The sequence below is a fragment of the Rhipicephalus sanguineus genome, chromosome 10 (genome assembly GCF_013339695.2).
Source record: "Rhipicephalus sanguineus isolate Rsan-2018 chromosome 10, BIME_Rsan_1.4, whole genome shotgun sequence".
Lineage (NCBI taxonomy): Eukaryota > Metazoa > Arthropoda > Arachnida > Ixodida > Ixodidae > Rhipicephalus > Rhipicephalus sanguineus.
The window spans coordinates 98223205-98295293 of NC_051185.1; the positions used below are offsets into that span (position 1 = coordinate 98223205).

At 46.8% G+C, this 72089-nt stretch overlaps 2 long non-coding RNA genes across 4 annotated transcripts; both read right to left on the reverse strand.

The window, feature by feature from the left end:
* Positions 1-13799: 13799 nt before the first annotated feature.
* On the reverse strand, positions 13800-24348 carry LOC119372226 (uncharacterized). The gene is made up of 5 exons (XR_007417705.1): positions 24198-24348; positions 24008-24097; positions 23909-23949; positions 15429-15503; positions 13800-13894 (listed from the first exon to the last, which is right to left on the reverse strand). It is a non-coding gene; the product is annotated as an uncharacterized LOC119372226 (long non-coding RNA).
* Positions 24349-28818: 4470 nt separating this feature from the next.
* Positions 28819-32611, reverse strand: LOC119406611 (uncharacterized). Of its 3 annotated transcripts, none has more exons than XR_007417851.1 (6): positions 32500-32611; positions 31648-31766; positions 30143-30260; positions 29748-29843; positions 29564-29635; positions 28819-28859 (listed from the first exon to the last, which is right to left on the reverse strand). It is a non-coding gene; the product is annotated as an uncharacterized LOC119406611 (long non-coding RNA). The 3 variants fall into 3 exon arrangements; XR_007417852.1 differs by lacking the exon at positions 28819-28859 and adding an exon at positions 29138-29178; XR_007417853.1 differs by lacking the exon at positions 28819-28859 and adding an exon at positions 29457-29497.
* Between the last annotated feature and the right edge of the window lie 39478 nt (positions 32612-72089).

Sequence of the window (72089 nt, forward strand, 5' to 3'; positions counted from 1 at the left end):
CCGCCGCCGCCTGTTTTTGGTCACGCCGCTCGCGCCGCCGCCAAAGTCCCAAGAGAGATCACGCCGCCGCCGCCGCGAAATAATTGCGGCGCGCCGCCATTAGTCTTTTCTTTAATTCGAATGGGGAATCTGGAAATAAAATACAGCTCAACACTTTTTGCGCAAGATTTTCTTAGAAAACGGACGAAACAGACACAAACGGGCGCAACCGCCTGCGTGAGCATGCAACGGGTGGAAGGGGGCAGGGATGAAAATTGGCCATTCATTTGCCACGAGTCTGGGTGCAAACCGTTGTATCAACAGTGTACTGCTGTTTTCATGACGGGGATCAACGCACGCAAGAAATTGTGGAGGTAGCCGAAATGCAACGGGAGGGCGGCAACTGCGTGAGCATGACATCAGTTTCATTGACACAGAAGGAAATGGCCTTCTTGGAAGGAACACTACATTTGGGGGAATGAGTAGCTGATGCGCACTGACACACTGCACACCTGTGCCATTGGTGTTTTTGTTTTGTCATGATTATATTTGTGTGTATATATATATGTCACATGTTGATAATAAATTCAGTTGGAAGTTCGCGCCCGTCCGTGTCTGTTTCGTCCGTTGTCTAAGAAAATTTTGCGCAAGAAGTGTTGATCATGGAGTACCAACTAGCTCGAACCCACACCTTGTAAAGTACAGCACTTTGCCGGAGGAGCTCTTCTCGATGTGTCCATGTAATGAACTGTCCATTTCAGCGGCCGCTGAATAGCGGGAGCTCGGAGAGAAGCGCGCCCCCCGTTACCGGATCTTGTTCTGCAGCGCCCATCCTGACATCACGAAGCATGATAGGGACGGAATGCGCTTCAATGCAACGAACGCAGCCCTCAGAGATCCGATTTTCGGTGCAGATGTCTTTTGATCGTGTTAGCCATCGATTTAGGTTTAATGAGGCCGCTCGTCTAACACAGCTGTAAGGTCGGTACGCATTCCCTGCATCGTTCTCAAACATCCGGGACCCGTTCATACGCAAATTTAGACTTGAAAAGTGCCTGTTTCTGTGCAGTTCGTCCACGCTCTTCTTACACTAGGAATGTGCTGGCGGGTTCGGTGCGGCGACGTGGTCAAGAGCGAGGTGACATCACGGCTCTCCGCTTTTTTCGAATCACTGAATGCGCTCTGCCGAAATGGACTGTGGATATCTCCTTTGGATGAACGCATCGAGAATAGCTCCCCAGAAGTTGAAGTATCTTTTTCTTCTCCAGAAATATCACGAGTATTGTCTGACCTTAACACTGCCGCGTCCTTCAGCCTCAAAGGGCGACGACCCAACTCACTAGATAGCATATTCTTGGAGTCTTGGACCTAGTACACTGTGCATAAATAAATCAAATGGATAGATATATATATATCTCGGTGCGTTAGTAAGTTTTTCCTTTCATTCTTACTCTAGTAAATCGATAATAAATACAGAAGTAAAGAGAATGGCAAACTTGTGGCAAACTTGGAATATAGCTGAGCTAGTTTGCACACATTCATGTTAACAAGACATGACGTGGAAACACGGACATAAAAGAAAAGCCGAGATAGTGAACAGCTATCTCTCACGTAGACCACTACTGGCACTTGATTGATAGGTATGGCCTCTTACGTGGGAATTCGCAGATATATATTTGTGGCTACCTTCGGTTCCGCTGCTGTGTGATTTTTCAGTTGTTAGTGGGGTTTCTGGTGTCTTGACTACTCTCCTGTGTCCGTGTTTGCACGCCCTGTTTTTATAAAGGGCCCCTAACAGCCTCTGAAAATACAACAAAAAACAAAAACAACGAGCGCGTTACTCTCGGCGTTTCTTGTCTTTTGGTGCACTTCGTGATGCCAGAACAGTGATTCGCGTGACATCATCAGGGTACATTTATTTATTTTATTTATGACATACTGCAGACCCAGGTAAGGGCCCAAGCAGGAGGGGCATGGGAAGTACAAATTATAATAACAAGAGGGAAACAACACTGTAAGTATGGAACGAAAAAAAAAGGAAACAAAAAGGAAAGAAAAAAAGGAAAGAGGAAACTCTCGACTGGTCCATATACGAGAAATAACAGTTGTGAATTGTCTCCCATACTGCTTTGCTATGCAGCCGCCCACCCACTCTTTTCTCGCACGACCATCATGCGCGATTAACTGATTTCACTGCATTTTGTGCATTTGCGACCGCGCATGCAGAAATAACAGACTGTATACTCGACAAGCGCGAAATCATGATAGGTTCAACGCTTAGTGTTGACATTGTACGCGTGCTTTACGAAGAAATAAGTGGCAAGGAGATGTCCCCTGTAAGAAGGGTATTGAAGGCGAGAACGAAACCAATGGAAAAGGCGCCGGATTATATGATTCTTCCAACGGACGCACTCTTTACAGCGGAGACAATGCAGCTTTCCAGGAAAAAGGCGAGCCCGCTTCGACAGTTTTTTGTATATTTTTTTATTGCGTTAGCAATTGCATGGACACTCAGGACAGGTTTTCACCGTCGCCGTCATGTTCCGTATAAACTGTAAATCGATAACATCGCTACGCGCATTGTATGTTCTACCCGCGAGTAAATGCTCGCAAGCGTTGGCAAGGAACATGGCTAAAGCAGAGATGAAACAAGCTGGCCATCTCCGTCACACGGAATAACATCAACCCGCGTGCAAGGCCTGCCGTCGATTGCTCCTCAAGAAGAAGGAAACGCCCTGCCCGTCATTTGCTGGACTAAGGAGCAGGAACGAATGTCTGGGAGAGGGACTGCATAACCTGAGCAGCAACTGTGAACGTTGACTATAAGGGCGCAATCGAGAGTGCTGGCACGCGCGCTGCTTCGGCAGACATCCCCCAGCGAACGGCTCGTATACCTTCTACGCGCTGTGAGCGCTGTGATCTCACTGCTTCGCGCTCGGGCCACTGATACAACAAACTGACCGACAAACCGCTTCTCTCCCGGGAGTGGCCATATTGCCACACCAGCGTTTTGTAGAGTTAAGTGAGATCGGAGCAAAAAGCTGCTAGCCCTAGTTCATGCAACATTACGGCGTGTACTTATCGCATTCCTGCTCTTGCTGTGAGGCAGTCGAATATTCTACCACAGAGCCACACAGATGCAGGAAACTCCTTCGCAAAAAGAACCTAGGCAAGGGATCACTTCAACAGATGTAATATGGCGTGGTAGAAACAGTAAGATAACAGCAGGAGTCACACTATGCAAATTGTGCGACGAGTGAGGGGTTTAAAGCTTCCCACCCATTTAAAAAAAGGCTCAGCCATAATACTTGTGGAGATAGGTTTGCACTAGGCTTACCTACGAGCGCGACCGTGTAGGGACGCGACGTTCTCCACTGCCGCTGCGTGCGACGACGCCGACGACGCTGCGGCCAAGGGTTCGTCGTTTTCCCCCTTCCGAGCACGGCGCAGAAACCACGCACGAGGCGGGTAACAACAACAACGGGTTTATTAACCCAAGATGCAGCACAGTGCGACACTCACGGGCTAGCAGGCCGTATAGGGAACTCCGCAAGACCGGCAAGTAGCTTGCCTACGGCGCTACGACTATCACACAAAGGGCAGCAGTCGAGCACACGAACGAGAAGCCGCCTGCTAGAGCAGCGCGTCAACCTCTCGTCAAGGCCTGAGAGCATCTCCCGCCGTGAGCGAATCGTCGGGCGCATCTTAGCTCGTAGGAGAGGAGGATGTCACAGCGGCCCAAGTGGTGAATGGCGCTGCGTTGTGACGTAGGCCCGCGCAGCACGCCAGCGTAGCGGTGCCATGGACATGCCAGCGCGGGACGGAGCCGACGCTTGCCCAGACAAAGAGGCGCCCTGACCCGCCATCTTGGCGATTGCCGGTGCCTAAGTGCGCCCGGGCTACGCGGCCGGCACGCGCGCGGCAGCTGGGGAACGAGGCGCCAGGTAGGAGGATGCTCTCGATCCCCACATACTTCATCATCTGCGACAGCATCAACAAAGTGCTCATGCCTTACAGATGTTGTATCGGGTACCTCACTTCTCCGCAGAATGATGAATAATGCCACAATTTATTTATGGGGAGCGGGGTACCTTGCAACTGTACTGTAGTAGTTGCCCCAAGAGAGTTTGCAACGGATTCTGGAAAGGCCGTCCTCCACCTTTCGCTGCGACTGTGCTGCGTGTTCTGGTGCAGGCATGGTGTGCATTTAATTCAGTGTGCTGTTTTTTAGGGGCGAAGCACCTTAGGGTCTAGGCTTGTCCGTTGTGTGGCGTCCGTGCTCACGGCACAGCACCGTATAAATCCCCTAAAATGGTTTAACAATAGACTAATATCAATCATAATTGTGACAGAACAATATAAAACACCTAGACATTATGAACCTAAGGATCTAGCTTTGTCGTCGATGCTCACCGTCCGCTGTCATGGTGGTTAGAAAACTGTTGCAATAATCGAAACATATGTGCGTATGTGAATAAAAAAAAAAAAGGTTTACAATAGACAAACAACAATCATAATTGTGACGAAACAATATAAAACACCTACAAGCACAAACCCTTATACTAGTTGGTGACTTCAACGTACACATTATGGACCTTAGGTCCAAGCTTTGTCGTTGACTCTTCACGTCACTTTATGTAACTCAATTTACATTATATGGGGCAACGCTCAGGTAACATATGTGAGACACAAAAAAAGGCTGAACAGTACGCTAATATCAATCATAATTGTGACATGTAGCGAAGCCTGGGAACTCTACAGTGGGTCGTCCTCTCCAGCACCTTCTAGAGGGTCGCCCTCTTTGGCTCCTTTCGGAGAGAACACAACTTGTGCCAAGAGTTGGCCCCCGCCTTGACTGTCGCTGTCGTGCATCATCGCCGAGTTGCCCGCCAATAAACATCTTCACAATCAGGTGGAGGTCCTCCATCTGACCACCATTTTCCCCAGGAAAGGCTTGCTGGTGCCATTTGCGACCGTGCAGTCGCTCGGGGCGACACCCAATATTTTTGTTACGAACCCATCCCCGTACATTGTTAGGTTGGTGCGAGGGGAATGTGTCGGCAGAGCGCAAGCCCTCGAAGATGCACAAGTTATGGACGCACCGGGTGGCACGCACTGCGCCAGCTTCCCCGTACGCTCAGTGCTGTTTCCCGCAGCTGATTTGTCACCCGCTGATGTACTTGGTTCTTCAACTGCTGACACCCTTACGTCAGTCGAGCGTTCCCAGCTTCTGTGCCTGTTGGAAGAATTTTGTTCTTCATTCAATGTCGCGCAAACTTCCCTCGGCCACACGTCCGCTGTCACGCATCGCATCGACACTTGGCGCCCAACCACCACTGCGGCAACGTCCATATCGCATATCTCCAGCAGAGCGTCTGTGTAATTAACAATCAAATCGAAGGCATGCTTTGCGCGATGTTATTCGCCCCTCAAGCAAGCCCGTGGCGTCTCCTGTCGTTCTCGTTGCGAAGAAGGACGCTCTGTGCAGTTCTGTGTGGACTACAAATGAACTCGATAAGATTACCCATAATGACGTTATCCCATACCTCGAATAGACGATGCCATTGACAGCTGCAAGGAGCAAAATTCTTTTCCTCATATGAATTGCACTCAGAGTACTGGCAAGTCCCCATGGCTGATGAAGCTCGAGCCGAAGACAGCGTTTTGTCACGCCCGACGGCTTGTACAAAGCCAAGTCATGCCGTTTGGGCTGTGTAACGCACCCACGCCTTTGAGCGCATGATGGATACCATCTGCGCAACCTGAATAACACATGTGCCTGTGCTACCTCGACGACGTCGTCGTTTTCCGCCCCGGACTTCTCCACGCATCTTCAACGCTTGCGGCATGTTTTGACGCATTTCAGCAACGCCGGGCTACACTGAATTTAAAGAAGTGCTGATTTGCAACACGGTAGCTGACAATACTAGGATACGTCGTGTCCCAAGGACGGAATTCTCCCCGATCCAGCCAAGCTTCGGGGCCGTGGACAGAGTTCCCCAAAACTACGTCCGTCAGAGAACTGCGCAGTTTTGTAGGACCATGCTCCTACTTTCGGCCTTCATACGAAACTTCGCGACTATCATATCGCCAACTGATGGCAGCAACGGGCCCCTAAAAATTCGTGGTCCGTCAGAGTGCTACGACGCTTTCGCAAAGCTCCGTCGTTTGTTGACGTCTCTTTCGATACTACGCCACTACGACCTTACGCCCTCTACAAAGGTACACACAGACGCCAGCGGTGTTTGGCCTCGGCGCTGTCCTTGCGCCAGCGCAAACCTGGGTTCCCGGAATATGTCGTGGCAATATGCAAGTCGTACGCTTACTAAAGCCGAGACAATTACACCGTCACGGAAAAAGAATGCCTGGCAATCATTTGGGCCCTTACGAAGTTCCGACCTTATTTGTGTGGTCGCCCATTTGATGTCACCGACCATCATGCACTATGCTAGTTGTCGTCACTGGTTGTCATCTCACCCATTGGGCACTTTGCCTGCAAGACCACAACATCCGCGTGCTGTACCGCAACGGATGCCAGCATGCTGATGCCGACACCCTGTCACGCTCTGCCTTGCCTGACGACAATGCCCACAGCTCATTGTCTCACCTTGCCGTTTCTTCCATCGACAATTCACACCATCGCTACCGAACAACGCAAGGATCAATGGATTGCCTCACTGATAGACTTGCTGACTGATCCATCGGCAACACTATCCACTTGCGCGTTGCGTTACCAAGCCCACCATTTTGCCATTCGCTACGACCTCCTCCACCGACACAATAACAACGGTGATGGCCACCAGTGGCTGTTAGTAATACCCCGCAGTCTGCGTTCTGACATATGCGAGTCGTTCCACTTTGATCCGCAGTGTGCACACTCTGGGGTAACCGGAACTTACCACCGCATTCGCCAACAGTACTTTTGGCGAGGGATGTACCGCTACGTGCAGAAGTTCGTTCACTCCTGCATTTATTGTCAGTGCCGCAAAACTTCAACGTACCTGTAGCCGGCAGGTCTGCAACCTCTACCTTGCCCTGACTACCCATTTGGGCGCGTCGGCATCGATTTGTATGGGCCACTTCCTCTACTGTCGGCTGGTAACCGCAGGGCCATCATCACTGTTGACCACCTCACGCGATACGCTGAAACTGCCGCCCTCCCAGCGGCTACAGCGTGCGATGTTGCCTCCTTCCTGCTCCACCGATTCATGCTGCGCACGGTCCACCCCAGGAGCTGCTCACTGATCGAGGCCATGTCTTCTTGTCGGAAGTCGACGAAGCCATTCTCAAAGAGTGCAACGTTGTTTACCGCAAAACTACTGCTTACCACCCGCAGACGAATGGCCTCACCGAACGCTTTAACCGAACGCTTGGCGAGATGCTCTCCATGTACAGATGGGTCCACTGTTAAAGGGAACGCTTGCGTTTTGGGTATGTCCTGATATCGTTCTCCTACAGAAGCATAGTGGCTTAAATTTGCATAAACTACTGGTGGTTGACAGTTCCAAACCCTTATGATAGACTAGCAATGTGCACGAACAATCTTTCCGCATCCACTGGCCGTTAGGGGTCCAACAAAATGAAAGTTGCTCCTTCGAGTGTTCCCTTTAACAGTGGACCTACCTACGCCACTGATCACACCAATTGGGATGCCATTCTGCCCTTCGTCACCTACGCCTACAATACCGCCCCTCAGAGCACTACTAGTTCTTCCCCCTTTTTTTTATGTATGAAAGGCACCCGCTGCACACAATCGACACAATCCTTCCATACAAGCCGGATCGATCTGAGGGTGCACCTATTTCTGCCACAGCCAGACCTGCTGAAGAGTGTCGCGAGCTTGCCAAGACCTTTACTACACATGACCAAGAGCGGCAGAAGAGCATTCGCGGTGACACAACCACTTCTGAGCCATGTTCCTCCCTGGAGCACTCGTTGGCTCTCGATCCCTACCACTGCAACTGGCCTGTCTTCAAAACTGGCCTCTCTTCATCCTGGTCTTCCTCCGCCGCAGGAAGAACAGGATGATGACTACTTCCTGGAAGAATAAGCGCCGATGACTTCGCCGAACGACAGCAAGGCGACCCGGAACTCAGCGGCCTTGTGGAATACCTCGAGGGCAGGACAGCCGTTGTTCCGAAGGTATTCAAGCGAGGACTGGCGCCGTTTTTCTTGCGAGATGGCATTCTTCTGAAGAAGAACTTCTCGCCACTTCGAGCCAACTACCTTCTCATGGTGCCCTCAGCATTACGACCAGAAGCCCTCCAGGCCCTACACGATGAGTTGACGGCTGGACACCTCGGTGTTTCCCGCATGCTCGCAAGAATAACGGAAAAGTACTATTGGCCGTGCTTTGCCTCCGACGTCGCTCGTTACGTAAGGACATGCCGAGACTGTCAGCGATGCAAGACACCGCCGACAAGACCAGCAGGCCTTCTTCAGCCGATCGAACCACCTCGCCTACCATTCCAGCAAATCAGGATGGACCTAATGGGGCCGTTCCCATCGTCGACTTCCGGAAATAAATGGATTGTCGTAGCCACCGACTACCTCACCCGCTATGCTGAAACAAGGGCTCTGCGCAAAGGCAGTGCCACCGAGGTAGCCAAGTTCTTCGTTGAGAACATCATCCTTCGTCATGGCGCCCCAGAAGTACTTATCACCGACAGAGATCAAGGTCGAGCATTGTAGCTGGGCTACGATGCTTGATGCAATGCTGACAAGAGCCACCAACAAAGACAATATCGACGTCGCCGCTTATTTGCAACGCATCGAAGAAGCCCGACAGCTCACTCGCCTGCGCATCAAGAACCAGCAGAGAGTCGACAGCCGTCACTATAATCTTTGACGACACCACATGGAATACCAACCCAGTGACTGCGTGTGGGTCTGGACGCCGATACGCCGACTTAGCGAGAAGCTTCTTCGGCGATACTTCGGGCCATACAAGGTGCTTCGACGTCTCGGCACTCTAGACTACATAGTCATCCCGGACGACATTACGAACTCTCAACGGCGCCGTGCACGACCTGAAGTCGTCCATGTCGTGCGCCTTAAGCCGTTTTATACGTGTTAGCAAACCTTAGGACTCTGCTTTTTTTTTCCCTTTATCATTGTAGTTTATTTGTGTAGCCTTTTTTGTCCCCTTCCACATTTTGTTACATGCACCGGGACGATGCTTTTTCAGAGGGGGGCAATGCCGCGTGCTTCTTTTATTATTTTAATCTAACAAGTCCGTTGCATGCGTAGCCGCTGCCTTGCACAAGCAGCGCCCTAATGTCTGGGGAACCTTCAAGGGTATGTTAGAATCTTCTTATAGGCTTGAGCGTGCAAACGCGAACAGCTAAGATTATTCCGGAACTAACGCGGCCACTAGCGATAAGGCTCGAATGTTCGATGCTGCATGTATAAATTGCCGGCGTGCCTTGCCACGGTTCAGTTTATCGACGGCCGACGTCCTGTTCGCCGCTATCAGTTCGAGTTTCATTTCTCGGCCACAAGTTCGTCCAAATAAGAGTTTCAAGCAAAACTTTAGTTTGGGCGAGCTGGTTCATCGTCGGACTTGTTTGGGGCAGCGCTAAAGAACACACGGACAAAGACACATAGTAGACGCCACGGGCGCTGACTTACAACTGAACTTATTGCCTTTGCCAGTGCATTTATATGTGCCATAATCGCTCGTTGTGACAGCCACGTTTCCCAGAACTAACAAGCAGCGATAACACCAATCTTAACAATCTGTTTAGCTATAGCAGAGGAATTTCACATGGAGCATGCGTGCAAGAAAAAAAAAAACCAAAAACAAAAACAAAACAACAACAACATAGTAAAATAACAACTGGCGGACGCTTCGCGTGTAAAAGCATAAAACGATGAAAGATTACATGACAACAAAAGGGAAGTGCAAGTGAGAACCACGCTTAAATAAAACCTTTGAGATAATCAATCTCAGCGTCAGACAAAACGATTGAAGGCCTGCTAACGCAGTTGTCACCTGCCTTATGTATGAAAAAGGCTTCCATGATTTCGCGCTCAGTTTTATCTTTCGCTTTCTTGAGGAACTGTGTACGTTGAAAATCAGGGGTACAACCACAGCGTTTGCAGTGCTCACCCAGGAATCCTCCAGTTTGATTGCGCACGTTCAAATTATGCTCCCTAGCTCTCTCGTTAAAACATCGGCCGGTCTGACCGATGTAGCGGCGACCACAACTCAGGGGAATGCTGTAGACGACATTAAAAACGCACATTGTAAACTTGTTCCGGTGTTGCGTGACGCAAACACGTCGCTTCTTACTGTTAGTCAAGGCACACAACTTTGAGGAGTTTGCATGGAGCGGAAAAAACAACCTGGACGGTGTGTTTCCTTGCTATTCGTTTAATGTTGTGCGACACTTGGTGTATATATGGGATGACCTTAACCGGCATGTCCGCTTTGTTAGGCTTGTCGTTTGCTTTCGAACGTTTAATATTTTGCAGGAGGGACTCACAAACGGCACTGATAAGTTCTGGGGGTAACCCGCACGCTTTAGTCTCAGAACTTGGGCACAAAAACTTTCGGAAAGAGCATGACTGCAAGTCTTATTGAGGGCCGAGTTCAAGCAGTTCTTTGCGATACCGCGCTTGACAAGCTTCGAGTGAGCGCTACTGTGCGGTAGTAAGGCTTTTTTCGATCTTGGGTTGTATAACCAACAGATATGATGACAGAAAACGCAACCTAACATCCAAAAACTGAAGCTCATTGTTTACAGGCCTTTCGAAAGTAAACTTAAGACCTGCCCTTCATTCTGGAATACACTGACAACATTACTAATCACTGCATCAAGGTCAGAAACATCTTTCAAAAGGACCAAAAAATCGTCACGTACCTATAGATGCTTACAATGCGCGGGTCTTGCAACTTTGCTTGGATGCGACTTCCACAACGGACAGAAAAAAATATCGCACAAGACTGGAGCGACCGCCGAACCTATACAGATTCCTTGTTTCTGTCCGGTGTTCTGTACGATGAACCAGCTCAGCCCAAACCAAAGTTTTCCTAGAACATATTTCTTATACAATGGGCCCCTGTCCTATCAAGTCTCTTCCGCTCGGATCCAGCTATTGTGTGTGCCAACCTGATCGCCGTTACGACGTGTCAATCCAGAATTGTGTCCCTCTGCATCAAGCACAAGCAAGTCCCTCAGAAATTCAGGATGTTATTTGGCGTCGTTCAGCCATCGTGGGGGGTCACTGCAAGTGTATTTGCAAGATACTAAAGTCTGAATATTGGAGGCAAGTGAGAATGTTTCAAGACTGGTTAGAGTTCTTGTGCTAAACGGACAAGATCCTCTAAAGGAGTCTAGGCGACTTGATCAACTTAAGAAGCAGGTTGCCGTCTCTGTTGAGTTCTTGTGGCATCGCGCCTTGTCGAGCTTTCCGTCCCGGAAAAGGAATCCTCGTAAAGGAAAGCACCCTAACTGTACTCGGTGACGCTGTTATTCGCGAGGATGTCAGGGCCGTTCTGGAAAAGGGCCCTAAATTTAGCCACATGCCTCATGTACAGCGGCCGGGTTTGCTGGCTATGGTCCGACAGGTCGCTGATCGTTGCGGTGAACAATCGAAAGAAAGTGTTCAATGTCTCCAACGATGCAACAACTCGCAGAATTCGATGAAAAAGCCCCTAAATAAGGTTTCAAGGGCCTTAAATGAGCGTCAGCTTAGCCTTCTAGAGGCCGACAAAGAAGGAGGATTCGTCATAATGCCGAACGCTCTCTTTCAGGAGAAGGCCTTGTCGGCAATAAGGAAAAATTTCAAGCAGGTTTCGTTCCATCCTCGGAAACAGAAACGCCTCGCACTCCAAGCCCTCGATGATCTCAACCTTCAGAGCATCAGAGGACGAGCGAAGAAAGAAGAGAAGGCAGTCCTGGAAATATTTTTCACGGTAAAAACGCACAAACCTGAAGCCCCGTTTCGAGCCATTGTTTCCGAAAAAGCGCTTGGCAGCGGCTGGTTAGCGGCTACCTACAAACGCAGCTACAAGTACTGGTGAAAGACGACCCGTTCGTCATTAGGAAGTCATCTGATGTCGTCCAACTTTTACAAGGTTTGAACTGTGGCAATTTCAACGGGTTTTCAAGTGACATAGAAGATCTCTACTATTCTGTGCCGCATAAGGAATTGCTCGTGGCTATTCGCGAGAGGATCGAGGATCATGGTGAGCTCGCATTTTCAAGTGCCACTGGTGTTAATTGTGAACAATTTTAGCATTGTTGGAACTGTATTTGGGTTCTACCGTGGTCGAGTTCAACAACGAATTCTACGTACAGAAACAAGGAATCTGTATAGGTTCGGCGGTCGCTCCAGTCTTGTGCGATATTTTTCTGTCCGTTGTTGGAAGTCGCATCCAAGCAAAGTTGCAAGACCCGCGCATTGTAAGCATCTATAGGTATGTTGACGATTTTTTGGTCCTTTTGAAAGATGTTTCTGACCTTGATGCAGTGATTAGTAATGTTGTCAGGTGTATCCAGAATGAAGGGCAAGGTCTTAAGTTTACTTTCGAAAGGCCTGTAAACAATGAGCTTCAGTTTTTGGATGTTAGGTTGCGTTTTTCTGTTCATCATATCTGTTGGTTATACAACCCAAGATCGAAAAAAGCCTTACTACCGCACAGTAGCGCTCACTCGAAGCTTGTCAAGCGCGGTATCGCAAAGAACTGCTTGAACTCGGCCCTCAATAAGACTTGCAGTCATGCTCTTTCCGAAAGTTTTTGTGCCCAAGTTCTGAGACTAAAGCGTGCGGGTTACCCCCAGAACTTATCAGTGCCGTTTGTGAGTCCCTCCTGCAAAATATTAAACGTTCGAAAGCAAACGACAAGCCTAACAAAGCGGACATGCCGGTTAAGGTCATCCCATATATACACCAAGTGTCGCACAACATTAAACGAATAGCAAGGAAACACAACGTCCAGGTTGTTTTTTCCGCTCCATGCAAACTCTCAAAGTTGTGTGCCTTGACTAACAGTAAGAAGCGACGTGTTTGCGTCACGCAACACCGGAACAAGTTTACAATGTGCGTTTTTAATGTCGTCTACAGCATTCCCCTGAGTTGTGGTCGCCGCTACATCGGTCAGACCAGCCGATGTTTTAACGAGAGAGCTAGGGAGCATAATTTGAACGTGCGCAATCAAACTGGAGGATTCCTGGGTGAGCACTGCAAACGCTGTGGTTGTACCCCTGATTTTCAACGTACACAGTTCCTCAAGAAAGCGAAAGATAAAACTGAGCGCGAAATCATGGAAGCCTTTTTCATACATAAGGCAGGTGACAACTGCGTTAGCAGGCCTTCAATCGTTTTGTCTGACGCTGAGATTGATTATCTCAAAGGTTTTATTTAAGCGTGGTTCTCACTTGCACTTCCCTTTTGTTGTCATGTAATCTTTCATCGTTTTATGCTTTTACACGCGAAGCGTCCGCCAGTTGTTATTTTACTATGTTGTTTGTTGTTTTGTTTTTGGTTTTTTTTTTTCTTGCACGCGTGCTCCATGTGAAATTCCTCTGCTATAGGCTAAACAGATTGTTAAGATTGGTGTTTATCGCTGCTTGTTAGTTCTGGGAAACGTGGCTGTCACAACGAGCGATTATGGCACATATAAATGCACTGGCAAAGGCAATAAAGTTCAGTTGTAAGTCAGCGCCCGTGGCGTCTACTATGTGTCTTTGTCCGTGTGTTCTTTAGCGCTGCCCCAAACAAGTCCGAAAGAGTTTCACCTTGACTGCTGCCTTCATCACCGTCACGACCCTGTGACAATATGCACCCCCTTGTGGTTATAATGTTATCGATTTGCACGTGTAAACCTCTGTTGTCATCAATTGCTTAATGCCAGCCATTGATACTCACTGGGTAACTGTGGATGGTCAGCACCTCTCCTTTTGTGTTCCTGCAGTGCAAACACAATGCTTGAGTGAGCCCTCTGGCACAGTTCTGCTTTGCATTTCTACACAGTCAAAAATATTGCTCAGAACAGAGGCAACAAGTTTGAAGGAATAATAATAACTCAGGGTCACTGAAAACCTCTACACTTGCAATGAAAGGACACAAGAAATGTGCTCTTTTAGCATAGGGCACCTGTTTTAAAATAACCTGCTGCCTGTCTGCAATAACAGCATATGCTATGTGTCCTTACTCGGCTCCTTTCGTTGTCCTCTTATTTCAAGTAATGTAGCTGACTGGGCTAGTTTGTTATTCATACTGAAGATAAACAGTGCAAAAAAAGCACGGCCACGAAAAGCAAACAAACAGCACAAGCGGTGACTTCCAACTGAATTTTTATTGACATGAAAGCGTCACGTAAGTATCTGCAGGAAGAGTTACAAAAAAAAAAAGGAAGAAGAGGAAAAAGATGCGCTGACACGAAAACAGCAAAAAGCATTAACAACCACGGTGGCTTTCTGCGCAAACCCCCGCATTCTAAGAAACAGAGCTCCCTGTCAGACAGTGCAACCGATGGTTTGCTTACGCACCTGCTCCTTTCTCACACCATCTGAGCTGCCTCACTGATTATGCGCGCTTGCTCATCCCTCGTCATGTCGACATCTGTGGTCCCCTAAACTGCGGAGTGCACCCACACGTGCTCATGGGCATATGCCCAATAAAGTTCTTACATGAGCATGCCAATAACGTACTTTCTAATAGTAAAGAAGGCTTCCTGGCACTGCATGTGAGCACCTGTGGGTACACTCTGCAGTTTCAGGGGACCACAGATGTCGACATGATGAGGGATGAGCAAGCGCGCATAATCAGTGAGGCAGCTCAGATGGTGTGAGAAAGGAGCAGGTGCGTAAGCAAACCATCGGTTGCACTGTCTGACAGGGAGCTCTGTTTCTTAGAATGCGGGGGTTTGCGCAGAAGGCCATTGTGATTGTTAATGTTTTTTGCTGTTTTCGTGTCAGCGTATCTTTTTCCTGTTCTTTTTTTGTAACTCTTCCCGCAGATATTTATATGACATTTTCATGTCAATAAAAATTCAGTTGGAAGTCAGTGCTTGTGCTGTGTGCTTGCTTTTCGTGGCTGTGCTTTCTTGCGCAGTTTATCTTCACTTATTTCACGAGAGCATTCAGTGAATCGGCATCTACACCACCTCGGGTAATACTATGCACTTCCAAATGCTTTTGCATTTACAATGACCCTCAGTGATGAACCACTTGTGTCACACCGCTGTATGATAGCCACTGACTGCCTACACAGGTCGTGAACAGCCACAGAAAAAGCTGTCCTGTTTCATAGTTGAACCAAAATAAGGCTCCTCAGAACACAGCATGCACTCGACTAGCCTACTCATGTAATAATTACAGACATTTATGCACAATGAAAGTATTGTCTAAATTTTTGTAAGTAGAAAAGGGAAAACTTAGAAAGCACAAACGACGAAGACGAAACACATACAACAGGACTGGTGTTAAAAAAGGGATCACCTCTATTGCATTCCTTTCAGCAAGTGCTGCTCTTTGTTGCTTTAATTTCTTAATGGCTTCATTGTGGGAAATTTCCTGCAAATAATAAGAAGGAAGGCTCTGGTCAGTGCATACTAGTGAAGCTGTTGGCTTAACAAAGCAGGTAACAGAAATAATCACTGCAATATGGCCTAGTTGGAATCGACTCACCTTGATACCTTGTGCTAAACAAAAAGGCACCGAACAAGACCTCTGTCCCCCTTTGTTTAGCGCAAAGTATCAACAGGAATAACCCACTTAATTATCCCCCATCTCCTTAAAGGGCCCCTGACAGCCGATTTTTCGTTTGTGACATTTATGTTGTAATAAGTAGGTCCATGTCTTGTAATCACGCAATGACACTGTAAATCTTCCAACGTGATGACTAATTAATGCTAGCAGCGTTAATTATGGTCATTTTTAGTGTAGGTTCAAAATGTGCACCGGAAGAGGATAAGAAACTAGCGCCGCGCCGCGGCGGTCGCGCCTCGGGGCACGCGTGATGACGTGCGCTCAGTACTGGGTGACGTCAGCCACGCGCTTGTTGAACTGCCAGTTGGAGAACACACACACGGAGAGCTCATGCTGCCTGCTGACACGTACCGAAGAAGGAGTAGGTCGGAGGAGCAAAGAGCAAACATGCTTCGCAATATACCACAGTGCACCACACATATTAGATGTGAAGCATCTTATAGCGGAGTTCAATCCGGTGGTGGTGGTGTGTGGCGTGACCACCCTTACTGCGCATGCGCAAGCCCTCTCCACACACCTCCTCTCCCTCTCCACTCCCCTTTCCCTCTCTTCCCTCCTCTCTCCCATCCCCTTCTCCACTTCCCATTTCCCCTACCCTCTCCCCTTTCCCCTCTCCCCTCTCCACTCCCCCTCTGAAACGCGGGCTCTACATGCCGAAGCGCTGCTTCGCATCGCCTCACGTCCCCTTTAGCGGGAGATGGTGTGATTTTTTCTGTCTGTGACGTCGACAACACTTGCTTTACCTCTGCAACGTCACAAAGGGCCTACGTCTACGTCATACTAATGGTTATGTTGATAGGAGTTCAAATTTCAGATGAGCATTCAGGCTTATTTAAAAGCAAATAAAAATATCTTAAATGCAACGCTCGCCACTCATAATCGGTCAGAAGTGCCCCCGCATGCAGGACTATCAAACAACACAAGCATCTCGAGTTTCCAAATTCGGTGTCGGGTCCTTTAACTCTTTCCGGCACGGTGGTCACCCCCGGTAACCACCTTTTCTTCATTTTTTTTTCTCTTGAAGCACCAGCCACTCGTGTCAGATTTTATACGGCACATTTCTAAAGCTTTCAATATAGTGACAGAAATGATGCCACTTCGTTTGGGCTTCAACGTTACGGGTTACGTCTGTTTTCATCCCGCTGCCGTTGTCTTCAAGGTGCGCTACACGATGGACCCGAGATATTTTTACAGAAATGATAGTATGTCTGGTTCTTATTAAGTTGATAGCTTAGGTCAACACGTTGTATAAGTAGCTAATACCAAGGAATCCAGAAATGAAGAGCTGTACTCAGTCAGCACGGAGCACTGTGTGGCTGAAGTTGGTGATCACCTAGAGTGATCACCGTGCATGAAGGACCTTAGAAGGCTGGTAATATATTATTTTTGTGGCTACGCTGGCCTAGCCGAGCCAGTTTCGCGTGCCTCCTCAAGAGCCGTGCTGCGCATAAGCGAGGATCAGTGATGTCACACAGCTGGCGCATCAGGTTCTATATTTGTGCAGGTTCTCCCTGCACAAATATTAGAAGCGAGCGAGCTGGCCGACCACATTTAAATGCGCTCGTTGCGCTCCTCGCGCCATCTTGCTGGTAATGAAGAAACGCTTATAAGCGCCTGCCGTCTCCGAGTCCTGTTAGCGGTAAAGGGTGTGCATATAACGCTCGCCGTTAGCTACCTGAAGAATCTGCGCTCTGTGGCGTAGTGGTTAGCGCCACGCGCTGCGGAGAGAGAGGTCGCTGGTTCGATTGCGCGCTTCAGAAGCATTTTTCCGAATTATTTTTCTTTGGGACTTTTATATATATATATATACATACTTATACATATACGGTGCATGACGGCGGCGGCAAAAACCAGCCGAGACTGTCCATATAATTGCTATCGCAATAAAAAGAACTTGACAACACCCTTCAGAACAACGCAAGTTCCGTTTTTGCCGGGCTGTGCTTCGCTAGAGCCCCTTGCTCCTGTGCACAGCAGCGCCGGCTGTTGGGCAGCGCGGGCATGCCAAGGTTACGTTATAAGGTCACTCTCGGCAGCGCCTCCTATATTTTTTTCAATGCCAGCCAGATGAGCCTAATCCGGCTGTTGACCACCCTCTCTTCTGGTCCTTTCCTACTTTCCCCAGTCGGCTAGTGTTCGCGCCTGCTTTGCGTTCATGGGGGAGAGTACCCTTCAAGTGGTGCCTCACAAAGGAAGTCAGAGGAGTTAATTTTTTGTTTAGTTGTGTTTTTATCCATGGAGCGGAGTCTTGCATCCCTCGTGATTACTACGTTGGGTGTCACGCTGGCTCACAAAGAAACTCGGTGTTGTAATATGGCGCACCTCCGTTCGTGGCGCTATCAACGGGGACACGTCACTGCGACGCTACTGCATGGGAGGACATTAATATGTGCCCCACGAGCGCTGTGCGGTGGTGGCAGTTTTACATTGAGCCACATAGGAAGGAGCACGAAGGAACAAATCTGAGAGACGCATGATGTAAGAGAGGGACGGCGTGTCTACCACAACAGCAGCATTGAGCGCTCAGACGCACGTGTGACACAAGTAGCCGTACCCTTTATGTGGCGTCTCACCACGGAAGCTCTCTGAACTAAGGCAGACCAACAGCTCCCATTGAGGAGCGAGCGTTTGCACTGACATTGAAAAAAATAGAGGAGGCATTGCTCTCGGAGGCGGGCGGTTTTAATTGCACTAATGGTAGGCGGACAAAATCAGCGCAAATGTAGATTCTTCTGATCACAATACACCAAAGAAACAATGTGAATAGGCTTCAGTATTTGCAGTTTAAACTGAAAGGAGAATGCAGTATTTTTTGTGAACTTCAATTTTAACCAACAGTGAAAGCCTGCCCCATAGTGAGGATAAGAGGGCTACCGTCTTATCCTCACTATGTGTATGTGCCGCCTGTAAGCAGTCTGAGGAAAGCAAGTTCCAATTTGTTCCTTTAGATTTTTCTTTTCTAGTGAAGATTGTATTGACTGAACTGTGAAGCTGGTGGCGTTCCAAAAAATCCACGACCACGGAAAGAACATGTGACACACTCACCCAAAAACCCTCCTGACCCACAGCTGACGCGCACCAAGGAAATAATAAATAAAACGAAATAAATTTTCACTCGCTTTCGGATCGGGGGACCCGGGTTCAAACCCCAGCCACAGAAAGAGCATTTATTTCATTTTATTTATTATTTCTGTGGCTGGGCTATGAACCTGGGTCCCGAAAGCGAGTGCCTTTACGACTAGGCCAAGCGCTCATGCTTGCCCAATGTGAACTTAACTGAAGCATACAAATGCGTTCTACCGACAATGCAAAAAAACAGTTGGGAAGCAGTACACTTGCTATGGCCGCTTCATTTAAATATTTCGTGTCGGTGGACTTTAAGCGATCTGCTAGATAATGCGTCAGGTTGATATCAGGAATTGCACATTTCAGGAAAATTTTAACTTTGAGAAAATTCAATTCCTAACCCGCATTTCCATGATCGCGTGATGGTCGTTTCATTGGGCCGTCATAGAGGCTGACGAATGCTGGAAATGAAAGACACCACGCTGACTCAGCCCAAAAACAGCGTTGGCTGCCATAAAACTGCGCGCTTAAGTTAGGAGGAAGCATTGCGCAATGTGAAAGAAAGAAAAGCCACAATAGGGGAGGGGCTCCTGAATTTTTTGGCATCTCTCTTCACTTTGATGTTCAGTGTCTGGTTCTTTTTTCCACAATGGCTTCTAAGGCTCCGTCATATAGGCAAAGTAATAGTTTTCTACATTGTTATCAATCGCAGTGAAAATTTTTATATATTGTTGTAATAGCTGTGCGCCGGCATAGTAATACGCAAAAATAATTCGACATTTATTTTACATCATACTTCAAATAGCATATGACGTATTCAATTGAAGCTAAAATGAACTTTTGAGTAAATGCATCAAATTCATAAACATCTAGGACCCAACAACACACAGTCACTCTCACTCCGTCGCACTGCCTCAGCGAATTTCGCCTTGTTATGATTGAGCACGTATTAAGATCTTTAAGTGGCCACAATTACAGTATGCTGCCGGCCTTTCCCCCGATGTTGAACAACTGAATCAATGAATGAAAAATGAAGTGAAGCCTTTCACGTATGTAGTAATTTACAACCACGTGGAGGGCAGTTAGGGGAGGGGTCCCTTTCTACATAGTCTGCACACTGTAAAAAGCAGTCTTCTATAGTGGTCACGACATCTAATTGTGTCCTAACAAGACTGCTTCTCTAAAACTTTATCGTATTTCACTTAAGGCATTTTCAATCGTGGCCAAGCCCAGTCATTACGGATCCCTCGACCATCATGCGCATTCAATGAATCAATCACGATCGAAAGGGCCCTATGTATGCAAGTACAATGCTGAAGAGAAGCGTCATAAAACTTAATAGACCGGATATTCACGAAGATATGCCAAGTTGGCTTTCCTGAACGAAAACACTCATTCACAGAATGCTTTGCTCGCTCTGTCAGGGTGCGTACAGGTTCTTGAAATCCTTGAAAACCGTTGGAATTTGAAAAATGTGTGTTTAAGGCCCTTGAAAGTCCTTGAATTTTTTCCTGTCCTTGAAAATCCTTGAATTTCCTGAGCAGTGCTCTCTCATATTGACACTGCAACCTCCTTAATGTGGTAGATCGTTGTGTCGACCTGACAAGTCCCCATTTCGGAAGCAGTAATGCGGCGCGAGCGCACATGGTTCCGTTTTGCCGAACCGCACCGGGAAAAAAAGTCAGTTCCACAGCGAGGGTGAAGCAGTGAATGCAATAGCAAGAAATTAGAATGTCACACGAAGAACGGCAAGCAACTTGATACTTGCAGCGTGTCGCTCAAGCACAAAGGACGCACGAAAAGAACACACAGGACGAGCGCGAACGAACAACTGTCACAGCTCAACACTTTCAGCGCGCTGCTTAAACACAAGAAGGATGCTCGAAAAGAACGCACAGGTATACACTGGGCGAGTGTGAACTAGCAAATGTCACAGTTGTTACTTCTTTGTGTTTGAGATCACGCTGCACGTGTCAACTGTACACAAACCAACGTTCTTAGATATTTTTTTTGTTGAAAACTGCGGCGCGTGGAGCATGGCCTACGAGATTGTGCGCCGGCAGGTTTCTCTTCATCCGTCCCAATCACGCGGAGACAGCGTGATTTCAGAAGTGGGTGTGGCCGACCCCTCCTCCGCACCGCTCGCCACCGAGGCATCGCCGGACTTTCACAGACGGCTCCCTGGGCGCCGCCATATTCCCCTCTGGGCTGCACTTAACAGGCGTGACGCCCAAAAATGCACTGCCGAGGCTGTGATGTCAGCCTTTGCACTCCCGTGTGCAGCCCAGCATGGCGGCATTTTTTATATCCAAAAGTGCGCTGGGGAAGCCGCCGCACTTTTGGTGCGGCTTCAATGAAGAGAGGAAAAATGATTTCGTGCTACTATATGATCTTCCACTGAATTGGAAATGACAGCTAATTGTGTGCAGCAGTAATGACCGCGTTAGAAACCGCACAAAAACATAGTCGTGCATTTAACATGGTGTGTGCACAGCGGTGACATCAAAATGTCATCTCAGATGCGCAGAACGCCAGCAACGCATCAACGCAAGGTAACTGCTCAAATGCTCAGCTTAAGCAGAATGAGCACGTTACAAGGAAAGAAGGTCCAGCACGCGCTGAAGTGCGGCGCTAAGTGAATAAACCAAACTTGTGACTTAGCGTCAGTCATGCTTTCTTCTCGCGATGTCGCCACCGTCGCCGGGTCTGGCACGGCCAGACAGACCTGCGGCGAAGGCGAAATCTGTGCTTGCATAGCTTTCCAATCTCTCTAGCACAATGCTTCGCGTGTTCCTGATGGCTTCCTACGTTTCCCTTCCAAACTACATTTAAAAGAAACGTGAAAGTTTTTTGGTGCCTGCAAAATGGCGACCCCGCCACTAGCGCTCCTCGCAGGCGACGTCAAGTGCATACCTTTATTTATCTTTGTATAAGTGAAATTAAATTATGCTGAATGTTTTGAATATGTCGGGTGAACTTCACCAAGCTTATACTGGAGAGTTCAGTGTGGAGTTTTTTTTGTACTGTTTAGGACTTGCAAAGTGATCTAGGCTAGTCATTATTAGCACCATTGTGATATACATTTATCTTTATATAATTGAAACACTGCACTGGACGTTTTGAATATATTGGGGAACTTCAAGCCTATACGAAGAAATCTCAACCGCTTTTGTAAGCATTCACTGCGTATTGTGATCTAGAGAAGTTATCAAGACTAGATGTTTTTGTTATGATTGTGGTATCGATTGATTTATTTCAAGTGCAATAAATTAGTCATTTTTCAAAACTTGGCAGGGTTCTATTTGGTGTCGCAGAAGTCTGTTGCCAGACTTGGGGGTATTTGCCCCTGCAGTTCCAGCTTTCCCGTAAGGTTGCGGTGTAATCCGCTGCCAGGCACTTTGCCTGGCTTCGAGAGACGTTTCAACGCTATAGACATCGATGGTTTCCCACAAACGGGAGTACATTATTTTCCTGTTACTCAGTGAAAGCCCTCTGCGCCCTTCGGGCGCGGAAACCTAATCGTGGCTTCGCCCTCGCTTCGCGAGTGCGGCCATTTCGCTAACGCTCAATGGCCGGTTGGCAGGGTCTCCGTCACGCGCTACTGGCCGCTATCGCGGCCACGCGCTGTTTAGCCCGCGCGCCTGCCCCTTCGGGCGGGCGTGCGTCCGTGCCAGCGTCCGTGGTGTGCCCGTGTCACTGCGGCGCACGTAACCAGGAACTTTACACAGGAACTTTATGGGAAAGCTGAAACTGTAGGGGCAAATTTAGCCGCCAAATCTAGCGGCAGTCTGGCAACATTGACCCCCGAGTCTGGCCAAAGAGGCGTTGGTCTGGCCACGACCTACTGTACTCCTGACCTGCCCAGATATCGGGGGTCCTATGGGAGCGCGCCATAGAGTTTCGTAAAATTAACTAGAGGGGACTCTGGCGCTGCGATCGTTCAGCTACCATGGGAATGATGGGTAGTACACAAATTTGCCTGGTCTTCATGCTTGCGGCTTCAAACGTACTTGTGGTTTGTTTATTGCTGTGTTTTGGCGTTCGTTTCGGATAAAAGAATAGACCGTTGTCAACTTCGTGACCAGGTTTGATTTGGTGAGACTATAAAAGTTAAAGTGGTGAAGTAAAACAGCTGACTTTTGTTGAACTTCGTTTTTGCGACAAAGCGGATGCAGCCGACGCGGAGCCAAACGAAGCCGAAAGAACGAAGTTTAGACAAATTTGTGTACTACCCATCATTCCCATGCTGGCTGAAGCGTCATGCGTTGCAGCTCCCATAGACACTAGCGCCAGAGTTCCCTCTAGTAAGTATTGTAGGAAACTCTATGGAGCGCGCGTCCTCGCTCTCGTTCAACCGCTCGCCGTAGGTGGCGCTTCCTATAACCTGTTCGTCTGCTACTCTGCGACCGTTTGGACGGCGCTGGAGTAAGAACGCCTGTATTATGTGACGAACTGCCGGCATTATGTGACTGTTTCTACAAATTTAGACCGAGAGTCAAGTAAGCTATTCTGTGCGGTTAAGTATTTACTGCGCACTGGTTGACTAACGTGAGAAGCCGTAGACTTGCATAGTCTAGGACGGCTGTGTCCTTTTAGATGCAAAAAAAGTTCTAATTCACTTTCCGTATTTTTATTTCCGAAGTATTTTGCATTTATGAATAATAATTACACGATATGAGCGCTTTCCGCTGGCGAAACATCAACACGAGCGTTAAAGCTGACGTCAGCGAACAGGTGCTGACTAGCGCCACAACGCTCGTAGGTTACATCCCTAGCGGCAGGAGGTATGAACTAGAACGTGGGCGCTGGAGAGGGGACATCTGGGCAGGTCAGGAGTATAGTAGGTCGTGGGTCTGGCCAGGTCTGGCAACAGACTTCTGCGACACCAAACAGAACCCTGCCAAATTCCAACTTTGCTTGCCCCTTCGAGTCCTTGAAAAACATGCGACAGGTCCTGGAAAGTCCTTGAATATTCTTGAATTTTTGCTTTGGAAACCTGTATGAACCCCGATCTGTTCATCCGCATTCCACAAAGGCTTTTCAAAAATTGCTGTGCGGGAATGTCACGCCTCTGCGGTGGGGTGGAACTACTTTGTCAATTCAGGGACGAGACTAGCGAAAAATTAACACTGGCGCCACAGTACCTCTTGAGTTGGAGGTGAGGAACGTCGACCTCGCAGCCAAGCTAGAAAGAAACAACGACATGAAGACAAGGTGCCGACTGCACGCCGAGGTCGGCTCACCTTCCCACTCGGGGGGCATGTCCGCGCTGAAGTTGTCCTTCGTGCGCGGCTCGAACCAGCGCCTCGGCTTTCGCTTTCCTCGGCTGGGATCTGAAACGTAGTAGCTCAGCCGTGGCACCTTTCCACGGACAGAAAGACAGCTTACCGGCCGCTATTTCAAAATACTGTTGCCGAAATGATCGCGACCAACCTCGCTGTGAGGACTCGCTTTTGTAGTAATGGATGACAGAAAATTTCTCCACATCCGCGCAATGACACCTCTGCCCGCACTTGACATGCTGCGCAGTTCTGATGAATAAGCTACCTTAGAAGAAAGAAATTTCGTATTCGCTACAGCAGATAAGTCGGCCAACGCGATGGTGATGGTATCAACATGCGGCCATGCGGCCCATGCTGGCGGAAGCAGCGGAACCATAGAGTAATATAGAAAGGTTAAGAGAGGACACTCCCGTAGGCCCCTGCGGCTGGATGGATGGATGGATGCTATGAGCGTCCCCTTTATAACGGGGCGGAGACAAGTGTGCCACCAGGCTCGAAAAAAAAAAAAAAAAACCTTTACTCTTTTTTTTTTAGCGTTGGCCTAGTGTCTTTACTTCAATTAAAACTATTTTACTCCAGAAGACAAAAAAAACCTTAAGTTTTCAGCTTCGTTTTGTGCCCTTTACGGCAGAATGTCCTTATTTTTTTTTCCCATTGGGCTGATTTGGGTTCGCAGCGCACCAAACGGAAGTGGGGAATCCTAACAGCCGCCTCAGAGATCGGAAGTCGCAAAAAAATAATTAAAAATGCCGATCTCAGAGGCCATTATTTAGCTATAGGTAAAATTACACGGCCCCCGAGACCACTTTTATTCGTGTGATTGTCTCGGAGGTCATATATATATATATATATATATATATATATTTTTTTTTTACGCGTTATTTGCATGCATAAGAAGCTTCGTGTAAGCCACACCGCCAGAGCGGCGAGCACACAATGCCATTGTTTATGCAGACATGACAATCGTTGGGAGAGACGAAACATTTTATTTCAAGTCACATTCTCGGTAAGCACGTACAAAAGATGGGTGCACTACACAAAGCAAGACAGCTGCCACGTGTTGAGAAATTGCACAGTAGGAATAAATAGGCGATGGCGATATTTAGAAAATTCCCACAATACAATAAAAGTGCAGAAGACAGCATTAGCATCACAGAGGACTACAATAAGCTTTCGAAGTCCAACCTTTCTTATTAGGTATACAAGCAGCTATCGCGCACAGTGCAAACAAATCATTCCGCCCCCCATTTTTTTTAAGTAGTTTCACATTTTTCACAAAGCAACATGCAATTTCAATGCATCTCGCACAAACATCACACTAGGAGGTTTTCTAAGCCTCACACTTATATCACATAAAACCCACATCCTTTGGTTTAAGACTTAAACTTGTCAAGCTGCAAGCCAGAAACTGAGGACTGAAAGCGAACTTTGTCCAAGTTGCGGTTAACAAATCTGACATGCCAACACAAGCGTATTCGACAGTACATCTTCAGAAACCTAGCATGGCAATCCAGTGAACAAAGGTGGAAATTTGAGGATGACAGTTTAGCAGACAAGATAGAGCAGATGCCATGGCAATGAACCACACTTTCAACAATGGAAAGAAAGGCAGATTCCAATTCCTGGAACATTTCAAACGCTCTGGCAGACGGAACAGTCAAATTTCCAAACAACTTGCCAGGTACATGATAAGCTTTCAGCATCATAAAATACTGGTGTTCCTGCCTCAAATCATTTTCATCATCCTTCAGAAATGCCGAACAATGGCAATTCTCAGGGCACTTTTCAAGAAACTTCTTAATAAGAAACCCTGCGACGTAGTAAGATGCTGCATCATCGACAGCATGCGACTGGTTCAGTGAAGCAAGCAGACTTATATCCTCAAGTGGAGGGAAGTCATCCGAGCAAGGTGGCTGAACATGATCTGCAAGCGATGGCTTGTGGAATGAAAATGGCGAGAGCTCTTGAAGAAGTACACGTCTGTCCTCCTCAACGTTTCCTTTATCTGAAAGTTTCATAATTCTTTGGATCATAATGTGCTTTAGACCACTTATAAAATGGGGAACAGTGGGGTTCATGTTGCATCCTTGCCTTTGTCGAATGCTTCCAAACATGTTTTCTAAAGGGTCCTGTTGTAGCCGCCTGGTGAGGAGGAATCTGAAGTTGTACTTATTCGAGAGCTCTTCCCAGAGCATCAGGATTGCTCTAATAGTGACCTGCCACCCTGTGATCGTATGTGGCTGCCGCCTGCCTTCAAAGTTCCAAGTAGCAACCCATGGAGCAGCTGCCTCAAGGAAGTCGAGCACTTCAGACTGCCCTTTAATAATTGCATACCTCATCTTCTGAGCATTCTTTTTTGGACTCGAACTGTTCAAAGCATCAAACAGCATGTCCATCCTGTCACAAAAATTGGCCGTGGCCAGCGCAGATTCTGGCAGTTCTTTAACGTACACAAGTGCAGTAATTGCAATGGAAACGGATGCACTAAGAACCTGGGTCGCCCGCTTCACTTTCATATTGCTGAATGGTTTCTGATAGATATGTCTTTCCGTTAATTTTGGTGCCAATCGAAGCCTTAGCTCATGGGTTGAATGATACAACTTGGTAATGTGTGCCCAGTCTACAACCTCCTGTCCAATATGAAGTTTGTGCATCTGCAGGTTGTTCCGCGTAGTTTTCACAAGATGTGGTACATCGAAAATGAAAAAGATGCGGTTTCCATCAACAGTGAAAAATGGTTTTGCCACAGATACTCCCAGCTGCCTCGACAAGCTCACATTTGATGCTCCCTGGTCACATATTAAGGCTTTTATCGATATTCCGATTTCTTGCAACTGCTTAATCAGTGACATTAATAGGTTGTGCAAGTGTGAAAATGATGCAGAGGCGTGGGCTACTGTGTAAGCTACTGGCTGAACCCATCTCTTAGAGATTCCAGAAAGCAGGACCACCATAGCCCGGTCTGCGATTGTTGAAGTTCGCTCAACACCATTGTCTGTGAAGCCCTGCACAACATCTTGGGTCACATCATAAGCCAAATTTTTTTTAAGCATCATCTCATCAAAAATTAAAGCGCACACTCTGTCGCGCTTGCTCCACGACTTAGTCGACAACCCAATGGATTGAACTATCCCTGGAATTATTCCCGGCAGCATTCTTACATTTGAGAGCCATCTCCTTATGGAACGTTCACTAGGCAGTGTTAGGAACGATGACAAAAAGCGATACGCTCTTGCACCACAGAAATGCAACTGCAAAGCAAATTTTTTCATCCACCGAGTAAAACGTTTACCCCTGCTTTTTCCTCTCAGCTGAACGTGACTTTTTAAGAGCTGAAACATTTCATCAGTGACAAAAGGTTTGACAACATCGAACGCTTCTTCAGTTGTGCGGGGAGTCTTCACCTGCCGTTTCCGTAGTCGTTCAATAGTCTTCTTGTACTTGCACACCCTCCCTTGAAGCCGCTTGATGATTTCTTTTGGCCGGCGAGACTTTGCCGCAAAGGTGGATGAAGTGCCTGCAGAAGCTAGAAAAAGAAAAAACAGTATTTTACTGCAAAGTAAACTTACATTATTAGAGAATAACTGATGTTGCTTCGTTCACAAAGGGTGCTTATGTTATAAGCAGGCCAATTTTATTTTCTAAAGAAAACCTAGCAGTACAACATTGTACAGTTATTGCTATGAAAAGCCTGCTTTGCTGTAGCTATAAACAGTCAGTGCTTTACGGAACGCATCCTACAAAAGGGACTCTAATTTACTGCAAAGCTGTTTAGGAGAGCCGCCGGCACACAAAAATTATATGTTTAAGATGTACCGTTGGGATAGTTATCAAGATGACATGTATTATCACACATTTGAAACAATAAATCTTGCAACAGTAGGCAAGCACTAAAGTTCAAGTATCCGTGCCGAAGGACAGATCCTTGTTTGTACTCATTCCCAGCTTGTAATGCAACCGTAGAAGTAAGTACAGGTGTCGCAACAGACTTAATATATATGGTCCGTCAGATGGCTCACCCATGAATCTCAAAAGCACAGTGCTGTGTTCACCATAATAGCAAAAAATAATGAATGTCACATCATTGGGCTCTTTTGATTTATAACACTTTTGTAAGCTACTTTCATAACTCACTAGGAGCTGCATTTACGATGCAGCTCCTGGATAAATTAGTGTCGATGGCCACTATGTTAGTTACCTTAACTTTTAGCTGCTTTGTGTGCTGTATATGCAGCAAGGCCAAGCACTCTGCAACACATGCCTTTAGGCTTTTCAATAACAACTGCAGAGATTTTATGCCCCGAAACTATTATGATTATGACGGACACTGCACTTTGCCATATAGCTGCTCAGCCCATGCCCGTGAGGCAAGACTACGTTAGAGATGGTTGCCCAACAAACATAAAAAGAAATAACGCTCTTACTAGGTGGGGCCGAGGAACAAGCGCTCTCCTTTTCGCCGTCACTTTCGTCACTGCTGGTTGGACTTGACTCTGCAAGCAGATTAACAAGGACAGCAATAAGATACTAAGCAATTGGTGCCATTAAACCGCATCTCACCATTGACAGTAGGGCATGGAATCTCCGCAGCACCCTTCACAGGTTGCTTGTGGCTGTCGACTGGGGTCCCTTCTGCAATAACACAAAAGAACGAACTGTTGAACAGAAACACCTTTCCTCTAACCATTTTCCTGCCATCAGATAAAGTCTGAATTAACACAAAAGAGAACGACAGACGACTTACCAGGCAGTGCCAGGGAACAGGAGCTCTCCTTTACACTCTCACTCTTGTCACCACCGACTGGACTTTCTTCTGCAATGACATCAACGAAAGACACCAATGAGATACCGAGCAAACTGTGCCAGAAAAACTCCTTACCATGGGCAGTAGAGCAAGGAGTCTCCGCAGCACCCTTCACAGGTTGCTTGTGGCTGTCGACTGGGGTCCCTTCTGCAATAACACAAAAGAACGAACTGTTGAACAGAAACACCTTTCCTCTAACCATTTTCCTGCCATCAGATAAAGTCTGAATTAACACAAAAGAGAACGACAGACGACTTACCAGGCAGTGCCAGGGAACAGGAGCTCTCCTTTACACTCTCACTCTTGTCACCACCGACTGGACTTTCTTCTGCAATGACATCAACGAAAGACACCAATGAGATACCGAGCAAACTGTGCCAGAAAAACTCCTTACCATGGGCAGTAGAGCAAGGAGTCTCCGCAGCACCCTTCACAGGTTGCTTGTGGCTGTCGACTGGGGTCCCTTCTGCAATAACACAAAAGAACGAACTGTTGAACAGAAACACCTTTCCTCTAACCATTTTCCTGCCATCAGATAAAGTCTGAATTAACACAAAAGAGAACGACAGACGACTTACCAGGCAGTGCCAGGGAACAGGAGCTCTCCTTTACACTCTCACTCTTGTCACCACCGACTGGACTTTCTTCTGCAATGACATCAACGAAAGACACCAATGAGATACCGAGCAAACTGTGCCAGAAAAACTCCTTACCATGGGCAGTAGAGCAAGGAGTCTCCGCAGCACCCTTCACAGGTTGCTTGTGGCTGTCGACTAGGGTCCCTTCTGCAATAACACAAAAGAACGAACTGTTGAACAGAAACACCTTTCCTCTAACCATTTTCCTGCCATCAGATAAAGTCTGAATTAACACAAAAGAGAACGACAGACGACTTACCAGGCAGTGCCAGGGAACAGGAGCTCTCCTTTACACTCTCACTCTCGTCACCCCCGACTAGACTGGATGTTCTCCTGGAAGCCGCTTTGGTTACCCCTAAAAAAAACTTTGCATTAATAGAGGCCTCCCATCAATCAAATTAGCACCATAAGACATGCTCATGCACCCACACAAAATAAGGACACCTAGTTCAGATGTGAATTAGTAAAGACCAGACTTATGAGCAGCTCTGAAACAGTGGTTTAAGGTAAGGGATACTTCTTACGCAATTGCATTCACTGCATCTGCCACACCGTGCCTACTGGCAGCATGATCAAGCACTACATGCACTTATGGACAAGTTGGATTAGCACTATGCAACTTGACAGCTACCATCAGAAAACGAGAAATGTTACCTTGACCCTGTGAACCATAAGGTGGGAAAGGTTCACTGCAGTCATGAATGAAGGATCTCCGGGTCAGACCTCATGTCAACAAAGCTCTCACATGCCACAAATGGACTGGTAGACTGGGCTGGACAGAATAAATGCCAGCAGTATAGAATAAAGGTATAGAATAAAGTAGACGGCACGCAATGGCCATGTATTTGTTTACATGGTTTGAATGCTTAACGAAATGAACACAGCTCACAAATAACAACAAAGTGAGTTAACACAGGACAGACTGCTAGACAATCGCTGAAGGCGATGCATTGAAAAACACAGAGATAAGTACAACACACATAACACACACCTTGCGATTTAGCAACAGTGTTTTATAGAGAAAATAGCCTCTGCCTAAAGTAACCAGAAGGTTACGACACAGTGCACAGAGTTAGTACAAAAAAAACACAACTTTGGACAGTTGTGTGCACACGCATTTCTCAAACAGTTTACCCTGCGCTATCATCATCTGCCAGCGAGTCAATGGGGGGGCAGAAGGAAGAGCGGTTTTTTTAAGCTTTGTTCGCCCAGGGTCCATAAAGCACTGTGGCTCAAAGTGCTCACTGCACAGGCGGTAGACGGCATACAGCTGCGAGGCTGGCTTAGAAAGCAGGTCTTGACGATCAGCATACTGCAACCAGACCTTTGCCCTGGGGGTGGGGGGAGTTCTGCTTAAGAGGGAAGTCCAACTCCAATGCGCACTCATGATGAAAGCACTTAAGGCAACAGATAGAACACCAGCAATGGCCAATAGCTGCAAGTCATGTATATCCAACAGAGTTTAACGCATTGGGAACTACATTTTTTAAAACAAACTCAATTAAGCTGCCACTGACTTGTGCAACATCGTAAAACTTATCATAAACTCTCACTCTCTCTTCGTTCTCTTTACAGTGGAGCTGTTTAAGCTATCATTAAGTTGTGCTCAGTCATGCAAAACTCCTCGGAAGGATAAGCACCACAGGAATCTGGCAAGCTCTACTACCAAATACAACTGGTGCGAGTGTCAAACAAAAACGACCATGTGAAAATGAGATAGAACGCAGACAGGAATGAAAGGAAAAGGCATGAAAAGGTGACAAAGACACAGAGTGAAAAACAAATAAAGAGAAAAAGAAACAGAGGGACAGAGAAAATGAAGAAATACATAGCAAGAATGAGCCCAGAGAGATACAGAAAGGGAAAACTAGGTAGAGAGAGAAAGAGATAGGGACAGAAAAAGATGCAAGAAACAGAAAAAGAAAGGAGAAACGAGGAAGGCCGCCCAGCTCCGCGACACCTCCAGTGCGAAGTTTTCAGAGTTTTGAGAGTGAAAAGGGGCCACTCGATTTAGGCGAATGAAGAATATGCATGTATGACCATCCAAACACTAACTAGCTGAACGGCAAAATAGTGCGAAAGATACAAACATACTTTGATAGTTAGTTAATGACAACCACAACTTCAAAATTACATCTTGGAAATGTGCAAAGGGCTACCTGTCGTCTCGCGGAATCCTGAACCACTTAGTACCACGCTCTCTCCCTGTCCTGCCGTTGTTGTTGCACTACGCAGCGCAGCAGTAGCTGCCGTAGTACTTGACTCCGGACGGCATGACCTGAAAAAAGAGAAAAAGTTGACCGTATTTTCTCTGGCCTTCGCACAAATTGTCTCCGACGCACTTCTCAGCGCCCTTTCGCGAAAAACAGTCCCAGCAGTTGCCGCAGTGAAAACAAAGCAACCTTCGGTACGAGAATATTACGTCGTAGCCACGGCCAACGAACACTGTTCTCATTTCTCAAGTTCTCTCTAATTTGGCTCTTAACATAGGCGTCAAGCAAACTGCGAATACCACAAATAACGATTCAAAGCATAACTGCACTCTTTCACACATTTGCACACCCATGCAGTGAATTAGAACTGCGTGTAACGGCATTGTATGCACAAAGAAAACCTTACGACGCAAGCGGCGACTCATTTTTGGCGCCAAGAAACGATTTCTTCGCTAACGTGCTGCGTAGCATTTCAAGTAGCTATTTCTTAATGCAAAGCAATTCACGAGCACCATACGCGAAGCACAAAGAAGCTTTCGGCGCTAAAACACAAATTGCGTCAAATGTCAACTTAAAGCTGTAGAGACAAATACATTGCAAAGTAATGAAGGGAAAAGCTGCGTAGCATTTCAAGTAGCTATTTCTTAATGCAAAGCAATTCACGAGCACCATACGCGAAGCACAAAGAAGCTTTCGGCGCTAAAACACAAATTGCGTCAAATGTCAACTTAAAGCTGTAGAGACAAATACATTGCAAAGTAATGAAGGGAAAAAAGAACCTAATGAAGGCGTTCTTACCAAGCAGCCGCCAAGCAGAGTAACTTCCCGGCAGACGATCCCAGCGAATTATCCGCGGAGCAGGTAGAGCCAATTTTATATGCGTCGCCGCGTCGTCTTGCCGGCAAATCTGACCATATATGGTCATGACAGCTACCAATCGATGATTTCGAACTGTCCAATCGCAGACGATAAAGACGGATTTAGAGCCGCACTGCGAGCCAGCGGAAGCCACTGCCGCAGCCACATAATCTGACAAAGACAAGTAGATGTATCGTGAACCAGAAAAGGTACTGCAGTAGATAACTAGTACGCGCGTTCTCTTGGAAACAGGGAGTGACGTGCTGCCGTCTAACGGCTGGCGAGAAGCTGCGTAGCTCCGCCGTTTATAGGCTCGTGTGTCCACTCTTGTCATTTTCTGTTACTCTATGTGGACACGGTATACTTAGTCCTTATCCTCTTCTACCGCCATAACATCACAACTCAATCTTGCGGCTTCCCGCTAACTACACCGTTTAAATACGTTTAAAACGCGATACCGATAACGGACGAATAAACTTTCCAGCAATGCACTGTCTCTTTTAGCAGAGTGCCTTACTAGGTCCCCTGAAAGTAGATTTTTCATTCTTTCATCATGTTCAGCACAATGGATTACAGCGAGGAGCAGATCTTAATCGCATTGCGAATCACACTGCCCGCTAATGGCTCATTCACACTGGGGAATCCGCCGGCCACAGCGACCGGAATTCACGCGCCGCCGAAAGTCAACATTGTTCACACCGCTTAGCAACCGCACCGCCGAAACTAGGGCGTCTAGTTGTCATCGTCCCTTCGCGCGAAGGAACGCTGGCATCGACGCGCTCGGCGTTGTGTACGGGTTTCGTTATGGTGAAGCGCATAAACAGGAGCAGGGTCGTCGAACTGCTGGGCCTGCTGCAAAGCAACTTTCTGGCGATGTCTGACGAGGATAAACATGCATTCGCCGAACAAAAGAAACGACGCAAGAACTTGTGGTTGGTTCGTCCTGATTTGCAAGACGCGAGAAGCTTGGTCGAGCCGAGGTAATGCTACCCGTTTTGCAAGATCGCGATGATGTATTGCAAAGATGCTAATCGCGACAACACTTGGCAGTTGTCGAGAGCTACAGTATCATTAGGAAAGACTTCGCTTTGCTGCGGGCTTCGACGACTGCGATATCACAAGCGCGCCGCCATTTTTCGAATGTTCGACTCGCGTTCCGATTGGTTCGCGGTGAAGGAATCCGGCGGCAGCTGCCGCAAAAATCGGTCCAGGACCGATCGACGCGGAATGGGCTTTTCCGGCGGATCTCGCTGCCGCCGAAGCGGATTCCGCGCGCTCTAGCCGCCGAATGTCTCAGTGTGAACGCGCCTTAATAGTGGCTAATCATGGAGAAAGGAAACGCGAGGAGAAGCCCTTACATCATTCTCTCTGAAGCCAGAAGCCGGCCATATTTACTGGGCATGTTCTCCACTCTAGTTTACATGCGAAATGCGCAGTAGAAGCGGCGTATCTCTCTCCAGCTCCAAAAGCACGTGAGCTGCGTGTCGTCGTGGCGATCCGAAACGAGGAACGGAACTCAACACGCTGGGCCAACGTGATACCATTGGCGAAATAATTTCATCCAAGTATTCTAGCCCTGAGCTGAAAGACGCTGATGGGATCATTACAATTTATACTGTAGGATGAGATCGTGCTTTTATTACCTTATGCGAAAATGAAGATGCTTGATCAGTCTAGCTAAGTTACTGTTCATACGAGCATAAGCGTGCGCAGGGCTCCCCTTCAAGAAGGGGGGGGGGGCGAAGGTAGGCGAAGGGCTCATCGCAGAAGACCCCCCCTCCCTATGAAGTCAATGTATGGGGCAGACTTTGCGACCCCGCCCCCCCCCCGTTTTAGGCGACTAGGGGAGGCGGCCGCCCCCGTGCCCGCTCCCTGCGCACGCCTATGCAAACGAGCTAGCACCTGCAATTTGTATAGTTTTCGTAAACACTTTAGTTTTATTCCGCTGCTTTCTTTTCATCTGTTCGGTCTTTCAGCCAGCCTGCGAAGCAGCCGCAACGATTCGAAGAAAATTCGGACAATCTCACGGCATTAAAGAAGTTTTGGTGATGACTGGCAGCACTCGTAGATCACATAAGAACGGATCAAGCAGACTTTACTCTCGTCGAGCTGCGCCATGCGCTCAACCTTTCATATCGTCGCACTGCCCCAGGCGAAGATGGTGTCACGTACCAAGCCTTGCGAAACATCAATGAGGTCTTTCATCAGGGTATCCTAGACGAAAACAACAAAGTGTGGAGGACGTGTCGGATTCCTACTGAGTGGAAATCATCTGTGGTGAATTCAGTTTTAAAGCCTGGGCGCCCTGCACAACATCTGAAGTCATACCAGCCAATATCGCTAACTTTTAATGTTATGAAGCTGATGGAACGAATGGTACTGTTTCGTCTGGGCGGCAGATTACAGGGGCTCGCTTCCTTCCCTGATGTCATGAGCGGATTTCGTCGTCACCGTTCAGCCCTCGACAGCATCGCAGATCTTGTATCATCGCTTGAATCTGCTCGAGCAAGCAGGCACTCTGCCTACGTTCTATTCCTTGATATACAGCAACAGTTTGACCCGGTACTACATAGGGCGATTATCTGCGCACTTATGACTGCGGGAATTTCAGGTCGTCTGCTACATTTTGTGCATGACTTTCTATCGGAGCGCAGGATGAAAGTACGCGTTGGAGAAGCAACGAGTAAATTTCGCACTGTTAATTGTGGCGTCCCGCAAGGCAGCGTCTTGTCGCCGCTTCTCTTTAACAGAGTGCTAGCTGGACTTCCAAGCCGATTACCGCAAGAATGTGACTTTACACTAGGCATAGCAATTTATACCGATGATATCGAACTATGGGTCAGCGGTCCGACCCACCATGGTCCTTCTTTGTGGAATATTGCAGGTAGCCTTGAATGCAACTTGAGAATACTTGGTGGAAGTTGGCCTGCAGATTTCACCTGCGAAATGAGCCGCGATTGCTTACCACCCCAGGCAACGCGCTCGTCGAAGCATGAGCAGGCTACACCTCGGAGACACACCGATATAATGGGTACAGCAACAGCGCTACCTGGGCGTAATCATCGATGATCGTCGTCCTTGGCGCCCTGCTGTTGCCTCTGTGCGGTGCAAATGGCTCTCCCTGCTCAAGTATCTGGCCGCCTTGACTGCTAGCGGCGATGGCATTGACCAGACGACAGCTCTACAGGTGTACCAATCATCTGTACTCTCTTGCGTGATGTATGCCTTGCCAGTCTTGAATGTTGCGCCTGGTTTAATGTCTCAACTGGAACGGGATCATCGTGTTGCTCTCAGAGACATGCTTGGCTTGCCTAGAGAGGCCCAATCTATTCCATTACTCACTGAAGCACACCAGTTGCCCCTAAGGCTACAAGCTGACCAGACAGCGTTACATCATATTGAGCGCATGCACCGAGCCCCAGATGGCAAAGCACTCGTTATTAGGCTGATTCGGCGCGCGCTTACTTGCATGGGGAAAGTGGCGGCTTTGTCTACTGGCATTACTTGCAATTCAGACAAAGCCACCTTAGATCTTAGTTTTCTAGTGCTAATGCTATTTCAAAGGTACCTTTTTCAAAGCAGTTTCAAGGCCTAAGGTGGCTCTATGGTAGAATACTTGACTGCAACGCAGAAAGCCTAGCTTCGATTCTTATTCTTTGCATTCGTCGGATGAACATGAACGCTGCTGATGCCGAACTTTCTTAAGGTTCTCGTGTTTGAATCACCAATGTCTGATATATATTTGTTGTATTTATTTGTTCATTTCAGGGTTTTTTCAGCTACACCGGATCTCCGTCTTCGATCACGCAACCGCCTTCTCATTACCCTGTCACGAGGCTCCTCCTTTCCCACTGCTCAAGTGACCGGTTTAGAGACCAGCCGACCAACCACACCGGCACAAGGTTCGCATAAACAGCTTCGCTTTGAAACAGCAGTCAAAAGGCCGCTTATGCATTCGCCTAAAACGACTCGATCGAAGGCGAAAGCCATTTTCTTCTTCGTTTTCTTCCCTGTCGATTGTATCGATTCCTCTGCCCCAAAGCTTTTGCACTGCCTCCATGATTGGAGGCATTACCAATTTTGGGCACCTCACGTGGTATGCACAAGGACGGTTAAAACATCAAAGGTTGAAAACATGAACACAAGATGTTTGAAACATAAATAGGTGAGTATGTATTTATACCAAAGTGTGAATGTCCTTCAAAGCATACACCTGACGTGCACTGGAGCCAGTTAACAAGAGAACGTATACTTAGTGCTTATCCTCTTCTACCGCCATACTTTCACAACTCAATCATGCGCCTTATGGCTACCTCTACCGTCGACATTTATTTAAGAACGCGATACCATTCACGGATGAACTAACTTTCCAGCACAACATTGCCTCTTTTAGCAATGTGCCTTACTAGATCCCCTGAAAGTAAATTTTTCTTCCTTTCTACTTGCTCAGAGGTGTGCATTCAGCTAGAGGCGGACCTCTCTCGGATTGAGAATCGTAAAGTCCGCTACTGGTGGCTAATCATCGGGGAAGGAAAAACTGAGGAGGGGCCCAGATGTCATTCTCTGTGAAGCCTCGGTGAAGCCGGAAGTCGGCCATATTAACTCGGCCGATTCTCCACTCTTCCTTACATGCGAAGAGCGCAGTAAAACGCACGTCTCTCTTTCCGGCTCGAAAACCACGTGCATGCCCGACGCGTGTGCCGTGACGACCCGAAAACAACGGAACGGAAATCAACACTCCGGGTAACCGCGTTACCGTTGGCGAAATGATTTATTTATTTATTTATTTATTTATTTATTTATTTAACAATACTGCCAATCTCTTCAGAGATTATAGCAGGGAAGCCACATGAAAAATGCTATATGTTTGCACAAGATCATATATGGTTAAAATCACAAAAAAGTCATTACATACAAAATTATACATTATACATTGCGATAGAAGAACACACAAAAACATTTTTAGTAACAAAAACATGGGCGAGATCATCGCCAAAAACAACCAAAAACAACAATTTCGTCCGAGTAATCTGCTCTTGAGCTGAAAGAAGTTGATAAAAGCATTTTAATTTATTATTTGAGGTCTTGCTTTTATTAGCTTACGCGAAAATAAAGATGCTATATGATATCGGGCTAGTCAAGTTACTGTTGCGACGACCAAGCGCCTCCAGTTTGCACAGGTTTTTTTTAGAATAACTGCCAGTTGGGCGTGTTGATATACATTCATGATGGTGAAGTGCTAAAAGAAACGGAGACTTATGAAAAACACAGGCCACGGCGTAACCACGTCACAAGCGCCGTGTCCTGTGTTCTTCATAAGTATCCGCTTCTTTCAGCGCTTCACCATAATGAGCTCTTTTTAAACGCATTAGTTTTATGCTGCTGCTTTGTTTGCATTTGTTTGGGCTTTCAGTCAGCCTGCGAGCTAGAAGCGACCGCGCAATCTCACGGCAATAAAGAAATGACCGGCAACACTCGCACTTCACGTACGTGTAGTTCATTACGACATATAGATCCATGGCTAAACCATCGGCAGGTTTCGAGCTCAAGTACGTTGTTAGGTCATGGCTTGATGAACCGTTCTCAGTGAACCAGTTTTGGGTGGCCACGCTCCAGGGAAATGTGGCAAAGAACACAAGATTATATATATGATGTTCCCATTTCGTCTTGCAGGGCACAAAAGTTTCGCCCGCTGTGACAAGCACGAACATTGCACAACCGCCACTGACCTGCAAGGAGTTCAACGTGCACAGTTACGTTCTGTCGTGGTGCCCGAGCATGATTTCACAGAACACTTCAAATTTTTCATCTGCTTCGTCCGCTGTACGGTACATGGATACACGTTCGTTCCACGCACTGTGTAGACCCGGTGGCTACATACAGGTTCTATACACGTTGCTTGATATAAGGACCACCGGGAGAACACTGCTGAGCTAAGGAAGCGGCAAAAAGAATCGCTAATGCCCGGCACGGTTCGGTACGAGACCTACGGAAGCGCACATGCCGACGCCGCTACACAACACGGCGCGCCACGTAACTATAGCAACGACCCCATTGTTCCTAGTGCATATGGCCGATAAAACGCGATAAAACGATAAAATGTGGCTAATACACCGGTCCATGGAGTCGCGCGCACCATCATGCGCCGACACAGTGCAGCACGAGTAAAAAAGAGCCCCGAACTCCGTCCTCTACTTCAGCCGCGCGTTCAGGCTTGGCGTAAGGCACGTGGTTCGTCTCCTCATACGGCATTTCGGGATACCATCATGCGATGTTCACTCATAGGTAAATCTTGATGGTCGTCGCGGGCTACGGTGTAAACCATGTTCTATACGCCAAGGTGTGTCTACCGGCGCTGCTGAATCTAGCAGCAACAATCTTGGTAATCAATTCGCTGAGAGCGCACGCCTTTCTTTGTGCGGCATGGGACTGTTGCTGCGGAAAACCGCTTCCACGCACTGCTTTCGCGCAGCGCGGGCTCATAAACTGAACAAACAGCTCTTTATACTGGAAACGATTCACGCACGGACGGTCCTCCAAACCGTACACAGCTCTGTACTGTGACATTTTCGATAGCGCACGCCTTGTGTGAATTTGCATTGTATGGTTCATGAGTAAAGAATGCTTCGAGATTTTGCGAGACGTGAAGATGCATCGCGAGACCTTGTCGGCAGCGTCGGCATGGACTCGAGCGATCAAATAAATCTATGTAATAATAATAATAATAATAATAATAATAATAATAATAATAATAACAACGTTAATTTCCACCGATACAAAGGTGATGGAGGGGGCGAGAATAAAAGCGACTGTCCGCTTGACCACGTTCTCGCCCCCCTATACATCAGACAGAGGCAGTGGCGGCAACAGAACACAAGATCTGACGAAGATATACAACGTTATCGAATTTAGTAAATACACAAGTTCGAAATAGCTTCGCGGTGCTGGCAGAAAAATAAATTACACCATCTTCCGGTAAAGGGGACCATGAGCTGATGAGAAGCCGAAGTACTTGCACGATCGCGTTCCGTTGGCGTTCGCTGGGCATGCTACCGACCTCGGATCGTTATTAACGGTGTTATTAACGTTGTAGACGAAGGTGAAATGGTTAACTGCGAAGCTGCTTCGCGCTGACCAACTTCAGGGTCCGCCGCTCGCTTCAAGCATTTGCGTTCAGCGTCGCGTGCCCTTCGCCTCGCAGCTCTGTCTTGAGTGGACGCAAGTGGGCTGATTCTGACGCGTGCTTGCGTCAGCCCACTCACTGACGGGACTGTTGCTTCCATCACGCTTCATCGGAAGCACCAATGTAGTCAAGCGGAGTCAACCAAAGCAAGCGCTGCACTGGACACGCGCTGCGCTCTAACCGCTTAGAGGAGGAGAGTAGCGCAGAGAGTAGCGCATGCGCCGCGAAAGCAAAAGCGAGAATGCAGGAGAAGCGCAAGCAGGTGCTGGTAGAGAAGTGGAGAGAGTAACGCGCAGCTGTCGGAGAGAGGGAAGGAGGAGAGGCGCGCATGCGTAGTGTGAGTGCGGACTACTACGGCGCGTGCGGATTACCACGCCGCGTTACATACCCCCGAGAAAGAGATGCGTCGCATCTAAAAAAAAACACAATGCAATAGACATGTATACAAGCATAGATCAAACGTCAGACAATAAACTAAAAATACACTAAACACAAAATTTACGCGTAGCAGTTTTGGGTTTTTACTTATTATTATTTTTACACACATAATTTCAAGTTTCAAATGTCAGGTGAGTTGATAAGATATTGGCGTAGTTGAGAAAAGGTGATGTCTGCTATGTGAATACCTGCGGAATGTAGTCTGTTTAAATGTAACGGTAGCTGATAGGTAATTTTTTGTTGTCCATAATTAGTTCTCGTATGAGAAAGCATCCAGTGTGGTTGATGACCTTTGGGGGTATTTTGGGTCATAACGTATCATGGAAGCTAACTCTGTAATAGTGGATAAATATCTTTTTTGTTCAATCTTATAGTTGCACAAGAGCCTGTAAATGTAGAGGTTGAAAACATTCATGATTTCGTGCTCATTAAATGGGTGATGCTTTGTATGTCTGTGAAGAAGGTTGTAAATTAGACGAAGGATTTTATCATGTGGAGGTTAAATCTTCCGTAAATTTGTTTTAGTTCTCGTACCTCACACTAACGTGCAGTAGTTTAGATTTGAAAGAAAGAAAGCATTGTATCTAACAAGTTTTGCTTTTAAAGGTAGAACAGATCTATGACGCCAGACTATGCCAATAGCTCTGGATGCCTGTCACAAATTAGCGGGTTATAAAGCGCGCGCGAGGCCGCTTTCAAACTGCTACGAGACAGAACGGCGCGAACCGCTCGCCAAGAAGCGCGAAAAGACGAAAAAAACAAGCATCAAAAGACGCCGGCGCGCCGCATCCTCCTCACCCAATCGAGCCAGGCGCAGACGACGCGATCAAACGCCCGGCAAATCCTGGATGTTTCTAGAAGGAAGGGGGGACGCATCCGCGAGCGATGCCGCCGCGATTCGAACCTACGAGAAAGCTCTCGCCCTTTCCCCAGGCTTAGCTGTACTGCACGCAGAAGAAACATCCCGACGCTTCTAGAACCCGGGGGAGAAGGGATAAAAGCGTGCAATCGACGGTAGTGAAGTCAGTGAGCGAGTCAGTCAGTGAAGGGAGTCGGCAGGTCAGTGAAGGAGTGGCCCGGTGATGGTGAAGTTATGCGAAGTGTGGCTCCGTTAGCCAAAGAAGACGTGTTTATGGTGGTGTGCGGTCGGCCGATCGTCAATTTGGAAGAATTGGATGACGACGCCGTGTGAGCCGTGACAAGTCATGACGACGGTTGAGCTACGACGATCAACGCTGGAGCTGGCGTGAGTGTTTCCTTGAAGAGAAGCATTCGTTTACCGTCCAAGTATTGTGGACTGATACGCCATTATCTATTCAGGACCTTAACTGTCGTTGAATAGTTGTAATGCATGCGATTGCATTTGTAGCGTGTGATCTGTTCGTTTAGCTCCCGTTGTGTAAACACCATCTGAGTATTATTGTGAAGCTGTAACTGGTAACAGCTGAATGTGCACGTGTTTGTGTTATTTGTATTGCCTTAACTGAGAATATATTTCGTTTTCGCTTGTGTTATCGACTCTCGGCTCTGACTCGGTCTTTGGACCACAACCGGCGTTCGCTGGCGCACCAAAGGACCAACTCTAAATTGTCCGCGCTTTCGTGGTGCGTTTTCGGAGGGCCGTGACGCCAGCCCTTAGAATCCGCCCGGCGATTGCCGTCCCCATTAACGGGATTAGTGACAATTATTCTGGCGTCCGCGACACAAGACCTTTTTGGTGCAAAAGTGTGTCCAAAGTAGGGAGACAGAGCCTTGAGACGTTGATAGTGCTTGCGAACGATTTTTGTGTGTTGCACTGCGTTCTCGCTAACCTGTGTGCAGAGAGTGTTTGGTATTCGAAGCTAGGCAGATATTTTGTGCACGCGGCTAGGTTTTGTTTGACGGGCATCATGGATCTTGAGAAGTTAGTTGCCCTGGGTGAGAAGATGGGTTTGTCTGGGGCCGAACTACGGAAGTGGGTCAGCCAAAAGGAAAAAGAAGAAAAAGAAAGTGTTAAGGAAGAAAAAGCAGCAGAGCTTGAAAGAGAGTGGTTGGCGGCTGAGAGGGCCATCAAAGAGAGAGAAGCAGAACTAGAGAAAGAGAGGCTGGCAGCTCAGAGGAAGAAAGAAGAGCGAGAGGCGAAGGAGCGACAGTTGAAGGAAGAAAGAGAACAACAATTGAAACTGGAGCTGGAGAGAGTGAGGCTAGCAGCTGAGAGGGAGAAAGAAGAAAGAGAGGCGCAAGAGAGGCAGATGCAAGCTGAGATGGCTGAGAGAGAAAGGCAACGGCAGCACGAATTGGAAATCGAACGGCTCCGTTTGCAGCAGTGCATAGAAACTCCCGTCCAGGCTAGAGTGGAGAGCAGCGAAAGGGAAGATCATAGCTTCCGATTGAACCCAAGCAAACTGCTTGTGGCGTTTGACGAGAGGAAAGATGACCTTGATGCATACCTGCACAGGTTTGAGACAATAGCTAGAAGCCAAAATTGGCCGGAGCAGCAATGGGCGACTGCTTTGAGCACTTGCTTGAGTGGCGAAGCGCTCAGTGTGTACGGTAGACTGACACCTACCGATGCAGCTAATTACACGAAAGTGAAAGCTGCTTTGCTGAAGCGATTCCGATTCACCGTGGAAGGCTTCCGAGATCGGTTCCGTACGGGAAAGCCAGCTGATGGCGAGACGGCAGCGCAGTATGCTGCGCGGCTCAGTCATTATTTTGACAGGTGGATCGAACTTTCAGAGACGGCACAGGAGTACGGTGAGCTTAGAGAGCTTTTAATCAGAGAGCAATTTCTCACCGGTTGCCACTGAGCCTTTCGCTGTATCTGAAAGAGAGAAGAGCTAAATCGCTTGAGGACATGCTTGAATTAGCCGATCAATTCTTAGAAGCGCAAGGTGGCACGAATCTAGCCAAAGTAAAAAAGGAAGTTCACGAGGAGTCGAAGAAATCGGCACCTGAAGAAAACAAGCGTGCACCGGAGAGTGTCCCGCGATGCTTTCTGTGTAACCGGGTGGGCCATCGCGCTAACAGTTGTCGGACCAACTTCTCACGCCCCAGTGTGATGAAGTGTTTTAAATGTGGTCAGACTGGGCACAAATCCGACGCATGTCGAAGCGATGTGAGTAAAGTCCACAAAGCAGCTTGTGCGTATGCTCCGCCAAACGAGGAAGCAAAAGCGACCAGTGATAAATTGGCCGATGTGAAAAGCGGGAAGAAGATGGATTTCATTGGTGCTGCGGTGACAACAGACACAAAGAAAGAAATGCCGACAGTTAAGGGGAAAGTTGGTGGAAAGGAAGCCACGGTTATAAGAGATAGTGGATGCACTACTGTGATCGTACGAAAGAAATTGGTCCGAGAGAGCGAATTCACAGGCAATACCCAACCGGTTCGCTTGCTTGATAGTTCCATTCGAATGCTTCCCGAAGCCAAGATTGAAGTTGAGACCCCTTACTTCAGCGGGAGAGTTACTGCCCTGTGCATGAATAACCCCCTGTTCGACCTAATCGTGGGAAACATCGACGGAGCTCGAGGGCCGTACGATCCTGAACGTTTGGGAGAAGCCCCGAAGATGGAGCCCTCGTCAGTTCGGGAACCGCGACAAAAAGGAAGTGCGGAAGGGAATGTCATGAAGGATGCCGCCCGAGCTCAAATTGAGGCCGAGGTATCACGGAATATCAGTGAGGAGGCACCAACGGTCGCTGTACCGCCTGTGAAGACGCGCCGAGCAGGTGATGTTGCAACTGAGCGGCCACCATCACCTGCGTCTCAAAAGATGACGAAGGTGGTCGTCCAGGCAAAGCACCGCGAACGTTCTAACGAACGCGACCACGCCTTGCCGATGTCGAATGTGTCGACGGCAGCAGAGACGCCCCCTCCGGCACCGTCAAATGGAACGGCTCGCAAGAAAAGGAAGAGGAACAAAAAGAGAGCGAGCGAGCACCGAAAGAAGGGGCGCAAGCGCGAGTCTATTTGAGCAGGACAGGGTGTTGGAATTGAATTTGTTTGAAGTGTTTTGAGTTTGAAAGTGTTTGAAGTGTTATTATTCCCTGTGTCATGTGTGTATGCCTAGTAAGCCCGAGTGTCGTTTACTTAACATTATGTGTACAATGCTATTGATATAATTGTATATGCATTATAATTGCAGAGCTTTGTGCGTTCGCATTGTTTATATGAAAGCTATGTTGGTGTTTTGTACTTATGTACTTGTGTTTATCTTTCATATGTTGCGACATTGAATGCCCTGGAATTGTATTAAGAGTTCTCTTATGAATGTGACGCGCATTGTGTGTGGACTGAGTTATGGACTCTGTATGTGGGACATTTTTGGATGTGTATGTGCGCGCTAATTTGTGTTGTTTGAATATTATGTGATAATATTCTTGAAGTGGGGGGCAGTGTCACAAATTAGCGGGTTATAAAGCGCGCGCGAGGCCGCTTTCAAACTGCTACGAGACAGAACGGCGCGAACCGCTCGCCAAGAAGCGCGAAAAGACGAAAAAAACAAGCATCAAAAGACGCCGGCGCGCCGCATCCTCCTCACCCAATCGAGCCAGGCGCAGACGACGCGATCAAACGCCCGGCAAATCCTGGATGTTTCTAGAAGGAAGGGGGGGACGCATCCGCGAGCGATGCCGCCGCGATTCGAACCTACGAGAAAGCTCTCGCCCTTTCCCCAGGTTTAGCTGTACTGCACGCAGAAGAAACATCCCGACGCTTCTAGAACCCGGGGGGAAAGGGATAAAAGCGTGCAATCGACGGTAGTGAAGTCAGTGAGCGAGTCGTCAGTGAAGGGAGTCGGCAGGTCAGTGAAGGAGTGGCCCGGTGATGGTGAAGTTATGCGAAGTGTGGCTCCGTTAGCCAAAGAAGACGTGTTTATGGTGGTGTGCGGTCGGCCGATCGTCAATTTGGAAGAATTGGATGACGACTCCGTGTGAGCCGTGACAAGCCATGACGACGGTTGAGCTACGACAATCAACGCTGGAGCTGGCGTGAGTGTTTCCTTGAAGAGAAGCATTCGTTTACCGTCCAAGTATTGTGGACTGATACGCCATTATCTATTCAGGACCTTAACTGTCGTTGAATAGTTGTAATGCATGCGATTGCATTGGTAGCGTGTGATCTGTTCGTTTAGCTCCCGTTGTGTAAACACCATCTGAGTATTATTGTGAAGCTGTAACTGGTAACAGCCGAGTGTGCACGTGTTTGTGTTATTTGTATTGCCTTAACTGAGAATATATTTCATTTTCGTTTGTGTTATCGACTCTCGGCTCTGACTCGGTCTTTGGACCACAACCGGCGTTCGCTGGCGCACCAAAGGACCAACTCTAAATTGTCCGCGCTTTCGTGGTGCGTTTTCGGAGGGCCGTGACGCCAGCCCTTAGAATCCGCCCGGCGATTGCCGTCCCCATTAACGGGATTAGTGACAATGCCTTTAATAAATTACTATTATTATGGTCACTGCATTGCACGTGCTGAGTGAAATAAAGTCCTAGCGATTTAATTCAATAAACAATTTCGACTGGCTGGGATTTATACTACAAATTTACTGGCGTATCAGACTTCTTATTTCGAGAATTAAAAATTATATCTCGGGTTTTATGTACATTGACTTACAGTGCATTTTGGTTTGTCCATAGTTCAAGCTTACCTAATACCGTGCAAAGATAGCTCATTATGTGTATATGCTGACAGAAGTATTGTAGTGTCATCCGCATAAAGTGAATCTGTACTGGTCATCAATGTTTGTGATATCATTAATGTTAATGTTGAAGAGAAGAGGCCCAAGTATGCTGCCCTGGGGTACACCAGCTAAGATATCACGAGTTCTTGACTGGAAATTACTAATTTGAACATACTGTTTGCAATGGGATAAATAAGACTTGATTAAATCTAAAGCGTGTGCTCTAATACCACACAAAATTTGTCTTTCTGGATAATATGCTGTGTACTGTGCAGTCAAATTATTTTGTAAAGTATACAAAAATTCCTAAGAACTTATTCTTTTCTAATTTATCCAGAATGTATTCTTTTTGATGAAGCAGAGCAATTTCCGGAGAAGGGTTTTTTCTGAGTCCATACTGAGAATCGGTGATTATATTATGGGCCTGTAGAAATTTGTCGATCCGTTTCAGTATGATTTCTCCGGACATTTAGAAAAAACAGGAAGGACACTAATTGACCTATAATTTCCAAAGTCATTTTTGGCACCCTTTTTGTAAAGCACAATTAATTTTGCTATTTGCATAGCGGATGGAAGTGTTGTGGTTTTCAGGTGCAAATTAAATATATGTGTAAATGGTGCGCAAATTACATCCATTACATATTTCACTCGACCAATCTGTTTGTTGTTTATGTCCCATGACGTAGAGTTTGACAGCTCTGAAAACGTGTCTGTTACTTCTCTCTCCCTTACTGGTTCAAGAAAGAGAGTCGACGAGCATCTGGCAATAGGAGAGTCGTGGGAGTAAGGTGATTTACAATGATCCTTAGCGAAGTACAAACTGAAGGCCTCAGCTAACTTTTCCCCTGTGTAAAGTTCTCCTTTATGAATGATTTTGTCGAAACGTTTATCCTGAACAATATTTACGTCCAGGGATCGTATTTTTTTCCCATAATCTATTAGGATGCCTAAATGAATTTTCAAATTCAGTTTCATAATACCGCCTTCTCGCATTCATATATCACTAGTTAACTTGTTTCTATAGCGTTTAAACGCTTGAAATTGATGTGTACTTTTGGAGGCAATATATGTGTTGTAGAGTTTATTCTTCTGCTTAATGCGAGCATAAAGTTCATAACTTATCCATGGTATTCTTATCTCTTTCATTGTACGTTTCTTTTTTAGCGGAAAGTGCGTAATGTAAACGACACAAAATTGAGTAAGAAATTTCTCATAAGCTGCGTCTGCATCAGTTTCATTGAACACATCATTCCATGACGTACGTGACATTTAGCTATACAATTGTTGAAGGGTAATAGATTTGATGTATTGAACCATTGGGGTACGTAAATCTTTGGATCTAGAGGCTGTTTCTTCCGTGAAAATAAATAAATGCCCATGGGGTCACTTAAATTGCAAGAGATTACTCCTGAATGTACAACAGAATTATTATTAGTAGTAATAACTAAGTTAAGCATCGTTTCAGAAGTTGTAGGTATACGAGTGGGAAGCTTGGTGACAATGCTAAAGCCAAAGCCTCGTAGCAGTACATCAAAATCAATTGCGTTTGCAGAATTAGACATCATGTCTATATTAAAATCACCACTCATAATGACATCATATTGATGTGTAGAAGTAAAATAAATGTATGACTCAATGTACTCGAAAAATAAATCAACATCTCCGCTAGGCGGCCGGTAGAAGACAGCATAAACTGCAGTATTTTGGTACTACAGAAACAACTTCAACAGCAGATGACATGCAACAAATTTCCGGGAGAGATTCACATTCAATTTTCTTATTAACAAAAATGCAGACACCTCCCCCCTACTCACATCTTAAATAAAATAAAATAAAAGTCCTTGAAAAGCCTTGCGACATCTAAACTGGTGTGTGTTCGCAATCAGCATGCCGAAAGTCGCATGACATCAATGTAATAGGACGGCATCAACGACGTCACAGACCACCAAAATTTGTGACGTCATTGAGACATTACTATAACGTAACCCAATGGTGTGCATGATGACGTCATCGCATGACATCATAGCATGATGAAAGGCAGGTCAGGTCGATCACGCAAGCAATGGAAAAGATCGCCAGGCGTGCACGGAACACGCAGCACAGTCACAGCGAAAGCAGGAGCAGCCGCCTTTCTAGAGCCCGTTGCAGACTTCTTTGGGGCAACTAATACAAGTACACATGCAAGGTGCCCCCTATGCCATAAACTATCGTAATTAGAGAGTTTTAGAATTGGGGGCCCAAGGAACTTGGGGAGGCAACAAGCTTGCGAGCCACCAGGGCGCATGCGCAGAACCCAAGCCCCTTTGTGCTCTTGCGCTCGCGTTGACCCAAGACGCAAAAAATGAAAATTAGCGTGCGCCGCCAAGGCGTCTTGGGTCACCAGCGAGAAGACACATACGCAGCGTGGGCCACGGCGCAGTATGGCCCGCGTCTCGTGTGATTTTAATTTCGTCACGTGTGGCGCTCCGTGTGCTTGACCCAAGGCGCAGCCTGCGTTGGCCCAATTCTCAAACTCTGCTGATCATCCGAACGCAAGCGCAGGCTGCCCAACGCACTTGGAGACCCAGCGTCTTGGGTCCCCAATTCTCAAACGCTCTATTTTCATGAAGTAGGAAAGCACTCACTATGCCATATTTCGTCATTCTGCGGAGAAACGTTGTACCCGTTATGTTCCCTTTGTTTTCGCGGTGGCTGATGACGATGAAGAATTATAGCTGAGACATTTGTAATGGCTCTGAAGCATTCAACAACCGACTCGAAGCGCAGTTCGTGTTGTATAACGCCTGGTTGTTATTTTGCTCTTCTTCCACGGGATATGACTTATATTAACCAGATTCCTTGCCCAACAGGACGCCAATATATGGCATTCTTGCGTAGCTCTTCGAAGCACCAGCGGGGCTCTGTGCTAGAATGCTTGACTGTCGCGCAGAGGACCCGGATTCAAATCCCATCCGATCCTACAAATTTTTTTCTCATTTCATTTTTTTCTGTTTCGCGCGATAGTGGTTGGATACCAGCGGCGACGGCGGACCACTACAGCGACAAAATCGGCTGTTTTAATCTCATAACTGCTTTCGCTGTAAACAATACGATGTGCAGATAGCTTCCAATGCCTCAGATCCAGAAGGCCATGTAAATCCACGTAACGTGTCACCAGAGGCGTGGTCAGAAACCTTTTTCGGGGTGACGGCGGGGGGGGGGAGGGGGTTCCTTCTTGATGTGAAGTGGGGGCCGGGTAGGCAGATGCGATGCAGTGTCATTTTATGCTCTGTAGTACATGGCAAAAGCAATTTCAGGGGGGAGGGGGGGCAAGGGCCCGGTCTGCCACCCCCTGGATACGCCACTGGGTGTTACAAGCTTGCAAGGGGGGTGAGCACTCAGACGAAAAATAAGGAGAAGCGGAAGGGGGTGGCTTTCCCCTTCCAGTCGCCTTAGGCCAACGCGCAAAGGACCGTGTGAATTTTTCGCAAGTGTCACACCTCGGAAAGGGTCGTAACAGCTTTCTTTCAAAGGCTCCCTGGACAAAGCTGTTGGGAATTTTCCCGCCGGTTTCCCTTAAGGCCAGTGCCACTACCCACGAAGCCAAGCATGGTGCAACCAAACATGCCATATCAGGCTAGCGAGCTTTGAAAACGAAGAAAGTATTGTGCGCCGAGGGCGGCGAAAATGTAAGCTGGCCTACCAAATATTTCCTGTTTATCCGCCGCACCCACACCCTCTTCTCGTTTTTATAGAAGAAGAGGCACGAACAGTGTGCGTGCTTCATCGTGTCGCGTGCTTCATCGAGCCGCTTGGGGACCCCGGCATAAAACTCTGCTATAAAAGAACTTTCGAGAGTGCACGCTCGCGCCTTTTCACCGCCTTTCGAATTTCACTGTGGTTCATAGATATGCTTAAATTTCACACCGAATAAAAAGTATAGCTTGGAGAACCTCACAGGGTTCCGTTTGGTGTTGCAAAAGTCTGTTTCCAGACTTGGGGATATTTGCCCCTGCCGTTCCAGCTTTCCTGTAAGGTTGCTGTGTAATCTACTGGCACTCCGCAAGTGCCTGTAAGTTCCGTTCTACAATTAACGGATCGGACTCGATCGTGTCTCGGAAGTAGGGAATTCAGGTGTTCGCACTGGATTGTGTCTCAAAAGTAGAAAATCCATGCGCAACAACGGGTTTGCCGGGGAGGCTGAATGACGTCGCAGACGTCCGGACACCGCTTGGGCAGCGTTCCGATACATCGGACTCGTTGTCTCCGAAGTATGGAATATCTACATAGCTGTGCGTGCCACGTCTACTCCGCACAGCGACGAGTTCACTGAAGCACGACCGGACTAAAAAGATGCGCGCGCGCTCTGTGGCTGGGGAAGCTGACTCAATAGCGTCGCAGAAGGCGTGGCGCTTCCTTTAACAAAACACGCTCGATCTGGCTCTCCAGTGATTCGGGCACACCAAGGACGCTGGCAAAATACTGAGAACCGCGAGGCGGCACGTGGGTTACTGACGCCTCAGTGACAGGGGTACGCCACGGACACTTGAAAAACAGTGAGAGAGCCGATGGGAAACCATGCTGGACGTAACTTCAGCAACTGCTGCCCGCACAATATCTGAGAACAGTAAATTCTTGCGTGACTGGCTGTAGCGACTGCCTACACAATATACTCGGCCTAATTAAAACAGCCGATATCAACACAACCCAGAACCACTTGCGAAATGCATAGCGTATTACAAAGGAATCTTACGGGAAAGCTATCACTGTAGGGGCAAGTTTAGTCGCCAGATTTGGTGGCAGTCTGGCAACACTGGCCTGCAAGTATGGCAACAGACTTCTGCCACACCAAACGAAACCCTGCCGAGAACCTCTGGCTTATTTCTCAACACGTTCAATAATTATTTTCCAGGTGTGATAATTCGGCAAGTGCCACGACTCGGTTGTTTCAAAAGCTCCCTAAATATGCCTGGAGAAACCAGTTGAAGGGATTTCCAACGTCATTTTACGAGGCCATTGTTACTACCCACAATGTCAGGCATCATGCCATTTCAGGCTATGCAATTTTCAAAGGGGGCAAAGTATCGAGCGCAGAGACTTTCCAAAGTGTAAACCATTCTCCTCGTTCTTGTCTGTTCATTCGCCGCCCCCACTGCCTCTTCATCTTGTCGTTTTGATGGAGCTAATGGGGAGAAATGTGTACATGCTTCCAGTTGTTATCATAACCTGGAACAAGAGTTCGTCATTCCGCCTCCTCGTCTTGACTGAATGTGTCATTGGGACAAGCCTGTAGTGATCACGCGGCACAGTTCAAGCCCAGTCTGCCATCCTTACATAGATTTGCGGAGGGCGAGTGGGGAAAAAGCGGCTCATAACTGCTTGATCAGCCCCAAAACCCTTACAAAAAAAAATATACAGGAAAAAAATACACGCGCAGCAGAGCGGAATACAGTTTTTTCAGCAGGTTGCATAATACACATAGATATACATTACACATATTATATATAATACAAAGAAATCTTGTCACTAAATTGCATAACAGAAATGCAAGGAATGTTACTTACACGAAAGAAAAAAAATCAAGAATGGCCTGAGAAGAACAGGACAAAACATCAATGTTGCCAACAATCAGCTCGTTAAGCAAACGAGGCAATCTTGAGCGCAACATCTGAGATCCGTAGTTGGTACGAGAATGTGGTACTCGCCAATATTCTGGTTTCCTAGTATTATAGGCGGCTTCATGCTGTATCAGGTTAGCCATAGTAACAAAGTGTGTAACATTTTTTTCTGCTCAGTTTTGTATGCAAGTACTAAGCGATTCTTTAACAGAGCCATAACTCTTGGTATCTTGAGATCCTGAAATAAAGGTGCGGATGGATAATCGTATGGTTTATTACAAATAGCCCGAAGAGCCTTTTTTGCTGAACGTAGAGCCTGTTTATATTAGTTTCGGAAGTTGTTCCCCAGACTAGGCAACAATAATTTAAATGGCTCATAAAAAGTGAGTTGTGTACTAGGCATTTGATAAAACGAGGAAGGTAGTAGAGTGAATGAAGGATTCCCGTGATTTGCGAAAGCTTACCAACAAGAAAATCATTATGACTACACCAGGTCATATTCTCCCCTCCTATGCAATGTAGCAAACCGGATCCTGATGACCGGTTCAATAACCGCACTTCCTCTTCCTATCTCCCTCCATCTCTCTCTTCCTGTCTCTGTACGACATAAAATCTGAGTTATTGATTTTCTGTGTCTTAGGGCACGTGCTTCAGAATATTAACGGCGGGCTGAGACGTTGAATCCGAGAAGCGACTTAGAAGCGGAAATTCGGAGAAGAAATTCTTCGAGACTAGCAACAGCAACTGCAAACATCACCACACCCCACTTTTTTAATATTCTGAGATATCAGTTCCTAAAATCTGCTAAGCAAGACATTCAGGAGCTCTTCTCCAATCGGTGAAATGGGGACAAGCGAAGCTTGACGTGGGCGCACGTGACGTACTGCCTTTCTTTCCTTTTCTCTCTCTTTCTTGCTAGCGGCCGTCCCACGAACGCTGGTTTGGGCGGAATCGGCGCGGCGCCTTTCATTTTCTTTCCAGCGTTCGTCAGCCTTTAGAACTGCCTAACCAACAGACCATCACGCGATCACGGAAACGCGGTTTACGAATTCAATTTTCTCGAAGTCGGAATTTTCTTGAAATGTACGATTCTTGGTATCGGCCTTACGCGTTGTCCTGCAGATCACTTTTAGCCCGCCATTACGAAATATTTCAGTGAAGCACCCACAGTATAGTGAACTAGAACCAACTTAATGTTCTAGTTCACTATAACCCACAGCGAGTGCACTCCTTCCAAATTGCTTTAGAGCGGAGCTGTGTAGCATGGCGTTGCGCCGTTAACCGTGGACAAAAAACTATCATCATCATTCACCAGCACGTGCCCTCTCCGTCCTCTTCCTCCTCTTCGTCGTCATCTTGAGTTTCGCTCCCAGAACACGTGCGCCGATATTTCCGGCGCGAGTCCAATAACTCCTATGGGCGAGAAAATGAGTACAGATAGATAGAAAGAAAGAACGAATGAAAGAAAGAAAGAAAGAAAGAAGAAAAGAAAAAAGGAAAGAAAGAAACAGAGAGAAACAAAGGGGAGCAAAGACAGAAAGAGAGTTAATCAAGTGAAGAGAAGAAAGAAATAGAAAGAGAAGGAGAGAAAGAAAGACAGAAAGGACGAGAAAGAGAAAGAAATACGGAGAGGGTAAAAGAAAGAAATAGAAATGGAAAGAGACAACAAAGACAATTCAGAAAGCAAAGCGATGACAGAAAAAAAATTAGAAAAAGAAAACTGAGCGCTTACGTTAGTAGGCAGCATTGCGCAATGCAAAAGAAAGAAAGAAAGAAAGAAAGAAAGAAAGAAAGGAAGAAGGAAAGAAAGAAAGAAAGAAAGAAAGAAAGAAAGAAAGAAAGAAAGAGAGAAAGAAAGAAAGAAAGAAAGAAAGAAAGAAAGAAAGAAAGAAAGAAAGGAAGAAAGAAAGAAAGAAAGAAGGAAGGAAAACGCCAGGCCTGCGTGGAAAGCGCAGCACAGTCACAGCGAAAGCTGGAAGAGCGGCATTTCTAGAGCCAGTTGTAAGCTCTCTTGGGGCTACTAATGCAGGTATATTTGCAAGGTACCCACTACGCCATCAATCATAATTTTTGTGAAGTTGGGAATCACCCACTACGCCACTATTCATTTTGCGGAGAAGCGAGGTACCAGCTCAACATCTGTTAAGGCATTATGGGCACTTGGTTGATGCGACAGCTGATGACGATGACGAAGTATGGCTGAGCGCTTCGCAATGTGTTGGAAGCTTTAAACGACCCACTTGTTACGGAATTCGCATTCTGTGACGCCAGGTGGTTATTTCACTCTCCCACCACATCATATGACATACGTCAACGTGAAAAAGCGAGGGAAAGAACTTTATTGAGACCCTGAGGAAATGAACCTTGGGGGCCATATGGGTTTCCTTGGCAACCAATAAAAGTACACATGCGAGGAACTTCCTACGCTATAAATCCGCATATTTTTATTTTGAAGTAGGCAAGCAGCCGCTATGCCAGTTGTCGTCATTCTGAGGAGAACCGTGGTACCCGTTAAACACCTTTAATGAACTATTTGCACTTTGTAGATTCCGAGCCTGATGACAACGAAGAATTATGGCAGAGCCCTTTGTGATGGGTTGGAAGCAATCGACAACCCACTCGTTGCTTAATTCGCATTGTGTGATGCCTGGTTACAGAATTCGCGCTGTGTGACGCCTGGTTGTTATTTTACTCTTCTAACACGCTATATTACATAGGTTGATGTGGTTCCTTCCCGGCATGAAGCCTGTGTAGAGTCTTTTTGCAGAGGAATTTCAAGCACCGGCGTGGCTCTGTGGTAGAATACTGGTCTCCTACGCAGAGCGCTCAGGTTTGAACCCCGTTGCATGCTGGACATTTTTTTCTTATTTAATTTATTGTCTTATTTCGCGCGATTGCGGTTAGGGACACCGGCAGCGGCGGCGGCGGACAACTACGACGCCAAAAACGGTCGTTGTTGTGATCTCATAACAGCTTCCGCTGTAAAAAAAAAAAAAAAAATAGAGGTAACAAAGAAGGCCGCTCAGTACCGCACTTCCTTCAGGCTTGGCACCAGTAGTGCGAAGCTGCATTAATTGTTTTTTGCGCCGTCAGTAGAACGGAATCGTATGCTTCAGTTTAGTTCACAATGGACGAGCAAGGGAGCGTGGTCCAGTATTCAACGTGCTCGTTTTGAGACCGCCGGGACCCGGGTTCCCACCCTAACCCCGAAAAGAAAATTTATTTTGTTGTATTTAATTTTTCTTTGGTGCGCTAGCGCCATCTGTGGGTGAGCAGAGTTTTTTGTGTGTGAGGAGGCTTTTCAGAACACCACCAGCTCAGTCCCCAGCTCACCGAGTCAGTCACTAGAAGCTTCGCCTGAAAAATTCCATCGTAAATTGGCTAGCATAAATTACGATGTGTTAAAGGAAAGAGCGTAACAGTAACACGAACACTCTATCGCCGCAATGAAAACGCGCCAAGCGCCTTGGATGCGCTTACTTGTACGCGGGACACGCTTCAAAGCGTTTCTTTTTTTTTAGGTAAGGCCCCTTGAGCAAAACACGGAAGCAGAATGGAATGGCACAACAACCAATCTGACATACGTCACTGTCACAAACGTCGGCAATTCTCGCTCGCACGCCACTTCGTCGAAGGAAGGGCCCCGTGGTATCGGGAGGGAGACTTCCCACAACTGACTTTGGCGAAATGGCGCCTCCTGTGCTTTCCCGTACCTGAAGCAAAATGCACGTGTTGGTAGAATGCTATCCAGCTGTGCGTATACTTACAGTGCTCAGTACTTACTAAACACTTCTGAGCACTCAGCAACTAACCGCCGTATTCAAAACCGCTCCTCGACTTGAACTTGACTTGCCACCGCCTTGGGCAGCGCGCTTAAAACGCATTTGTGCTGTCTTGGCACCGCCTAAATGCAGCGCGTTCGAAACGCGTTGAAGGCGGTGGCAAGTCAAGTTCAAGTAAAGGAGCGTTTCTGAATACGGGGGTAAGCCTGCGTTAGTACAATGCCTGAATGAATTCAAGTACCGTGTACCTTACTATGGGAGAGCTGTGTTGATCTTTCCTTAACAATACGTCTATCCAAGATTTCTTATCGTGGTACGAGCACGCACGGCGAACTGCTCAATGGAGCCACAATAGCAAACCTAATAGATGACATTTATCCTGTTCTACCGCCATATAGTGTCTCAATTGAACCAGGCGGCATCCCGCTAACTGCGCCCCTGATATTTCTGTAAAACGCGTCTGTCTACGATGCTGGATGACCAACTATTCTGTCAAAGCATTGCCTCCTTTAACAGAGTGTCTTATTGGGTCCCACTCGCAGCACATACTTGTTTCTTTTTTGACGCACAGAGCTACAGATTACCGCAAGCGGTAGACTTCATTTTCATTGAGAGTCGTAACGTCCGCTGCAGGTGGCTAATTCGCCGACAACGTACGCGAATACAGACGCAAACGCGTCGCATTCGTAGTGAGCTAGAATGTTTATACATCGAACTAAAATTTGTTAACCCGTTGGCACGCGTACCGCTGGGTCACACACATTACTACGGACACATACAATACTACCACGTGTCGCTCGTTCAATACAACATGCTTGCTATAAAGAAAACAAAATAAACAAGAGAACTCGATGCCATGCCTCGTTAAGCCTATATATGAGAATTTCCGGAAAAGATGGGCATCAATTATCTTCCCTGGAGCAGGTGGCGATTTGCGGTGCTGGTGATATTGAGAAACCATTGCCTCCAACGCCGACGTAACTTCCCCGCTCTCATATTTCCGGATATAAAAAGAAAGTAGCACTGCACTTGAAGTTTAGGCTAAGCAAGCATGACTTAACTGTTAATAGGATCATCTCGAAGTTGGAATGGGCTGTAAATAGAACATTTTAATATGAATATTAGTGAGAATTCTCTGATGAGCATTCGATCCCCCAAAAAAAGCCTCGATAAATCTATCTATCTATCTATCTATCTATCTATCTATCTATCTATCTATCTATCTATCTATCTATCTATCTATCTATCTATCTATCTATCTATCTATCTATCTATCTATCTATCTATCTATCTATCTATCTATCTATCTATCTATCTATCTATCTATCTCTGTACTCCTTCTCCCATCCTGCTTTCCCTCCTGAAACGCTCACATCTCTGCTCCTCACCCTCACCTCCCTTTCCCACCACCTTGCTGTACTATAATAAACAAGGCTATGCTCTACTCTGCCAGCGTGCCTGGATAGCCGAGTGATAAGACGCTCGCATTCGGATTGCGGGTACGCGATCTTGAATCTTGCCTCGGCAAAAGAATTCGTTTTTTTTTTGCCAACAAGTTCTCTCCTTCGGTTTCAATATATTTTTCTTTCTTTCTTTCTTCCTTTCTTTCTTCCTTTCCTTCTTTCTTTCTTTCTTTCTTTCTTCCTTTCTTTCTTTCTTTCTTTCTTTCTATTTCTTTCACACGCTCTGTACACTTTCTCTCACCCATCTAACATTGCATCCCTCACCAGACAAATCGCCACACGTCTTCCGGTAGCGAAGCAGAAGAGGCAGAAAAGGAGGGCGATGAAGAGGAGGAAGAAGGTGGCGCGTGCCGGTTCACGATGATGATAAAGTTCTGTCTACGACACACGCCCAACGCCAACCTTAACAGCTCTGCTGCGAAAATTGCCTTCTAATTAAGAAATACAATTTCTAGACAGTTCCTTAGCGTTTCAGAACAAATACGTACGCTTGTAGTATTGTCCTAGATCGTCGAAACCGCTGTTAAACTTCTCGTGGAAGCTTTCTAAGGCACTCGAAAACGGTATTGCCATGTCATGCCTTAAGTCTTCTCTCACCAAATCGTGTGAGCGTAAAATTAGTGCCAGCTTTGACGCACAGGTTATGCGTCGCTCAGATGTAGGTTATCCTCGTGTTGCAGTGGCCACTGTCGCTGAACGGTTAAAGATGTCCGTTGTCTTCAGTCCGACCATGGCTGCAGGAAGCAACAGTAACAAACGTGTCGTAGGCGTTCCTTACATTCATCGCATATCTCACAAGCTGAAGAAAGTGGGGGGTAGACACAGCGTTGATGTCAGTTTTACAGCCACCAATAAGTTAGGTAAGATATGCGCCACTGTGCAGAGAAAGAATAAGCGTGTAATATACAAGAAGCGGACAGACATTTGTTTCACAAAACCAGCCAATTCACTGATTGCCATACGGAAGTGGTGTGTATGGTTCCTTATAGCTACAACCTCTCTTACGCACCACAGGCGGTCCCCTGTGTTAAGAGATTAGCGGAACATAAGAGTTCGCTAACCGGAGGCTCACCCTCTCAACTATCTTTACATTTTCGAGATTGTAAGTGCACGTCGAAATTCGGTGAATGCGCAGTTTTGTGCAGACACAGGATTGAAGAAACGCGTCTGATGATTGAGGCATGGCATACCAATTACTGTGGTAGCGCACACGTTGGCCATCCATCGATTAACTGGCATAAAGGAGCAATGAGATGCATGAACAATTATCTCTCATGTAGACCTCAACGTGCGCTGGACTGATAGGTATGGTTTCTTGCCTGACATGCGCACAGAAGCTTTCCTGACTACTTTCTTCTCCATCCCCGTGTACCTTTCCAGTTGTTAGTCGGCGTTTGTGGTTTCTTGTCTTATCTCGAGTGGCCGTGCTTACACGCCCAGCCTCTTACACTGTGCAACGCACTCTGCTACTGCGCAAGAGTTGTACGCAGCTGTCCTTATACTTTTAGTGTTGAGCAGGCCTTAGCTGCTGAGCACCCAGCAGCTAAGCCTGGGCTTAGAACAAGTGAATGATTTTTAGCACCGTATATTCTACTGTGACAGTGCTGTGTGCCGCTGACGTTAAAGGGACACAAAGAGCAAAACGCGTTTTCTCATATTAGTAAAGTACACTTTCACAATACCAAGAACACCACGCTTGCTGCGAGAAGACGCTTAGTAAGCGAGAAAAGGCGCAAAAACAAACTGTGGGTGGCGACGCCACTTGAACCTTCCGCACCATTGGCCGTGCCGTCACATGTGTTGATGGCACCTACTAGGGACTACGTAGCTCCTCATCGGTAAAAATGAAGTGAATTGAGCTTTGAGGGGGCCATATACTTAACATACCAAGTTTGGGGTAATTTCTTCAGCCAATGGCACCAAAATACGATAAATACACTGTGAAATGCGTGACGCCACGCGTGGAGATTTCGGCGTGAAATTTTAAAATAAAATTATGAACTTGATTTTCTCTTCTGTTAATAAACCTATGATGGCGAAATTAACGACATTAGAGTTCTGAGAGCACAATTTGTCGATCTAGGCCGACAACACGGACACGGCACGGCGACTGCGATTGGAGCTCATCTCATCTGTTATCTACAGATAAATCAATCGCAGATCTCACTAGACGCATGACTGATCTAGAAGGGCACTACCAAAATATTCTTTCCTTGCGTTCTGACGTGGAAGCGCTGAGAATAGGCACCGCTCACGTGACTGACGTATTGGACAAACTTGAAGCGCGCGTGGATGATGCTGAAAATCATTCTCGGCGCAATAATCTCATTTTTTGTGGGCTTCCTGAATCAACAGGGTCAGAGGCGTTTGCCCATGTTGAACAGCTTGTCATCAAGCACTGCCGTGACCATCTGGGTATATCTATTGAACCAAAAGAAATTGAGCGCGCTCATCGTCTGGGTCGCATCAGGGATGTTAACCGTCATCGTCCCATAATAGCTAAATTCACCTTCCATAAAACAAAAGAAGTGATTCTTTCTAACGGACGGAAATTTAAGGGAACCACTTTCAGCGTTGGTGAAGACTTTTCTCGTCCTGTCCAAAACATCCGCCGGCATCTGATTGCCTTCGCTATAGCCAAATCGCTGCCTTTCTCTATAAACTACAAAACACTGCTAATGGGTCACAAGCGCTACGTCTACGACGAGCAATCACAAACTGTCAGGGAAGCATCACAGCGATTACTTCGACGTAAATCCACCCGGCACACCGCCACGCCTCAATCTAACCTGTCACTTTCTGTAGTCTTTGCCAACGCACGTAGTTTTTTTTCCTAAGCGCGACGCTTTTTCTGAGCTTGTTTTATCGTCCAACAGTAATGTAATGGTGATAACTGAGTCATGGCTAACAAAGGATATAACCGACGCAGAAGTACTAGATTGCTTACCCGGTTTTCACCTTTATCGGAAGGACCGCGCGGGCACGCGGGGAGGCGGTGTTCTGATCGCCGTGCACCAACAATTATCGTGGTCGGTGGCCAGGACCGAATCTTCCGAGCTTGAAATTGTGTGGATCGTTTGCCGTGCTTGCCCTCACACCATCCTTATAGGCGTTTGCTATAGGCCTCCTAATAGTATCCCAGATTTCACATATAAACTTAACAATAACTTGAGTGACATTAGCAAACAATACTCACGAGCACAGATACTTCTTTTTGGCGACTTCAATTTTCCTCAAATAGACTGGAATAGTAGCGTCCCGTCAGCTGTGGGCAGTGAGCCCGCCAGAGACTTTGTAGACCTCTGCCTTAATTGCAACCTAACTCAACTTGTATCACAACCGACGCGCGTTACGGAGAGTAACTCCAGTATTTTAGATCTAATACTAGCTAGTTATCCCGAGAGCTTATCATCAATAACATATCTGCGCGCGATCAGTGATCATAAGGTAATCCACGCAACTTTTTCGTTTCGACCTGTGAGACGAGACTTAGTCACTAAGACAATCCGTCTTTACGACAAAGGCAATTACAGCGCAATTAATAACGAATTAGCCAATTTCCTTCCTCAATTCGAGAGAGTAAGCCGCACACGCCCTATTAATGAAAACTGGAATATATTTAAAGATAAATTAGCCACTCTTGTCGAGGAGTTTATTCCGAAAATCACGTTCACCGCAAACCGCAATAAACCATGGTTTACCAATACACTTATAAAGCTAAACAATAAGAAGAAACGTCTTTTTCGATCAGCGAAACAATCTCAACTCCTGGCAGCATGGGAAAAATATTATGCCGCTGAAGATAATTATCTTAGGGCTATTCGTAACGCCAAACATTCGTTCTTTCACGATAAGCTACCTAAAATGCTTGCAACCAGCCCTCGTAAGTTTTGGCAGATTATGAAACCTCAGGAGATGCGCACCATTAGTGTAATAAATGCGCATGGCGATGCAGTCAGCAACAGTGAATGTGCGAATATTTTTAACGAAGCCTTTCTCTCTGTTTTTACTAATGAGAGTTCAATTCCTGACTTATCTTCACCTCCTTGCACTACCGTGTTTATGTCCCCAATTACATTTTGTACGGACGGAATCATTTCGATCATAGAAAATATTAAGCTTTCATCTTCTGCAGGCGTGGATGATATTAACTCAAAACGCCTAATAAATATTAAAGATGTGTGTGCCGCGTACCTAACATTGTTATTTTCGCAGTCATTATTAACAAGCATCCTGCCACCAGAGTGGAAAGTGGGCAAGGTCGTTCCAGTCTTCAAATCAGGTAACAGAGACTCGCCACTCAATTACCGTCCCATATCATTAACTAGTGTCCTCTACAAAACCATGGAACATGTCATATATTCCCATATCATCAACTTCTTGGACTCAATGCACTTTTTTCACCCTTGCCAACATGGTTTCCGCAAAGGTTATTCTTGCGAAACGCAGCTGGCCATTTTTCTTCATGACCTGCATTCTAACCTTGACTGTAACATTCAGACTGACGCCCTTTTCCTGGATTTTGCTAAAGCTTTTGATACTGTCCCTCACAAACGCCTAATTCTAAAATTATCTCTGTTAAACTTAGATCCTAACGTACTTGCATGGATAACATCATTCCTGACTAATCGCTCTCAATTCGTGTTTGTTAATAATCACCCTTCTAACCGACTACCTGTAACGTCAGGTGTCCCGCAAGGGTCTGTCTTAGGTCCTCTTCTTTTCTTAATATATATTAATGATCTACCAATGCAAGTATCATGTAACTTTCGTATGTTTGCCGATGACTGTGTAATTTACCGTTCAGTAACCAACATTCATGACCAAGCATTTATTCAGCATGACCTTAACAAAATACAAACATGGTGTAATCGTTGGCTAATGAACCTTAATCCTAACAAATGCAAGCTCGTTTCCTTTTCTCGCCGCCATAACCCTTTCATGTTCACCTATTCAATCGCTAATACTCCACTGGAATCAGTTCAATCATTCAAATACCTCGGCGTCACATTGTCCCACGACTTTTCCTGGCGTCATCACACTACTAACATCATTTCGGCTGCTAATAAATCATTAGGATTTCTTAGGCGACACTTACGTGATACTCCGCCACATGTCAAAATGCTGGCATATAAATCATTTGTCAGATCGAAGCTTGAATATGCATCTTCCATCTGGAGCCCCCATCAAACATATATCATAAATGACCTCGAATCGCTTCAAAATCGGGCTACCAGGTTCATTCATTCTGCATATTCATATGACATCAGTATCTCATCCTTGAAGGCGGAATCGGGTTTGCAAACGCTTGCCTTCCGCCGACAAGTTGCCGCCCTCTCTCTTTTTCATATGTTTTATTTCAGCTCACTGAATCATCCACCGTACGTCACACCCCCTTCACACGTATCTCATCGCACTCGTCACCCTCTTCAAGTCGCACTGCCACGTACCCGGACCATCACATTCCAAGCCTCCTTTTTCATACGAGCAGCAAAAGACTGGAACGGTCTTCCTCACGACATCTCTGCCATCACTAACCCATCTATGTTTTTTCAAGCTATTAAAAACACCCTTGTATAGTTTTTTGTTAAACAACAACACCCCTTATGTAATATCCCTCGATGGAGGTATTTAAGGAAATAAAGTGAAGTGAAGAGCCAATTAGATAGAATTGCTATACTTAATCCTTATTACCTTATACCGCCATTGTTTCTCAACTCTATAATTGGCTTGCCGTGAAGCGGGCCGTTTATATTTTGTCTTAAACGCGATAGCGACTGCGAATGAATAACATTCCCGGCAAAACATTGCGTCTTTTAGCAATGTGTCTTATTAGGTTCCCCAGAAAGTAAATATTTCTTCCTTTTTTTCACAGAGCTCGGGATTCCAGGTAGAGGAGGACGCCGAATGGAGAATGACAATGTCCGGTCCAGGTGGGTAATTAGACAAACTCGTAAGGGTCATCGCCAACGTATAGAAGTGCTGACGTGAGTGAGTGAGTGAGTGAGTGAGTGAGTGAGTGAGTGAGTGAGTGAGTGAGTGAGTGAGTGAGTGAGTGAGTGAGTGAGTGAGTGAGTGAGTGAGCGAGTGAGTGAGTGAGTGAGTGAGTGAGTGAGTGAGTGAGTGAGTGAGTGAGTAAAAAAACTCTATTTTAAACTACTTCGGAAGCTTCCCTTCGGGCGACGCAAGGGGAATTGAAAGAAAATGTATTAACCCGTAGGCGGGCATAACACAATGGCACGCACATCAGTAAAGACGCATACAACTGCAGCGTGCCGTCCATCCGCTAGAGCAGTCTCCATACAAGAAAAACATAAGAAACAACATAATGTGATGCTTTGCGTGGTTAAGCTTATATATGAGAATTATCTCTGAAGGCGGACATCAGCACCATTTCCGGTGTAGGTGGCTATAGACCCTTTTCATGGTCCGCAAGTGCGCTCCTCTGCGCTGCACATTCGCCCAACTAATGGCAAAATATTATGCGCTTAGAGTGGAGACAAGATCGTGCTAGGGCTTGTGTATTATGCGTGTTTATATCCAGAAACCTGTGGCACGACCGCTTCTTTTTTATTCGAGGGGTCGTGCCAGTGGCTACGTTTTCCGCGTAATAGCGCAAGCAAACTGCGCGGGAACACGTTGAAGGCAGAAGTGACTAGCCGCCATTAGTTGGCCGCACTGCATCGCAGGAAATCTAGCTTTACAATTGTGAAAATGATCTATTGGATAGCTTTACCTACATAAATTCCATGTTTCTGTACGCCTGCGAAGCTTGCCATCGCTGTGGAAATTGTGAAATAATTGGAATTACATTATGCGATTGTCCAAAGCAGAACGACTATCCTTTCCAACGGGCTCGAATGGTTGGAGGACCGATATGTTTGTCGGAAGTGAAAATTCTATAAGCCATCGATAGTACTTAACATCGCCGAAGAAGACCATGGAAGCGCTTCTGACTTCTTGTAATCCACAGGCCTTTCTGAACGACTGTACTTAGAACACCCTTCCTGTAAGTTCTTTCTGACTTTTCTTTTCTACCTGTGCGTCTGTGTCTTTTCTTTTTTCGCGCTCTCTCTTGCTCTTCTTACACACTCTTTGCGACCCCAATTTCCCCACAGCATTGCAAGGTAGCAAACTGGACGCTAATATCTCGTTCAGCTCCAGTCCTTCCTTTCCTTTCTCTCTCTCTCTCTCTCTCTTTCTTTAGAACACAAATTTTAAGGTATTGACTGTAGTTATATTAGAGCAAACGATCAGAGTGAAATCGGCTAAGCAGAAAGTCGCATCCAAAGTTCGGTCGTCTCAGTTGTATAGTGTAACCGCGAACAGCGCCACGCCGACTAGACGACAATCCGTTGGCGCTTTTTGAAAACGCACCGAGCTTCTGGAGCACGCTTGCTTCCACGTGGGACATCCTTGAAGGCGTTTTACTCAGTTTGATGACGCATTCGGAAGCGGCGTAGTGGTAAGAGCATCGGGTCAGGGCTGACTGCTCAACATTTGTGACACGTATGCTCATGTTCATCGGTGTTAAACGCTGCGCTGACGTCAACCGTGTTGTGAGCTTACGTGCTTGCTTGTGTCATCCCTCAGACACATCGCCGATCCGGAGCCTATCTTGCACGAGATATAAATACTCTGGGCATTCCAAGGTGCGTGGACATTGCAGTCAATGCAACCCTGAAATTCGTATTACACAGGTCTTTAGGGGCACTAGTCTGAATGGGAGGCTTACTTTACCTCCCACCGCACGGTTTTGCGCATGGTGACATCGTCATGATGTCATAATGCCGCCATAAATTTTGGCCACCTCCGACGTCATGATGACGTCAATAGGTGTGGTACAACTCCTGTTGACACCGCCGTCGCGGAACGCTGGCCAATTTTCGCGCTTGACGAGGCATTTACGGCTTTCGTGTTCAGAAGAAGAGGCGAATCAGTACTAAGTACTCCAGTTTCGAAGGGCCATATGCAGCTGACCTCAACAATTGGTTTAATACCGAAAAACGGCGGACATTCCGCGTTGTTGCAGTTGGAGCCATTTAGTTTGTAAGTCATACTTAATCCTCATCCTGCTCGACCAGCATATTTTCTCAACTCAGTTATGCGGCTTCCCGGTAACTACAACGCCGGAATTTGCCTGAAACGCGATATAGATGACGAATGAAAAACATTTCCTGCAGAACATGGCGTTCTTTAACGAATTGTCTGAGTAGGTTCCCCCAAATTCACAATGTCTTCCTTTTTTTCTTCCACAGAGCTATGAATTACACCAACATGCTGACGTCAGGGGCAGTGAGAATCACGATATCCGCTGCTAGTCGCGAATTATAATGAGTGACAAGCGAAGAATAAAAAAAAATGCCCCCACCTCCCCGAAGGGAATCGTGAGGAAATGCGAACGCATTTCTTGCGCCTAGAGTACACGGCGTAGTAATTTTAATGGCGTAAATTATTGACGAGATGAGGATTTGTACCGTAACCATTTATTTGCACATTCATCAGCACCTGTTTGTGTTGTCATTGTACCTGACGGCCATAATCTCAGCCTTGTGGTCGCTAAAGTGTACAGTCAAAGGGTCTTTGAGAAGCATGCGCACGTCACAGTTTCGGGTAAAGGCGAGATCAATGCAACTTCCGTGAATGGTAGTCGGACGCTTGTCGGACTCGGCGGACGCACACTGCATAGAGTACTTTGTCAGCATGTATTCCACCAGCCACTCGACGCTCTTTTTTCTCGCGTCCACGTTAAAGTCACCAACCAAGACGACGGGGTCAGACACTTTGGAGCGCACACACACACTTTCCATAGCCGCGTCCAGTTGCGCAGCAACGGCGTCACGAGCGAGGTTGGGCGCGAGGTACACGGTCACCACAAAGACTCCGTCTTCGGTGTAGGCAAGGGTGTACAAGTCTTTGTACGGAGACGTGTCTCGAACGGGCGAGGTGGCAACGGAATGCGATATGAGGTTCCCATACACGTACGCGGGAGCTCCGCCGAGCTCCCGCGATGCGAGCGCCGTCACACGCCAGGGCGCGCTCCTCTCCACTCACTCTCAGCTACTCCGCCCGCACCACCTGCTCCGGTTGCTAGGGGCGAGGATAAGCGCGCGCGCCCGCAGCTGTTGCTATGGGAGTGGGAGTGAGAGCGGAGAGATAACACCTGCCTGCGCGCGGACACCGACAGACGCCTGACATGCCCCGACTAAGAAATGCATTCGCATTTAAAAGTAAACTGAACCACTGTCCATTTGTGTTATGCGCGTTCAACTACAGCCGCTCTTTACCATGACGTAACGGTTAAGACGAACCAATGAAAAATGCAACATTGCGCCGTTCGCGACAAGAGGCGAGGTACAGCTGCGCCGAGACCGAGATCCGACAATTCGAATTTCCTGCGGTGTTTGTTTCTTCGAGAGGACGCTCTTTCCTACTGTTATCCGCACGTACCCAGCATCATCCTTGCCGGTTGTCATTCGATGCAGTAGATGCTTGTGACTGTCCGCGTTTGAAGTGCACCGAAGCGGCAGCAGCTCGGAGTATTTTACAACGCTTTATCGCGTCCTGTCGTTTCGGCAGCGCGAAGTCGCAACACGACGTGTGTTCCCTCCATCGCTCGGATACACGAAGCAACATCTGAGGGTCACCACGTCGGCGATTGTCGTCGCGTTCATTCGTGTGCAGTGAGGTGAAGGTGAAGTCGAAATGTGCGCGTATGTGTACGATTTACTGCCTGCAAAAGCCACGGCATTAGCGTTGCCACATGTACGTTTGTGTGTGTTACTTGGAGCTCGCAACGCGGGAGTCTTGGTGATATATTGTGATATGCGCCGTGCTCTTCTGCGCCTACATGAGTGACGTACGTGTGGACGAAGCGTGAGAAAGAAAGCGACGAACATAACCCGCTGGGGCGTAGCCAGGAATTTTTTTTTTTTTTTTTTTTGGGGGGGGGGTCCAACCATACTTTATGTATGTTCGTGCGTGCGTTTGTATATGTGCCTGTATATATACGCAAGCAAGATTGAAAATTTTAGGGATGGTGGGGGGGGGGCGGGTGTTGAACCCTCCCAACACCCCCTCTGGCTACGCCCCTGATAATCCGTTAGCGCAGCACAATGCGATAGTAACCAAACCAGGTGTGGAGAATATGCAGTAGAATGTGGATTATTAGAGATAATTATGGTCATCCGGTGCATGTGTGATAATGTCACGTGTGCCTATTGGCGCAGTTGCGTCGTCTTAACGGAATTCAGTTCCACCAGCCCACAATGATGTGCTAGGTTGAGGTGCCCGTCGCGTAAGTCTCACGCACGATGCACGAACGCCTTGCATTAAAAACGCCGTCCAAGGTAGTTGTTGTCTACAAACCGCGGAATGATGCGCGCTACATAATATAGCTGTGACACAGGAACATTCGATTGCATGGATCGTGATCTTAACTGAAGTGACACCACTAAAACAATTATTGAGTGAAACGAAAAACTTTTGTTTTTAATGAAAGCGCATCATACTTCTGGATATCATATTTGTAATTCTTGCTTTTGTCTAACTGCGTTTTTTTTTGCATTTCGAGTGTATTGTGTGCGTGTATTACGCAGTGATAATTTCTTTATATTAAACTACAGAACACTCTCGTGAAGCTTATCTCTTGTGAAGCCTCACCCCGCCCCACTATGCGCCACTAACAACTGTAGAGGGGGGAGCCGGAGCATTGGGGCTCGACAATGGACGAAAGGAATGTACTTACTGATTGAGTCCACCGGCATTATCTATATATACATTTATATGTTTTCCTTTTCTTCGCTCGACAATGCACGTGTTGTTTGTATGTCCGAGTGTATGCTTGGTCTTTTGGCTACTCATTTTTTTACTTTTTTTTCAATTTTATATTTCTTAAATTGTTTCATCTTTTCTCTCTCTCTCTGCTCGGAGGACGCTATAAAAGCGCACCGAAGCCTCGTAAATTCTGCCTTGATAATCTCCGATAGCAACGTTGAGAAATAAACTGCTTTTATTTACAAACGTATATCCTTGTCCTATTTCTCTTACAGCAACCGAAGACAGAATCTTCACAACGACCGTGGCGGGAGGTGCAATTTAAACAACAGATATATTGTTGACGCTGAACTCCGCGCCTTCACCATTTTTTAAAATCTGGATTTGCTTCCTTTATTTCAATATCAATCCAGTATTGCAAAATTATGTTTATATGCGTGAAAATTATTGCCATTGTTTAGGAACTACTTCCTTTGTAGCGCGGAGGCATGCAAAATAGGAGCAATGCGGCCTCGTGGACGGAGCATATATTTATTCTTGGGCTGTCACCGACTATAGATATATTCGCACAATCACCGACAAAATATAGAAAGGCAGAAGCAAGTGCGTCGTCCACTATCTTACATAAATACAATGTTTACAGATTGAAAGAATTCTTCTGAACCCAACAGTATACACATAACAGGGGCACGCACATCAGCGCAGTCGTATACAACAATACCAAGTCGTGCGTTCCGTGCATGCAGCGCGCTCGATATAAACAAAATTAACAAAAAACAGCAACCCAAGCGTGGTTAAGCCTGTTCGCGGGAATTTCTTTAAAAGGCAGACGTCAATCAATATTTACGGTGCAGGTGGCTTCTTTGGTATCTTTGTCACATAAGCTTTTCGCTACTGATTTTTGTTATTTCAGGCCAAGCGTTTCAGCGTTTAAATCATGATGAGATGCAATTTTTGGAAACCTAATACTAGGAACCCCCCGTCCTTCGCTCTTTATGGAACTTGTGTGCCCTCTCAGCATAATAATAATAATAATAATAATAATAATAATAATAATAATAATAATAATAATAATAATAATAATAATAATAATAATAATAATAATAACAACAACAACAAGTACGCAGATCCCTCTGATTCTGGGAGACGGTGTCATTCGAAGCAGTAAAAGATTAGTGGCCTATACCGAATTTCTTTATTGTTTTGACTCAAGCATTGCGAGTTCGACCGACTTTGTGCGTTTTGAGTAGTGGGTATATCGAGGGCATGCCCGTGGCGAAAATGTTTTCGGCGTGGTCGGGGAAGCACTTGCTGAAGACCTTCACGACCTAAAGTAGGCACCTATTTGGAGTATAATACCTATCTGAGGACAGAACATTTTGTGGAGGGGGAGGGGGGGAGGGGAGAGTCCGTTACGGTCAATTGTGGGCTGATCCCGGAGGCTGTGCAGAATACAAGTGAAGCGGTAAGGTTTTCGCGCGGGTTATGTCTATGAGCGGCGTCGGCATGATAGTGCATAGGAAGTGTAGGTCGACCCCTCATTGGAGAGCTTTAGTGCCCTAGCCGTTGGGTGCCCGCGTTCTTGCGTTCTTTTGTGCACCTGCCTCTTTCTGCTGTTCGGCTGCCGCTCCCAAAAAGAGTAAAAACGAACGCAAGGCCTCGCGTACGCAAGCACCGTCGAGGCCCCGACACTAAAACTCTCTATGCCAGAACCTCTGAGCAGCAGCATATTTTAGGGGCGAAGCTCCTTAAAGCGGCACCCGTTCGTCCCTGTCCTAGTGCGTAACCAGTCTTAACGCTAGTACCAGATCTTGACCTCCAAGGTGGTGCCGGTGGGAGATTTCTCCTGTGCGTTGTTGAACAATAAAAAATTCGCAGCGTGCGCGTTAACTAAAAGCCGAATTCTTCTGTCTCTCTTTCCCCATTAGCAGCCATTGGCATGTTCCAGTAGGAAACGTTAGTAGAAGTAGAAGTGTAAGTGTTAGCTAAAAGCCGACTTCTTCTGTCTCTCATTCCCATTAGCAGCCATTGTTTACCTCCAAGGTAGTGCCTGGTGAGATTTCTCCTGTGCGTGATTAAACAATAAAAATTTTGTTCAAAACGCCGTTGATTGATGAAATAAACCAACGAAAGACGCCAGATGTTTTCTAAAAGCAAAACGAAAGAACGCCAGATGTTTTCTAAAGCAATGGTTTTCTAAACAATGAAAATTCACAGCGTACATGTAAAATTAAAGTGAGCTCCAAGTCGTCATAACTCTCATCGAACCTTTAGTATAAACGCGCCCGATCTCACGTCGGTGATGATGTACTGGGCAGAATTCACGGAAGATTCACGGTTTACCGATGAACCTCCGCAGCTTCGCCCACTCATCATCATTCACTCCGTGGATATGCTGTGATCTTTGAATAACGCCGACAAAAGCAGAGACGATGGTTCGCCCATCAGCTCAGTTGGTCATCCTCCTTCACAGAGTGATATGGGTGCAATATTTTATCTTTCTTTTTTTCAACTGTGTAGGTGTTGTTCTTCTCGTTTCTATCTGTTCCTCTCTTCTTCTCTCTCATTCACTGCACCCTCTTTGCAACCCCGATTTTCACGGGTCTTTCTCTATTCGTGTTGCGTGCGTGCGTACGTGTGTGTGTCATCACCGAGGTACATCCAATATCCGAAACCCATCTTGAAAGCTATAGAAACGCCCTTGGCATTTGAAGATGTTCCGGCATTGCAGTTATCACCACCCCACAATTCCTGATACACGACGTTGACCAGCTGTTGGCTCGAACCCCGATGTAAAGTCCAATCGCAGACTTCCTATTTATTGATTAACTTCGTTATTTATTTATGCTTTTTAATTGCCCCAACGCACTGCTGAAGGTAGGACGCTACAAAGGGGGAAGACGAGAAGAATCATCGCAAGGTGAACACGTGAGCTTGCAGCATAATGGCTGCAAGCTCACCTATTACCCGGGAATCCATTTTAACGCTCGAACGTGCCGAAAGCAAATTAATGAGATCACAATCAACGAATAATAGAGGGCCGCTACCATACTTTGACAAGTAATCATCAGGTGACCGCACTCTAGGTGCCTATTGAATCACACGTCTTTTCCCGGAAAAATGTTTCGAATCCGTCAAGTACGAGCGGAGTTACAGGGACGTGTTTATATTCCCAGCACTTTCTTCTTGCGTTCAGACGAGCATGCTGGAAGCTACAGTGGGAGGGATGACAAGCCAGCCGGAAGCTGCGTCAGCGTGCTTCCTGCTGCGTAGTTGGCTCACATGTTCAAGCGTAGTTGGCTCACAAGCGTAGTTGGCTCACATGTTCACGTGAACCTATACCAGAGATCGGCAGCCTCTTCTGACAACAGTTCAAATTCAATTTAGGCAAGCGATGACCATGTTCGAACAACTTGGAAAATCGAGAACGGTATCATTTTGTTCGCCGATATCAGGAATTGTACAGTAATGACCCACGAAAGCTTCCGTGGCATTGTACGTGCCGCAAACTCACGCCTGTCACGGTCAACGTCCGGAAGGGTGGCCCGGATATGGAGCACCCCATTTCCCGACGACGTATGCCAGGTAGTCGGAAACGTGAATCTATTATAGACTACCGATATGCAAATGTGTGGAGAAGTAATGCAGTCATCGAACGAGGAGGCCGAACAAGTAACATGCGAGGAGACGAACACATCCACTTAAGCGCAAAAACCACGAGATATTGAAAGCAGCCCCAGTAGTGTTCCTGTGGCAGCTGTTACAGAAACTCCAAAGCCAGTGCCCTCCAGTAAGGCTAGAGTCATGATTAGTGCACTTAGGTGTTAGGTCATTTGATTGCTTTGCTACATACCACTCCATTGAATCCAGCTGAAGCGTCGCCTTCGTTCCTGATATGTGCGAAGTTTCGATGGGTTCAGTAGAAGTGTCTTGGCACAGAAGTCATTGAACTTTTACAGTACCACATCCGGCATTGTGCGACGGCTGCATGCGACTCTCGTTACACTGGCAGTGTTCGGCAACTGAGCCTGTGTTTAGAAGAAAGAGCGGATGATTTACAGTACTATGTACTCTACTATCGGACAGCTGCGTGCAGTTGACCTTAATAGTAGGCCTATGGAAGGTTCATTGATGGGACATCAGCTGCAACAACTGCAAATGGAGCCACTCAGTTATAAGCGCTATATTATCCTTATCCTGTTTTACCGCCACAGTTTCTCAACTCAATCATGCGGCTTTCCACTATACTGCGCCGTTGATATTCGTCTAAAACGCAATGCCGATGATGAATGAATAAAGTTTCCAGCAAAGCATTGCATCTCTTATTAAAGTGTCTTATTTGGTTCCCGAGAAAGAGAACGTTTCTTCCTCTTTTCCTGCACCCAGCCACGGATTACAGCAAGAGGCGGACCTCACTCGCGTTTAGAAGAACAATGTCCGTTGCATGTGGTTAATTAAATATATTTAATAAGAGTCAACGACACGTGCAAGAGTGCCGACGTAAGCGCGTCGCTACAATATTTTAACAGAATGTTTATAATTGAAAGGATTCATGTTAACCCATAGCCACGAACACAAATGTGGAACACACATCAATACAGACGCATGCAACGCCAGGTTGCGAATTCA